Source organism: Mangifera indica, chromosome 6 (assembly GCF_011075055.1).
Source record: "Mangifera indica cultivar Alphonso chromosome 6, CATAS_Mindica_2.1, whole genome shotgun sequence".
Lineage (NCBI taxonomy): Eukaryota > Viridiplantae > Streptophyta > Magnoliopsida > Sapindales > Anacardiaceae > Mangifera > Mangifera indica.
This window is the reverse complement of record NC_058142.1, coordinates 3,828,135-3,883,946: the sequence shown is the minus strand read 5'-3', so window position 1 is coordinate 3,883,946 and position 55,812 is coordinate 3,828,135. Positions and strand designations below refer to the sequence as shown.

The 55,812-nt window shown below is 30.9% G+C and overlaps 5 protein-coding genes across 10 annotated transcripts; 3 read left to right on the top strand and 2 right to left on the bottom strand.

Moving 5' to 3' along the window:
- Positions 1 to 322: 322 nt before the first annotated feature.
- On the top strand, positions 323 to 4,054 carry LOC123217941. Of its 3 annotated transcripts, none has more exons than XM_044639039.1 (6): positions 323 to 490; positions 855 to 1,026; positions 1,291 to 1,935; positions 2,691 to 3,138; positions 3,257 to 3,338; positions 3,637 to 4,054. In XM_044639039.1, the coding sequence occupies exons 1-6, from the start codon at positions 461 to 463 to the stop codon at positions 3,838 to 3,840; spliced, it is 1,581 nt and encodes a 526-aa protein (XP_044494974.1). In that variant the 5' UTR covers positions 323 to 460; the 3' UTR covers positions 3,841 to 4,054. The 3 variants fall into 3 exon arrangements, with proteins under 3 accessions (XP_044494974.1, XP_044494971.1, XP_044494973.1); XM_044639036.1 differs by having other exon boundaries at positions 1,282 to 1,935; XM_044639038.1 differs by having other exon boundaries at positions 324 to 490; positions 1,285 to 1,935.
- Positions 4,055 to 6,613: 2,559 nt separating this feature from the next.
- LOC123218756 (auxin response factor 6) lies at positions 6,614 to 13,614 on the bottom strand. Its single transcript, XM_044640364.1, has 14 exons — positions 12,909 to 13,614; positions 12,618 to 12,730; positions 12,161 to 12,259; positions 12,018 to 12,074; positions 11,771 to 11,926; positions 11,589 to 11,673; positions 11,099 to 11,189; positions 10,004 to 10,168; positions 9,807 to 9,929; positions 9,244 to 9,319; positions 8,989 to 9,136; positions 7,741 to 8,900; positions 7,447 to 7,637; positions 6,614 to 7,053 (listed from the first exon to the last, which is right to left on the bottom strand). The coding sequence occupies exons 1-14, from the start codon at positions 12,949 to 12,951 to the stop codon at positions 6,855 to 6,857; spliced, it is 2,706 nt and encodes a 901-aa protein (XP_044496299.1). The 5' UTR covers positions 12,952 to 13,614; the 3' UTR covers positions 6,614 to 6,854.
- A 17,350-nt stretch (positions 13,615 to 30,964) lies between these two features.
- Positions 30,965 to 38,990, bottom strand: LOC123218653 (protein PLASTID TRANSCRIPTIONALLY ACTIVE 12, chloroplastic). Of its 2 annotated transcripts, none has more exons than XM_044640175.1 (11): positions 38,852 to 38,990; positions 38,227 to 38,298; positions 37,977 to 38,047; positions 36,496 to 37,155; positions 35,713 to 35,825; positions 34,216 to 34,475; positions 33,398 to 33,519; positions 32,759 to 32,827; positions 32,408 to 32,461; positions 31,775 to 31,876; positions 30,965 to 31,371 (listed from the first exon to the last, which is right to left on the bottom strand). In XM_044640175.1, the coding sequence occupies exons 2-11, from the start codon at positions 38,258 to 38,260 to the stop codon at positions 31,270 to 31,272; spliced, it is 1,587 nt and encodes a 528-aa protein (XP_044496110.1). In that variant the 5' UTR covers positions 38,261 to 38,298; positions 38,852 to 38,990; the 3' UTR covers positions 30,965 to 31,269. The 2 variants fall into 2 exon arrangements, with proteins under 2 accessions (XP_044496110.1, XP_044496111.1); XM_044640176.1 differs by having other exon boundaries at positions 38,227 to 38,331; positions 38,852 to 38,961.
- A 120-nt stretch (positions 38,991 to 39,110) lies between these two features.
- LOC123218652 (hydroxyproline O-galactosyltransferase GALT2-like) lies at positions 39,111 to 45,451 on the top strand. 2 transcript variants are annotated; one of them, XM_044640174.1, is made up of 8 exons: positions 39,111 to 40,629; positions 41,210 to 41,442; positions 42,158 to 42,448; positions 43,406 to 43,534; positions 43,701 to 43,874; positions 44,817 to 44,924; positions 45,008 to 45,246; positions 45,281 to 45,451. In XM_044640174.1, exons 1-7 carry the CDS (start codon positions 39,726 to 39,728, stop codon positions 45,212 to 45,214), a joined length of 2,046 nt encoding a protein of 681 aa, XP_044496109.1. In that variant the 5' UTR covers positions 39,111 to 39,725; the 3' UTR covers positions 45,215 to 45,246; positions 45,281 to 45,451. The 2 variants fall into 2 exon arrangements, with proteins under 2 accessions (XP_044496109.1, XP_044496108.1); XM_044640173.1 differs by having other exon boundaries at positions 45,008 to 45,451.
- A 6,865-nt stretch (positions 45,452 to 52,316) lies between these two features.
- Positions 52,317 to 54,813, top strand: LOC123218734 (alpha-farnesene synthase-like). Of its 2 annotated transcripts, none has more exons than XM_044640325.1 (7): positions 52,317 to 52,540; positions 52,652 to 52,916; positions 53,007 to 53,388; positions 53,488 to 53,706; positions 53,810 to 53,954; positions 54,093 to 54,338; positions 54,416 to 54,813. In XM_044640325.1, the coding sequence occupies exons 1-7, from the start codon at positions 52,382 to 52,384 to the stop codon at positions 54,701 to 54,703; spliced, it is 1,704 nt and encodes a 567-aa protein (XP_044496260.1). In that variant the 5' UTR covers positions 52,317 to 52,381; the 3' UTR covers positions 54,704 to 54,813. The 2 variants fall into 2 exon arrangements, with proteins under 2 accessions (XP_044496260.1, XP_044496259.1); XM_044640324.1 differs by having other exon boundaries at positions 52,649 to 52,916.
- The last annotated feature ends 999 nt before the right edge of the window (positions 54,814 to 55,812 follow it).

Below are 55,812 nucleotides of genomic sequence, written 5' to 3'. Positions count from 1 at the left end.
TTTATGATGAGATTTATGGTCAATTTTACTTAAGAGGAGGTCAAATAAATTTCCACTTTTTCTTCATTTACACTGTTCCAAACTCTGGCTTTAATCATTCATTTTCTAAAAATAATAAAAAATAGTAATCGGCAATTCATCGGCTTGGTATGTGGAAAACATCGCCGACCGCCAATTAAGTCGGTAGCCCCACCAAGATTTTGCCAAGTAAGAGTGGGGAACATTTGACTGCGGTCCACGGAGATGACGTGGCGAGATCAGAGTGGGGTACTGTAAGTCTGTAACCTGTTAATTAAAGTACAATTGAAGGAGTGGATCAGACGTAAATGATGAAGGTCACACTTAAACTGTAACTGAGATGTCTGATTTGTAGGAAGCTCAGTTTAAAATAAAAGCCTTTCTCTTTCTCTGTATTTCTTTTATCTTTTTGGTTTGTTTTCGTGGAGAAAGATCTATTCTAATGGATTATGAAAGGATACACAAAGTTCAGGTAATTCTTAAACCAGCCTTTTTCTTTCTTTTTCTTTTTCTGAATCTTAATGGTGGCTTTTGGCTTCTGGGGTTCTTCTGATTTATATCTTCATTCTCTCTTTCAAATTGGTATTTTCTTTAACTGAGAATGTCTAATTTGGAGTTTCTCTTTGTATATTAATGAGGCCTGGCTTTATTCTGCTATATTTTGTATTGTGATTTTTTTTCTTTTTCTTTTTTTTTTTAAATGAGTTCTGCTAAAGTTGATTTAGAGGAGAATTCATAAATTTTTGTAACAGTTGAATACGTTGTTAATATTGGTGGTTTCTTGTTTAAAAGTTGTGGGTTTGAAATGGGTATTTTTGTGGTTTGATGAATTGCAGGGTGGCATATCTCCAAGTAAGCTGAGGATGAAGCTGATGGGGCCTCATCACAATAGAAAGAAGGATGGATCGAACAATAACTCTGCAAGAACATCTCCTTCCAAGCTTGAGGATTCTGAGTTTGTCAGAAACAGCTTATTAGCCACTAAGAATGGAGATTTTAACGATGAAGGTTTTTTTTTTTTCCTCATCTTCTTTAGATTAAAATTTTTTCTAAGTTTTCATTTTGCAACTTAGTTTGTATTTGTGAGTTTGTATGTGCTCTTTAAACTTTAATGTAAAATAAACAGAAAGAACAACCTTTAACTTTAGCTACATTTGTTAAACTTATTAGTGGTTGTTGCATAAGCTTAATGGTTGGTGGATTTGAAGCACTAAAAATAAAGCAGTTGTATCATCTTTTAAATTGATTTTGACATTTGCCCAGCAGTTGCAGCTCCAAGTTTAGAAGTTGCCAGTGAGGTCGGTTTGGAACGCAACCAAGGTGATCTAGCTTCTTTCCAGCCAAGGGAAAACAGTGATGTTGGTGCAGTCAAAAAGCCGCAATTCACAAAGGGTGATAGTGGTAATTCGAGTGCAATTCACCCAATGAGAATGCTTGAAGATGATAATCTAGATTATGACAGTAATGCTAGTTCATCTAGCTTTGAGTTTCATAAAGGGGAGAGGTCAGGACACAATGCCGTGGCAAGATCCTTCTCAAGACCTATGCCATCTAAGTGGAACGATGCTGAGAAATGGATAATGAATAGACAAAATGCACAAGCTAACTATTCTAAGAAGAATACTTTCCACAACCAAGCTTATAGGTTGCCAGTGACAAACATCATGCGAGTTGCTCCAGAATATGCAACTTATGATCATAAGCCATCAATTACCAGGCCAGCAGACACAGAGTTTGTAGACTTTTGCCAACCTTCATCACAAATGGCTTTTGAGAAGTTTGCTTTTGTTCCCTCTGGGACTCATCAGGGATTCAGGGGTAATGCATTGACTGATGCATATCCTCAAAGTAAGGATTTGACTGAGGTTGGGCAGGGTGAGCTATCTTGTGCAAAAGGTTCAGCCGAGGATGCATCCGGTAAAAAAGTTATTCATTTTCATTTTTTTATTCATAGAACTGGGAATCAGAAACTCGATTGTTGATACTAATACGTTTTTGTATAATTTAAACTTTCAAATGCACGTTATAACTATGCTTTGTTAAAATATGTCAAGAAAGGCTATAATTACTTTCTAAAAGCTTTACATCTAAACAGATGATAGTTTACTCTGTCAATGGGAAACTGCATTTGGAATTAGCATAAAAGGGGCAGTTACCCTACCCATAAATATTATCATGTAACTGAACCCCTAATTAACCTCTTTACAGGTATGGTGAGAATCATGGAACTGAAACCCCACCATAATTCTGTCTCTGTTGTCCCAAATGGATGATATAGTTTTGAAAGCGTGGCCATATATGATGACCTAACCTTTTTATGTTAGTTCTTTTTCATTCTTTGTTGGGAGGTGGTGAGATTGATTTTGAGTAACTTTGTTCCCTTGTTCCTGTTTCAATGCCTCCCAGAGACCAACAGGGAGTGGGTTATTGTTGCTGTGGAAATTTGGCATTTAATCATTGCAGTTTTCATGATATTTGATTTATTTCCTCTATCAGCTTCAAGTAATTTTGTTTTAATCATTTTAAAAACACTCTGCTTCTGATAGATATATTTTAACTCTACATTAATAAAGTATTGAGTTTCAATTGGTCTTTTATTATATTTTTTTCCTCAAATTGTCTTCTCAATATGTATGCTATTAAGATTGTGAATTTGTGATTTGAATGCGCAGTTGTTCCAGCCATAAGATCAGTATGTATGAGAGATACGGGAACAGAAATGACTCCCATGACAAGTCAAGAGCCTTCGAGGACTGCAACCCCTATAGGGGCAACAACACCACTCCGTAGCCCAAATTCTTCAATTCCATCTACGCCTAGGGTAGGGGCACCAGAATCCACACCTGTGGATCACAACACAGATGATGAATCAGAACACCCCCTGGAAAATGGTAAAAGGGAACTGTCTGAGCAAGAAATTAAGGAAAAGACGCGAAGAGAGATTGTTGCTCTTGGTGTCCAGCTTGGAAAGATGAATATTGCTGCTTGGGCTAGTCAAGATGAGCAAGAAAAGAATACTTCTTCTGTAGAAACAGCTGATATAGAGGAGCCTGAGCAGATCGAATTTGAAAAACGTGCTGCTGCATGGGAAGAAGTTGAAAAATCAAAGCATGCAGCAAGGTTCACACTTCTCAGTTTAATTAATTCAATGCAGTATACTTTAAAGTGACTGGCTTCTAGATTTATTTTCTCTTGTACTTTCCACTTCAATTTGACAGAAGAATTTTCTTTCCTGCAGATTTAAACGTGAAGAAATCAAAATTCAAGCATGGGAAAGCCGGCAGAAAGCAAAACTAGAAGCAGAGATGCGAAGAATAGAGGTTGGTTAATTTTTTTTTTCAACACTTTGTATGAAGTCAAGAGAGATAACTTTGCTGGTTACTATTATATGGTAATGTAAAAGATCAAATTATTTTATGGTATGAAAACTATCCAGAGAGGTGAAGAGAAACTATAAGAAAGGAGTGAAATTTATGTACCAACTAGACTTAAACACCTAAAATTTGACCTCTAAATCAAAGTTTTGCCTAGTAAATATTGATATCTTGCTTCTGAAAAAATTTGATTCACTAAGCAAGTATTAGTGGCTATAAAAGTAATGAATGCAATGATTTACAGGCTGAAGTTGAACAAATGCGAGCTCAAGCTCAAGCAAAGATGGTGAAAAAGATATCAATGGCACGCCAAAGAGGAGAAGAAAAAAGGGCAGCGGCTGAAGCAAGAAAAAATGTAGATGCAGAAAAAGCAGCAGCACAAGCAGAATATATTAGACAAACGGGACGGTTGCCGTCAACCCATTTCACATGTTGTGGTTGGTTGTGATAACTAGAAACAATGAATAAAAGAAAACTGCTCTTACATTCATGGAGTTTATGATCCAAGTAATGTTAATGTATTCACAGAATGTCCTGAGTTTGCATTGTTGATCTTTGAGAAAGATACATTATAGGGGTCATGCTTAAGATAAAATCTTAATCTTCTTGATCTTTTAATTTAGTGAAAAGAACCACAGATGATAACATCCTAATTTGCTTTTGATTATTATCCATAGGTGGCTTATTTTGAATTAAATGTAGCCCATCCAACAAATCACTGTAATTCCGCTTGTAATTGATGCCTCGTCTCATTTTTTAAGAACTAGAACTTTCTGAGGTATGCCTTATAAAATGATTGATTGTTCATATGATTCATGGCAATCTAATCTACCATGTATATACAAGTGTACAGGGAACTTTAAATTATGGAGGTGCAACCCATAATTTAATTAATAATATGCTTCTTCAAGTAGCGAAGAAATTCTTTGGCCGCTATCCAATGTTTTTGAGAGGGAGGGAGGGAGGGAGTATACATACACAAACTAAGTTAATTTGTTAATGACAAATAAGATATTAGATTTCATAAAAGAGAAGGAATCAACAACTTTTGACATTTTATTACCACTTCAAAAACTAATCCCTCTCGGTTCCAAATACTTTTGATCTTGAAAAGAGAATTTTAAATATTTTAACTAAGTTGGAGTTTTAACAAGTAATAAATGAATTGTCAATTTTTTTAAAAATAAAAGAGTTTTATAATAAAAAATCTTTGTTTAATTACACGTTTAAAAAATATATAATTTTCTAAAAATACATCATTGGCCTTAGAAAAAGATTAAATAAGTTGGGTTTAAATAATACTAAAAAAAATTATGAATATTAATTAATTTGATGATGAGTTAAAAATCACAGGTATTAAGAGTTGATGGTGGGTAGGCCTAAAAAATATCCATTCTAAAGGAGGCACGTTAGCCCATGAAGTGAGTTAGGCCTTACCATATTTATGATCTGTTCATCTCATCCTTTACACAAGTACTAAAATTTTCTTTAGGTTCAATTCAGTATAACTTATAAATAAGTATATATGGCTATGCATGCTTAGACTGATATTGAATTTACCTATAAAAAAATATTACTTCATTTTGAAAAATTATCTAGACTAATATTGAGAGTCTGGTGGGCTTAAGAAGGTAAAAATGTTTGGTTTTGAAAAATTAACCCTATTAGAGAAATGTTATTTAAGTAACTCTTTAATTAGAGCATACAATGAATTTAAAATTCAAATATCATATATTTTTACAAGTTTTAAAAGAGGAGCCAATGATTTCTACAATATAACATTCTCATAATGATCATTCACCAAAATGATAATTTTCTCATAAGTAAACACGTTGCATTAAAGATAATACTTATCATTTTATATTATTCTTATACTATATTTATTTTTTTAACATGTCTTAATTCATTTTCTCAAACACTATCTACAACCATAACGAACTTCCTAGAGACTTTTCATATTTAATTGTTACTATCACAATTTATCTTAGACATTACTTTAAATTACGTATATTAATTTATGACAAAAAAGTGAAACAATAATGTGAGTAAGCAAATGTTGTAAAGTGTAACATATACAAATCAAATCTTTGATAAACTATGTAAAGTATGAGATTTAAATTAACTTATGATATAAAATTTATATTGTTTTAAACTTTCTAATCTCAACTGCACCATATTTATTAAATTTATGAAAAGTATTAATTAGCATGTTTTCAAATACAAAAATAATAACCCATATGATAAATAAGTAAAGAGTTAGAGATTGATAGAGAATGAGAATGGGACCAAATAAAAAGTTTGATACAATGTAATTGAAGAAAAAGGACAGAAAAACCTTTCCCCACCAAAAATTATAGAGACGTTGAAACAAGTTGTTGGTACCATTATTGTTCATACTGCCCTACCTTCACCATTCCATCTTACAATAAAAGGTGTTTAGCCCCACAACATGGTGCATCAAAATACACACACACACAAAAAAAAAAAAAAAAAAAACTCTATTAATATTGCCTTTATGCAATGCCCCACTAAGCTGAAAAAGATAACCCAACGCTTTTTTATTTCCTTTCCACTTGTCCACACAATTTCTTTTCTATTCCTATTTCTACTTCTACTTCTTTATAAAATTAGGTTGCGGATAAAGAGATAAGGACACAAACGTGCCTCACATGGCTACCCTACCCACTTCACATTCCCCCATTTTTTTCCCCTAGTTTTCCTTAAAATTTGCTCATATTACTTTACATGTGACACTTTTAGATGAATCCAATATTGGTAAAGTATAAAAGAAATATTGGATTTGTATATGTATCTCATGTCGTTTGAGAATGCTAAAATGAGACTGATTAAATAATATGTAAACTTCTTAAGCTATCAAGTACATTCTGGATTACAAATCCCAAAAGCAAAACTATAATAGACTAGTTCATAATCTAAATTAAATCTCTCCAATCAGCAGAAGCTAGTTGGATCATCTTGGAGCACTTGTAAAAGTGAAAGGAGAAGAGGGAAGTGGGGTCAGGTTCATTCGCCAAATCTAAGAACACAGCAAAGAGTACTGACATTTTCACATGAGAGATTTGATTTCTACATAAGACTATATCATTTGCCTAACTGGTAGTTTTAGATGTCTCTTTACCACTTTCAAATTTCCATTACTTGAATGTCATGTCAAACTTAAAAAATTTCAAGTTGGAATCCAAAATTATGAAATCTTTAGCTCACCATAAATTGCCTGCTATAATAAATAAGTTACTGATACAAACTTGTATCACAATCAATAAATCCTAATAAATATTTCCATATTTCATAGCACTTGAAATGTGAAATTTATCTTATACTTACAATATCAACTTATATGTCTACTTTAAACTAGAATTAGGCAGCTGTTGCCACCTCTACATGGATAGAAACAGATAGTAATATTACAGAAGAGAGACGAATATTGACCGGTCAAATCGATCAGTAGTCCAGTGACCCCACCGAAGTTATGCCGCTGCTCAAATTTCTAGAGTCCTGCCGGCTTGCATAATCATCACAGCTACTGTTGGAGAGCCTCTGAATTGGAACTGAATTCAGAAGCTCTATGCCTCGTTTGCCCATTTGCTGCAGTTCTGGTGTTGAAAGTATTTTGATACACCACACATTATTTACGAATTCCCTGGTTATAGATGAATGAAATATATCAATGAAAAGGTAACATGAATGAAAAGTAACAGAGGGAATCTCCAAATTAAGAACCTGGAACCATAGCAGCATAAAGTTAATGTAATCAAACATAAAAGACCTTAGACCATCATGCTTCACCAAGTTCGTTTATTTTGGTCATAATTTCTGTTTTCCATTTACTTTTCCTGTTTAAAAATTTATGGGTAAGATGCCAGACTTTTATAATAAAAAAAGTGAACAAATTTAATCAGAGTTTTACACTAGTAGATGTAAGTACATTCTTAAAGATATGCAAGATATAGTGAAAAAAAAAAGGATACAAGAAAAATCTACCAGAGAATTTAAATAAAATTCCAACAATAAAACAAAGAACATTGGAACTTACTGCCAGGGGTCATCACCAAGAAGAAGAACATCATTCTCCCGGTCAACGAATACAAGCTGCCAGCCTGATCTCAGAGGGTCCTCTAACTGGCCTTCAAGGCCAAACATCCTAGCAAGCTCACTGCGTAGCTCATGGTAGCTGCTGAATTTGGTTATATCCAGTGATCTACCAAAGGACCCTGACTTGTGAACCTATCAATACAAAATTGAGATCAACCAGAAGACATTGCAAAAGGCCACTAACAAATCAAACAGTGCAGTAAAACAATTTGAAAACAGTATAGAGACGACTGACCTTAACAAAGGGTCTGCTTGGTGGGTTTACTTGGCCCACGTTTTCTGGAGATTGTAGGAACCCTGATTCATCAATGCAACTGGAAGGTGTAACTGCTGGATTGATTGAAAAATCGGTTCCTGCAGTGCTCATGTAATTTGAGGAGGCAAAAGGTATGGTTGAGGAGCCACTGTTGCTCCCAACCCCCCCAAGGCCTGACATTTCATTCTGCATCAGAAGAGATGAGGGCTCTATATTAACTCCAAATAAAAGATGGCTCTGTGGATCGGCACTTCCTTCTTGGTCAATTGAACACTCCCTGCCAGGAAAAGGCGGCAAGGAAATTGAATTCTGAGAGATATTTGTCTGAGGTGGCCCCAGTTGTTCCACCTGGGGCAGAACACATTGAGGGGCTCCAGAAGGAAACATAGGTTCAACTGCCACCCGTTTAGAAGGCCAGGTAGGAGAAGCTATCAAGGGATTGGTTCTGGGTAAGTTAAGTAGATGGGATGATTCATCATGGGGAAATGTGCCCAATAGACTATGCAGGGGAGAAACAATAGGGCTTGATACAGGGTTCCCATTTGAGTCAGAGAAACTCTGCTGGTGGCAGAGTGAAGAGATAGCTTGCAAAGGTGATGACTGGGATTGAGAGACTGAAGCAAATTGGGACAAAACAGAGGCAGCACTTGAAATCTGCTGATGGTCAACCTGTTGCTGGTGTTGTTGTGCCAATGGCTGCTGCTGCTGCTGGCTATTGAATGAGTGCGAATGCTGCAACTGTGGTTGAAGTAGGTGTGACTGAGTTTGAGCCTGGGACTGAGACTGAGGTTGGTTTTCTTGAACACCTTGAATAAATGCCTGCTGAGGATGAGACTGCTGTAACATATGGGGCTGCATTAAAGCAGCAGTCTGACTCGGGAGATGTTGAGGTTGTTGGAATTGCAGAAGGGATGTTGGAGTTGGTTTGGAAGGATCTACAGCCCTCATCTCTCGAAGTGCAGCAGTGGCCATAACTTGATACATGTCAGTCTGCAAACCAAGCATTGAAGCATCTAACCTTGGCTGCATCCATGGTGTAACTCCAAGTCCCTGAAAGTTCATAGATTGAATTCCACGGTCTCCATCACCTCGGAGCCACAAAAGTTGAGAATTCATTCCTAGATCATCATCCTTGATGCCTAAGAGCAATAAGATAGTGAAATCAATCCTTGATGTCTACCATGAAAACGAGTTTAAATTATAAGCAATGACTAAAGACAATCATACCATGAAAAGCAGGTAGTCCTGCTGGCCAAGGCCGCTTCAGCCTCAGTGGAAATGGAGAAGGATACATTGGGAATGTTGTTAATGGTTCAATTTCCCACAAGGAAACTCTTGGCTGCCTCTCCCCAGCCGTAGATTCATCCCAGCCCACCTGCATTGATTAAATTTTGTCACAATTTACTTAAGTCATGGTTAAAATAGAAAATAAATAAAATCATATCAAATAAAATGGGTTAAAACAATTGTTATCAAAAAGACCTTGACTGAGCGCCAATGCGAATTTGGCCACCTCACAGGATCTAAGTCGCTTATACCAGTTATTGTGCCCATGTAGCTGAACAAAACATAGAATGTAAACAAAGAAAATTGTTAAATACTAAGATTATAACAACCACATCACAAATTCCTTGTTCAACTTTATGGTGTAGTGAGTATACTTGTAATCCAAAACAGAAAATTGTAATTAAAAAACCAGATGTTGTTCATCCACTGTTCCCTTGTATTTCGTGATGTACTGCCCAAATGCCATTCCAGTTAAGCGTGTCATCTATTCTTTAACAATAATCCAGCCCTTTCTTAATGGTTTTTGGTCTAGTATTTAACTACCACAGACCTTTTATGAATAATTAGCTCTACTATTTTATGGATTAATTAATATTTAAATCAATAGATTATGAATACAAATATGGCCTCCAAGGAAACTATTAAATCAGAAGCTTTCCTCACAATACAACTGGAAAAACAACCAAATACCTAATAACCATATCAATTCAGTTCATATCCTCTATAGCAAGTCAAATAATCAAATGTTTGAAACCTACCGTCGCACACTTGATTCCTCTGTTTCGAACAGCATCCTAAATCGCATGCCAACAGAGACACGAGTATGATAGACTGCTTTCAAATACTTGGCTAGAGGTATAACAAATTCTGATGGACTAGCCCTGAAACAGTGAAATTTCAAAGGCAGGTAATTTATCAAAAACCTTAATTTCTACAAACAAGCACAACAACAAACCTTGGGTTATAAAATATGGTAAAACGGCTATTGGTTGCAGCTGCATGAGCTGCAGCAGCAAGAAGCCCCAAGTGCATACTATCGCTTGATAAAACTGATGAAGGCATCACAGTTGGTGGTCGATTAGCACGGCGGATACCAAGAAGCAATTGATTATTCTCATTCCTGATGCAAGAATCCCTTTTTTGTCAAAAAATCAACAAAATACACCATGACCTTTAGCTAGTAATTTTAGAGCCCCATAATGCTAGTGAGTGTAGACATAACATGAAAAGAAATTAAAAACATCATACATAAAAAATAAAGAAAAAAATAAAAAACCCACAGAGATGAAATTGTTCTCATAGGGAGTGTAAAGGACTTGGGGCTTGTTGATTTTTTTCCCCTTGTTTTCTCTTTTACTCAAATGCAAAATACTTGTCACATGATTTTATTTCTTGCAATAATAAAATGAAAAATCTAGTTTTCTCCATTAACAACTAAGATGTAATAGCAACATTGTCTTGTTCTCTTGATCCTCAAGAATTTATTTGTCAAAACTGAAAACACTTTAGCACTGTTTTACTTTTTATTACTATTATAAATTTAATTTAATTATATTATTAAAGATACTAAGAATGTCAATATATCATTTTAATAACTGTTTATTAAAAGTACATATTTATCACTTTTAAAAGTCTATTACAAGCAGCATTGCATTATTTTGATTTTCGAAATGTTGAAAAAAAAAAAAAGATACCGAAGACATTCTCAAATCTTAAAAATACAATATTTGATTTCTTGCTTTCATTTTCACATTCATTTTGTCAAAATAGAAAACAAAACAAAAAAATTTAGTGAACCCTTAATAGCTAGAATCAAAAGGATGGCATGCAACTGAAATAATATGTTAAATTGTTCAAATGAATATATTGCCATATCTTGGATGACCCCTCAAGAAGAAAATATAGGTTAGATACCTAGAATTATCCAAATAAGGCACAGTTGTAGCGTAGGTCAACTTAAGCATAAAAGAAAAAACTAAAATTTTTAGTGTAATTAACTAATAATTCATGTAGAAAAGACTCAATACAGCAGGATTAATCAGCTGCCTACCAGATAAAAAGCACTGAATCTCCAGCAACAAGTCTCTTAGCGCTTACGAACACACTCCATCCTGTAGTAAGGAGGTGCCTTTTGGGCTGGCCTGTGTGATGAGAAGTCATGGTCATCATCAAAATGTTGTGCTAGAAACTTTTGAAAGTAATCAATTTAACAAGTTTGGGGATTTCAAAGCAATAACAATTTTCATGGGGTATCTTAATTCCTTTTTCACTCATTTCTATGGCCAACAATTTCAACTCAATTTGATGGGGCATCTTAATTCCTTTTTCACTCATTTTCTATGGCCAAACAATTTCAACTCAATTTGATGGGGTATCTTAATTCCTCTTTCGCTTATTTTCTATGGCTAACAATTTCAACTCAATTTGATGTGGCATGTAGGCAACACATAATAGGAGAAGTCCTGCAATCAGTGTTATACTTTGGGTATAGTAGAGGAAAAAGCAGAACCCTTCTAAAGGCGTGTCTTTGAAACACTCACCTCGAAATATATGCCGAAATTTCCATTCATTATCATGTAGATCCCTGGCAATCAACTCTTGAGCTGGGGGCTGCTGGGAGAAGTCCTGCAATTCAATTATGATTTTAGAGATGGTATTTAAGCTCTTAAATGACAGAAGCACTTGATACTGATGGTCAGATCAAGTCACAAAAGGGGTTTACCAAAGGAGGAAACACTTTTTCAGCCGCCCGCCTAGGAACAGAGAATCCACCATGAGTACTTGTGTCACTGGCTGTCAATGTCTTACAAAAATAATTGGTTGGTTGTTTGCTGGAGTTGCTTAACTCTGCTGGAAGATATGCTTCTTTTTGCTCTTGCTACACAATAAGGGTGTTTCAAATAAGAGACCATCCAAAAACTATGTCATTAAGATGCAAGCACTGATTAAACCCAGGCAAAAGAACATACCGGACTCAATGGTTGTAAGGTCATCTGTGCATATACTTCATCAGTCTCAATATCGGCCTGAAAACAAGATGATTTAAGATTTCATCAACCAAGACAAGAGAAATGTTTAGAATCACAAACTACAAAATCTGAAAAGCTCTTACATGCATTGTTACATTGTGCAGCTGACAGACAAGTTGCGGAGGTAAGCTTGGATAGTTGGGTATATGTGCATCCACCTCTTTGTTGGTAGATGCAGCAACCTTCAAGAGTTACCATAAACATACAATTAAAAAGTACTAGGGTTAGTTACAAATCACTTTATCTGATTTCAGTGCATTGTTCAAACTCAACAGATTAGAGAACCTGCCCTCATAAAAACACTAAAATAGGTAAATAATGAGACATTTCACTTTTAAGTGTGAAGTTATAATCACCGTGATCAACTCCAACCAGAGCATTTTTTGGTAGAAATCAGAAACATTAACCAATTCAAAGTTAAATTTAGAAAACAAAAGCGATTAAAACAGTTTTATATCCCTCAAATTGCGATAAAATTAGTCATTCTTCATTCAGAAAAACCAAATTGAGTTATCACCTCTAACACACAAATAAACTAACCTGCTCACTATGGCCTTGGGGGAAATAAACAACCCGGCTTCCAACAGCAGGCAGAGAAACAAGAGGACCAGCACACGCATGCCAAAGCTCAGTGTTCAACACCCTCTTCTCCCCTGCAAAAGAAAAAAATCATACAGAAAAGATACCCTTTTTAAGTTTCAGAGTAAATCAAAGACCTTCAACAAAGAACCTTAAAATAGCCAAAAAGACATTAAGACAACTGTGGCTTTTCTGTAGAAAGACATAAAATAAGAAAGATGTAAATTTGTAAACATCTTAAGAATTTGTTACCTTCTTGGGTTTGAGGACTAAAACCAGCTGAAGCAAGTCTCATTTTTTTGTGTGGTGCAAAATTGAAAGCTTGAAATCCAAACTTCAAAGAAAGATCCACAACATAAAAAACTTCTTTCACTTCACTTAATGTGATTCATGATTCAACCGAAACCGGTTTTGCTACAAAACACAACTGATTTCAGCCTCATATGCTGCACCACATTACAACTCAAATCACTCCTTTCTTTATAAATTGTAGATCTCAAAACCTTTAACTTGTTACAATAAACACCCAGATCTTACCAAACCCCAACAAATACTTATATGCATGTAATAACAACCATCAAGAACTCAGAGAGAGAGAGAGAGAGAGAGAGAGAGTTGTGAGCGTGCGTTCTAATGTTCTAAAATATTTGCAGAGAATATATATCATTAAAAGGGTTGGTTAGTTTTAGAAGTGGAACTGGGTTTGGTACTACTGGCACTGAGTCTATGACTAACTATGAGCTGCTACTGCTGCCACTGCTACTGCTCCTGCCTCTTCTTCTTTCTTTTTCCCTCTGTGATTCGATCAATCAACAAACAACAACTGCCACTAAATTTATTTTTTTGTGTCTATTTTTAAGTAATGAAATAAATAAAAGCAAAAAGTATGACTGTAGCGGATGAAGAGGGTGGGTTTGAATGTCAGATTTTAATATGAGAAAGAGAAAGATGATTCAGATTTTCCAATTTTTCTGCGAAATAGGATTTAGGTGCTAATTTTAGGCAACATCAACACAAATAAGAATACCCTCAATACTTTAGAAAATTAACATCTATGCCATTACATTATTATTCAACAGACAAATATCAAATATTACCATCTTAAAGTATAACTTGAGTTGAAGAAAAAGATTTTATGTATAAAAAAATATAAATTTAAGTCTCTTTTAATTATATATTAAGATTAAATTTTTGATTTATTTGATTTAATAATTTTAGAATCAATTATTAGATTTAAAATTTGTTTTATTTGATGTAGTTAATTCAATAGACAAATTTAATATCTGAGATTTGTCATACTCGATATAATTGGTTCAATAGACAACATCTAATATTATTATCTTAAAAGGTAGTTTGAATAGTAAAAAAGATTTTATACATAAGAAAACATATATTTAAGTCTTTTTTTTACTGTATTTTAAGATTAAATTTTTAACTTATTTAATTGTGAGATTAATCATTTAATCCAAAATTTATTCAACTCAATATGGTTGACCCTGACCCAATATGATTCAGTCTCAATGAAATAATTCAATTCAAATAAGGGTTTCATTATAATAAAATGAAACAATGATTATCAATAGTTCTTGGTTAAAATAATATTTTGGTCCAACAAATAACTATTATATTTTAAAATAATAAAATTATATATACATTTTTTTTATATAATTTAAGTATATAGATAATGTGTTATCATATAATTAAATAATTTTAAATTAAAAATAAAATAATACACAATCATATAATAACACATTACCTATTACTCAAATTATATATAAAATATATTTATATATAAAAAATATTACCCTTAATATAAATTTCCTTATTAAAATCATATTTATATTCAAATGCAAAAATATAAGGCTGGTTAGTTTTTGGATTTCATGGTAAAAGAATTATAAAAATTTAAAAAAGATAGTTAAATTTATAATAAGGGTTTTTTTTTTTTTTTTTTGCCCTTTTAAATAAAAGAATGATTCAAGTAAGATGCATGAAATGATAAGAAAGAAAAGGCACAGGAGTACAAGTGATGTAACATATTGTTCCAAGTTGCATATTTCTTCCCTTGAGGGAGAGGTGGTCCATTTTTTTTATATATTTATCGGTTATATTTATATCAATAAAATTATATGTATATATTTTAAATAAATAATTTAAATATATAGATAACGTATTTTTATGTAATTAGATGATTTTAAATTAAAAATAAAATAACATATAATTATATAATAATACATCATCAATATATCTAAATTATATGCATGTAATATTACTCTATTTATATAAACATCATGCATGTCAAACTCTTCTATAATTACTAATGGCTACCCACTCTCTAGCATCTTAATTTATTTAAATTTCCACTTCATAAATAAATAAAATACAATAAATTAATTAATTAATTAATGTAGAGGAACAAAGTGGAGTGGTATTAGTTTGAATTCTAAATCATGGGCAATGATTCACATGAATGTGTCAAATATTTGCATGGATAAGGAGGTTTCCATTGCCAAATTTGGTAACAATTTTGCCAAGTTAGGCACATCCTCTTTTTATGTGGATTGACTTTAAAATTGACATAGTTTAAAAGAAATGAATAAAATTATAATTATGGAAATGAATAAGTGATTGGGATGAAGGGCTAAAACAAATAAATAAATAATTGGTTTAATTTTGGTAAAAAATATTAAGATAGAGTCCTTGGTTAAGTTAGGTAAACCTAATGTCTCGATCTTTTAACTCCACCATGACTAAATGCCCTGTCCTCCTTAAAAAATTAGGACCAAAGGGTCCATCTATTTATATTATCAAACAATAATTTATGAATTTTTACGAGACCCAATCTGCATTATTTTTAATATATGTTTTTCTATTCTAAACTTAAACAATGGGGTTCACCATTTAATCCCATATTTATTCTTCATGGCTCATTATTTTTGTGTTTAATGAGTTTCTTCTTTATGACTTCTTCAAGTAAATCTTGTAAAAATAAATTTCATGGAAGTCAATTATGAGATAATTTGGCTAGTAAAATTTGAAAGGTAATTATTATAAGAACAACTCTTGTTTTTTTGAAACTTTTAAATTATGTCGAGAGGACTTTGATATATATGACAAAGTTCTTTTAGCTTGTAAGTATAATAAATTCAACAAAAGAAACACTTACATCTATTTCAAAAAGCACAAATTTATAATTTTTCTATAAGCATTTTTTAACTTAATCAACCTTTCAAAATATCAAATATGGTTGTGGACTATTTTTAGGGTTATATTTTATAACGTACTTTAAAAAACTATTTATATTTATTAAACCTGACAAGCTATAACTTCTTTATTATATGTAGGCCTCCCATGCAGAAGAAGTTTGGATGAAATTGAAACCCTAGGGTGAAAAATGTAACTTTTCAAAGTTTAATAGAGAGAATTGTTAGTTTTTTAAACTAAAGAGAGAAATGAGAAAATGATTTATTATTTTAATATATTATAGTTAAATAATAATTTTACCTCTGAAATTAACCAAATCTATTACATTCATGATTGATGAAAAACTCAAATACCCACTCATGGGCTAACTATAGTCCAAATTTTCAGTTAGAGATATGGGCAAAATCGTCATTTTATCTATAAACTTTAAAATTTTAAATTTTTTATCATTTTCTCCTCCAAGTTTTAAAAACTAACACTTCAACCCATCCTCAAAATTTGAAAAGTTTAAATTTCACCCCTAGGGTTTACTTCCTTCTCCGGTCACCATCATTCCAACTGACGATCGATGCTTTCCACTAATCTTCCATCTCCAGCTATGAAGAACGACCCCTCATCGTCTAGATTTAGATGACGGAGTGTTATCCAGATCTGAGCGACGAAGGGTCTTCCTTCGTAGACAGATATGGAAGATCGGTGGAAAGTATCGGTCGTCGGTAGGAATGATAGTGGCTAGAGAATGAAGCAAACCCTAAGGGTGAAATCTAAACTTTTTAAACTTTGAGGATGGATTAAAGTGTTAGTTTTTAAAACCTGGAGAAGGGAAATGTAAAAATTTTAAAGTTTTAAGGTTTATAGATAAAATAACGATTTTACCTATGCCCTTAACTGAAAATTTAGACGACAATTAGTCCATAGGTGGGTGTTTAGGTTTTTCAACTGTTGTGGGTAAAATTTTGAGAGTAGGCTAAAATTTGGGTGGGAAATAGTGCTTTTCCCTCAATTAATGCTATAACCAAGTTTTATTTAAATCAAATTAAATTGTCCATTGAATAATGAATGGTTACAAAAAACATATATATTCTTCCAATAAAATAATATGTATAATTATATATAAATAATGATGTGTTAGTATATGATTAATTATTATTTTATTTATAATTTAAAACTGTCTATTTATATAATAATATATTATTATTTATATATAAAATTATATATATTATCCGTAGATATAACATTATTAAATAATAGAGAATAGTTCTAGCATTATGATTTTTTAAGCAGTTAATTCATGGGTCCTAGAGCTTTTGCTTCTATGATTTTTCATTATGACTACTTAAATGGTTGGACACTCATATCATATCATACCAACTTATAATTATTATTACTCATATTGCTAATAAAGTAATAGATCGGATTATTCAAATTTTAAATTAAAATTTTACTTTAAATTTATTATTAATTGTTATGTCACATCAAAATTTTTATACATATATATCATATGAACGGAGACGAAATCATTTAATTTAAAATTTTGACACAAAACTTTAGTTGTGAATTCAAAACAGTCCAACAGTATATGAGTTTGTGGAGGTGGGAAAAAAAATATAATAAAATTATTTACATAATTTTTATATATAAATAATGATATATTTTCATATAATTAAATATTATTTTATTTTTAATTTTTAACTATCCAATCATATAATGACAAATCATTATTTGTGCATAAAAATTATATACATAATATTATTCAAAAAAATAATTACCTTTGAATTCCTTGTTACTTTCGCTAGAGTGCAAAATATCTATGATAAGGAATTTATGTCTTAATTTAAGTTAAAAATACAATTAAAATTCATACCTATAAAATATGGATGATCTTATTGATTAATAAACACAACTATTTTATTATGCAAAGAGCTAATAAGATGATAGAAAAAGGAATACAAATAAATGATTATAAAAACTTTGATTATATAATAACAAAGTAATTATAATATGTTCATGTAGTTTTTGGTACACCAGTAAGAAGTCACAAGTTTAGGCCAAATGCAAAAAATAATTGTAACAATTGAAATTAGTGGGATTATGTGACAAGTAAAGATAATTATGAATTCATGAGATTATCCTAGTGAGAAATAAACATATAAAAGTTATTGACATGATTCGACCTATTACGAGACCTTACGTTCACGATTATGTTATTTATGACTCTTAAAAGAATTTTGACTAAGAATTGGTTGTGTAATACAAGAATAATTGTTCTTAACCCCTCCGTATGCTTGATCTTTGTACATATATAGGATCAGAGGTAGAGTTATATGTGGATAGTTGTAAAATATTTCTAATGTAAGTGTAAATCTATATATTTATCTTTATCATATAAAAAATTTGATATTTATATGATCCTGTTAATAAGAGATGATAGGTTTTCCTTGTAGATATGAGATGAAATATGTAGATAATCTCATAGATGTTGAGAAGTTAAATTGTCAAGTTAAGTTTTTCTCATTGTCCTTTATTGATGGAATTTATACTTATATTTTAAGTTAATATGCATATAGGTAACATGTCTAGTCATTCATAAATAGTTTGTCATTAGCTAGTTACTTGTTGAGTTTTAGGTTAATGAGTTTAGTCAAAAAATGCTTATACTTTCCAACAATTTCCCTTAGTTTTTGGCATATAGGTTGAACTTCGAAAACTCTTTGCCTTTTTGCATAGATAAACAACAAATGAAGACTTAGAGTAGGTTACGCTAGTAGCGATTTGAATATAATAAGACTCAGGTAAGTTTGATGTGGGTGTGTGAGATGATAAATAGAGATAGGTAAAAAAAAAATAGACGTGACATGTGATTTTTTACATGGTCTAGCTTGATGATCCAGAATATATACCTACATCCACGGTGTTTACACCAACCTGAGTGTAAAGGAAGAATGATACAAGATATTATGTTATATGTCCTCTCTTGTTGTTCATCATTTTGTGTGTATCTCCTATTTCTCTCCTTATATATAAGTTTTTTGAAAGGTAAATTACATTTGAAATTCTTTTAATTTAGAACCTCAATTCATGGTTTGGATTTAAACGGGAGGAATTTATGTTTATAACATTTTACTTACGAGGGAAGTTGACATTTTGTTAGATGTCTATTATGAAAATGTCATATCATGTAATTCAAATAGATCTCTCTTCTAATATTTTCAAGACAACTTTCTCTTTTATAAACTGTGGAATCAAAGACGTCTTATCACTGTCTGTTTCTTGAGCCGAGAATTATTTAATCATTGTCCACTAGTTGATATCTCTAGTTGTACAATGAGGGTTGATTTCGAAGTGAGTAGTTTGACCGCTAAACTATATCTATATTCTCATATGTAATATTCTGAAATTTTGTATGTGTAGATCAAATGTGATTGTCTAGTTTTCTATCACTTCTAATGTAGGGTTTTTGAAGTAAATAAATTATACGCTTAACTTTTATCCATGAGTTAAAAATCTGAAGGCATCTACACTTAGAATAATATTGTATGACTTTCAAATTATTCCTATGATTTGTTAAAAATAAAAATAATATAATTATAATTATGATTATTGAAAGATAAATTAGACAACTGAATATTATTTTTTAAAGATATTTTTATTATTTAAATAAAATTAAAGATATATTAATTATTGATGTTTGTATTAAATAATAAAGATATTTTTGTTATTATATTAAAAAATATAATAATAATTTGCAATAAAACAAAATTTACTGTCAAGACTTAATATGTAACACATTTCGTTTGGGTGAGAAATAGCTATTTAGCCTTTAGCCTTTTTAAGAAATGACAGGTGTAGGGCCCTACGGTGTGTGATTAGTAAAGATGAGGTGATGAGCGAGTCTTATGGTCCGCACGTACCACAAAACAAAGGCAAATTCTGACCGTTGGTTAAGGAAAAGTGGGGTCCATAATCATATAATAGTGATAATGACACTTGACGTCACCTTTTTTATTGGTCACTGTCAGAGACGTACTGTAGGCTGACGCTACACGCAATTATGTTACCCCACGCCTGCATCTGCATCTTCATGTACACATATAAATACTAAATTTCCCCCACCTGACGAAGTTGATTATCACAAAGTGGATCAAGCATCATATCACTGTCTTCAATTATTTATTTATTCCATTTTTATTTTTATTATGTAAATAAAAATTTTTGAAAATTGCTTTGTTTCTTTTTCAAACAAGAAGAATTTGCTTGATTTTAATTTTATTTATTTATACATACATATTTTAAGATTATATAATTGAATATATAACTGGTATATCTTTATATAATTAGATATTATTTTATTATTAATTTAAAATTACTCAATTATATGATAATATATCAATTATATATTTAATTATGTACATATAGTTTTATTATTCTTGAATTTGAAAATTGAGCAATATTAAATATATATATTTTTAATACATAATTTAGATATATAAATAATCTATCATTAAATGATAAGATATTAATTTATCTTTAATTCAAAATTATTCAATTATATCATAATATATTATCTATATATCTAAATGATTGAAGCGTTGATATTATTAATCAAAAAGCCAAAAATATATCTTAGAATTTATGGGATTGTATAAATTATATTGTATTTATAGATTTTACTGGGAGGAAGAGAGGCAAGCATATTTAAAGAAAACTGAACCGAAGTTACACCTGATAAATTAGAAAGCAATGCAGGCACAAGTTGGATAAGAGGCCCCCCTCTGAGTCTGAATTATGTAGAAGAACATCCCTTCATAATTAATGTATATGACAAACAACCATAACTTTGAAATTATCAATCTTTATTTTTTCCAGAGATGCCTTTTGGGTCTATCAATTTCCCATCGTTCCTTGTTTGGTTAAAAGCCAAACCCTTGAGTCTCATTAATTTTGGAAACATGGTTAAATCTTTCTTATCCATAACCAATTTCTGTTTTTACCATTCCTCTCAATATTCAACCTACCTTTGAGAAGGAGAAAACTTGAGGGAGAAGGGTGAGTTACCTGCATTGGGTATAGATTATTCTTTATATAAGAAATGACTTCTTTGGTGTTTTGACACATGATTTTCTCTATATGATAAAGGAAGATCACCAAATATAAATTCTTTGACAATTCTCCTTTGCTAGGACAAATTTTGTTACGGCTGTGACAAGTTATTTAGTTTTGTGGTAGAATTCCATGCTCTTCTTTTCTTTAGTGATGCAAGTAAAAGGAGGAATGAGTAAACTTTAATTTTGATATGTAATGGAAAAGATTTGAATCAATGCTCTTATACTCGACATCTACATATTTTAGTTATTTAAACTATTCCTTGAAAGTAATTAGATGATTATAAACAACTACTATTAATTCTAATCATTACGTTACAAACGTTTCACATCAATCACTCATCATGATTATAGACGACATTTCTCTTCGTTCTAGTAACCAAAGGACATACTTAATATGATCATTTTGTAGTTAACGAATGTCTTAGGTCTAATCTTTTTAGGACACATGTCACATTAAGGTATAATCCATAAAATATTTAATTTGAATAATATATGATAGAATAAAATACAATATGGATCCTTCTTGTTTCAAAGTAGAGATATTAATACAAGTTAAACCAAACGGATTAAATAAAATAATAAAAATTTATTACTAAAATAATATTTTTTACTGTAGACCAAACGGACTCCGGATGTGAATATATGATAATGGGAAAGTTAATTGAAATTTGAAAGAAAGCAAAGTGCGTTTGAAAATGGAATTTGACAATATAGTTTAGTTAGGTATTAATCACAAATTAATAATAAAAACAAAAGAAAGTGATTAGATGTATTCGTTAAGTGTCGTCGGGGGATAGAGACATAGAGTTGTTAGAGTAATGCACTACATAACTTGATGCTTTGGGCATTTGTACTTTCCACTTTTTATTCTCTTCTCATATGCCAAACTTTACCTTGTTGCCGAAATAAAATGTGGAAATCATGCCTCTTTCTAATTTTATTTTTAACTGTATATTTATTCATATTGAACGAGTAAATTGAATAGACAATAATTAAACCCACAACCATAATCACTGCACTTTGCTAATTAATTTACTTTTTAAATATTTATTCTTTAATAAGCATAGATAAAGTGTTTATAGAATACTAATTCTAATTACAATCTATAAGATGTTAATTAGAATTCTAATAAATGATATTATGAGTATAATAATATATCTTTTTGATGAAAAAATTGAATAATTAGTGTTGATGAGATTTTTCGTCACTAATTGATATACACAAAATAGAGTACAATCGTGACATTGATAGTAAATTAATTAATTTTAATATCCAACATGGTAATATACAATAATTCAAAGAAAGTTGGATATATAGTAGTTTTTCAATGTTGTTTTACCATCTGTTTTAAAGTTTATGTTCACAATTATGGTATTAATGATTTTGGAAGAATACTCCAACGAGGCATATATAGAAATTACAAGAAAAACATCATAAGAAGGTTTCAATTTTATATAAGAGTCTTGGTGAGAATTAATGGATTTATGAAAATATTATTGTCTAACTTAAATGATTTTATCTGATTCTAAGTGTTATATATTTGATATCTAAATCTCTTTGCTTTTCTCTCCCTTCTGTTTCTCTTTAAATAATCTTTATTTTTTATAAAATTTAGAAAAGGGTTACAATATCGGTTATATCAAAATTCAAAAAATAACTTTCTTATCTATTACATTTAAAATATAAAATAATAATTTTTTATTATAAACAGATAAAACAGAAGAAAAAATCAATTAGTAAATTGTATTTTTTAGACAAGAGATGTTTATCTTCGAGTCAAAGTGCAAGCTGTTATTTCTATAGCTAATCACTTTTCAAAAAGTTTTTTTCAGGTTTTTGAGAAAGAAAATTTTGTCGGTAGAGTTTATCATCTAAAAATTAGCAAACATTGGTTTTTAAGTGCTCAATTAACATTAATAGTGAAGAAAACTATTTAAGATTGGATTAATGGTTCCGTAATTGACAAGAACCTTTAGTCCTATGCTTATGTGATTTGTGTGTTAGATTTGGTATTCAAGATGTTGATTGAAATGATTTGATTTAAATATATATTTTTTTTGTGTAGTTGTCTAGTTTGGTTTTTGGTATACCTATATATAGAAAAAATATATCACACGAAAAAAGTTTTGAATATGGTAAAAATTCTCTAAAATTTAGTTTCGCATGCATATCGAAAAAATTAACCGCTCCATTTATTTTCATAAATCGAATATGAGTTTGATCTAAGATACTAGATAATATGATACCAATGGGTGATAGTTATCTAGTTTATGAAATTATTTTATTTTTGGTAATGGGAAAATCTTGCTTAAATTGATCGAATAAATAAATTTTAGATACAGTAATCAAACTTATAATTATCCTAAAAATTCTAATATTCTATTAATTTGCTAACCCTGGAGATGTATGAAATTATTTTATTGTTTTTACTTTTATCACTTATAAGAATTTAAAAGAAATTGTATTATATAAGAGTAATGTTATCTGTATAAATAATTTATATAAATAGTAACATATCATATATGATTAAATAATTTTAAAATAAAGATAAAATAATATATATAATCATAAAACGATGTATAATTATTTATATATAAAATTATAAATATAACTTTATTAATTATATAAGGTATCTTAGAAGTGTGAAAATAGAGTTTATATATAGGGTAATAGGGTATCTAATATTAAGAAAGAGGGGTTGAAATTTCTTGCCTTAAAGAGTAGTGGGTTTGAAAAAGCACATATTTAGTGTATAAGAATTAAAGAACACAGTATATTTATATATCTTTTTAATTTCCCACTTTACCTATGTTGACTGCTTTTCTTATCTACTTTCAATTAGGATCACAATCTTTTTAGTAGAGCAACATGAAGCAAAAGTGGAGCTCCATTTTTATCATTACCATCATTTTTTAATTCGTACCCTTTTTTGACCGTGGAATTTCAGAATATATATATATATATACAAAAATAAAATAAAAAGCTTATTGTATAATTGAGATATTTAGAATATTATATTTTTTATTTTTATTAATTTATGATTATATAACTTTATTTTTTAATGTTAATTTTTCATTAACAAAGTTAAACTTGAAGAGGGAACATGGTATTTATATTTAATTTTAAATAAAAAAATTATTTATGTTGGTTAAAAAAAAGTGTTTGGAGAGCAAACTTTGGGTTGGAAAAATGTAAATTACTCTTAAGTTAAAAGGTAAAAAGAGGGAAGCACCGACACATGCAAACAAATTATGTAAGTTATCTTAACCAGTAACATCGGTAAAAGTTACAAAAAAAAAAAAAAAGATAATAATTTTGAGTTAAAAATTTTATTGGCATTCAATAATTGAATTTACATATGGATATGAAATGTAACAGGGTCCCTTATAAATCCCATCAATTTCAATGCTCTTACATTACACCTTTCTTCGTGGTGGGTTCCATTTACATTACATGAACATTGAATTCCATAAATTTATAATTAATGAAGAAAACAAATTCAAACAAGTCGGCTAAATGGCAGGAATTGGAAAAAGAAGAAAAATGGAGGGCATAAATGTAAATAAGAAAATGAAGCTGGTTTTAAATATTCATGAATCATGAACAGGCTAGCAACAGCTGAGGTTTTACAAAATTATTATTATTATTATTTTTTACAGTTGAAGTATTTTAAATTTTTAAAAAATATTTTTTTAAAATGATGATATATTAATTAAATTTGTTTACTATTTTATATATAATATAAAAACATTTAATTTTTAATAAAGTTCTCTAGCTCACACACGGCTGAAGATATCAACGAGGATATGGACAACTAAGATTGAGTTATATTAAATTTAAAAGAGAGAGAAAAGGGAGATGTCAGAGAAAGCAACAGCTCACCGCTTAGATTTGTGGGGGCCATCTTATTTTCTTCACTTTTCCCAATAATCTCTCTCTCCCTCAACCTTTTTATCACTGGGACTGCCCATGAGTCGGTACTGATTTGAGCATCGTTAAATTCAAATTTAAGTTTGACTTCATAGAGTTTGTCTCAAAATTGTTTCAACTTAATTGGCTTAAGGAGTTTTAATTTAAATCGAATTTTAAATTCAGTTTGATGTCATAATTAAATAAAAAATTAATTTAAATAATATCAATTTGATATGAATTAATCAAAAAATATTATTTTAATTAACTAATTCATATAAAAAAATTTAAATTTAATGAATCAAATATTTTTAAAATTTTAATTCAAATTTAAAAACATTTAATTGTAATATTTGAACTCAAATTAGTTTGAATTTCCGTTTTTCTAATTTTAATTATTTTCAGAATTCTACTCTACAATTTACAATAATTACTCATTTATAAGGTAAAATCTTGAAACAGAACAAAACAAGATTATTTCCTAAGACACGTTTAGAAATTTTCTATTTACATCAGAGATCCTAAAAGTAAGATTTAATAGTTATTTTATTTATTTTACTAAATTTGAAGTGTAATAATATGTTAATACGTGGACATCTAACATCCATGCATGCAAGTGAATTAATTATTTAAAAATGGTTGTAATTAATATTTCATCAGCTAGGCAGTGCAGACACCTTTCCTCAATAAGAGGAAGAGAAAAGAAAGGAAACCCTAGAACATTTTCCGAAATTCCCTTTAATTAATTCATTCTCTTTCTAGCTTAATCTATATTAATTATTAGTTAATACCAAACTGAACCAAATGATCATACTTGAATACAGTTTTATATATATATATATATATATATATATATATATATATATGAAGCCAACAATAATAATATTGAAAATAAACGTACCCCAAAAAATTATATTGGAAGACAAACTTTCGAAAAAAAAAATATATAAACCCTAAACCCTAATTCTATGTACATTCTTTTTAAAGATGCACTTAATCTTCCATTAAAACATATGATAAAACCCTAAATCTATAGCGATTAAGATTTGTTTGTTTTATCTTCAAAAATAATTCAAGTGACAAAAAAAAAATTTTATGTGGAAAAGAATATAAATTCAAATCTTATTTGATAACGTATTAAAATTAAACTATTGATTTACTTGATTCAATAGTTATGAGATCGTTTACTAGATTTAAAATTTATCTTATTTAATATAATTATTTTTAATCTAATGTGATAATTCGATTCGAATATGATTCTTTGTTATAAAAGAAAATTTGCTTGTTTGGTACTAAGAAAGTATATCTATTGATAATATATGTAGACAAGCTTAATTATTAGTATTAAAAAATAACAAAAAGAATTTATGACACCAAGGGTGTGGAGCCCATGATGGACAGACAAGGAAAGAGAGAATTAATGATGATTAGTGAAAATAATTAATCACATTAAACCAAAATCTAGACAGAAACATGTTGTGTTGGTGTTCATATTTAATTATAAATATATTCAACTTTTGTTTATAATTAATTTTCAAAGGGAGGAGGCAAAGCAAGAAAGCAAGGCAGCATCGGTTAGATCTTTTCTTGATAATGTTTTGGGTGACATGAACATGATTTTTGAAGCATATTAATGCTATGTTAATTGTGCTGTTTTTATTCAATTTGTCTCTCTAATCATTTCAATATAATCCTTTCTAATCATAAAGGATATCCTCCTGTCTCCCATGCCCCCATCTTCTTCTTCTTCTTCTTCTTCAAGTCAATCCTTTACATCAACTATTAATTATTCAACTAACACTCTTTTTCAACTAACTCTATTTTCTTCACTTAAACTCATCTATTTGTATCCATTTATTTTGAACAAAGAGGATCCATGTTGGTGATTGAATGAATTGAATTGCTATTAGACTCAACAACAACCATTTTGTTTACAAGGCATGACACATATGAAGTTTCATTGCCTATTTAGTTAGTGGGTGGGTGGGGGCGTTGCTTCCTGATAAAGAGGAGAATTTAGGTTTAATCCACGAAGAGTTGTTTTAAAATGTCTCTTAAGAGTAAGAATCATGATAGGGTTTCTTTTGAAAATAAAATTTTTAATATATAACCGTATTATTATTTTATCATCTTTTTGAATCCTATCTTTAAGAAGCTTTGACAAGAGTTTAAGAGATTTTAGGTTGTGGTATTTGTGAGCCTTGTCTTCGTTTTTCTCTGTTGTCATGTCTTTTAGCAAAACAAGTTTAAGTTGTGATTAAGTATCTGTTATGGGCACATGAGTTTTTTCCTTTTTTAATACTAATTCATTTTTTCTTAGAAAAAAAAAAATAATGTTAACGTGCATAGAAATTACTCCACAACCTAAAGATTTGGGACATTTTTACCATAGGTCATCTATTTGCTTTCACTTTTGATTGACAATAGAGAATGTTTTGGGGAAATAATAAGAAATTCTTTCTCATTTTTTCATTTGAAGGAGTTCAAATTGCTACAACAAGGTTTATATTCCAACTTTTTTTCCCATTTATTTTTATTATTTTACAATAATAAATAAATATTTTTTTGTTATCATATAATTCTTTTAAATCACGTTATGTATTTAAATTTTTTTTTTCCCTTAAAGATGGTTGGTATCAAAGTCTTCTAAATTCTAAGTAGAAAAAAAAAAAACTGACAAAATTATGATGTTATGGAAAGATATTAATAATCCCTAAAGACTTCCTTGTTTTTTCAGAAGGTTGCCCATGCAAAAACATAATAAATAAAAAAGGTTGTCCGGTATAAGACATCTAGAACATCCATTCCTAGTTTGGAACTACCTCATTCATTCTTAAATTATGTTGTTTAAAATGTCTCTTCTTTTATGATGAAATACTCATTCATTCTATATATAATTTTGATAATTTGTATTTTTAATCAATCTCTCTTGATAATATCCATGTTGTCAAATAATACTAATCAACATGAGGTCGGCAACCCTCGTTTTATTGTAGATTTCACATCTATATTATAGCATTAAATAGAAGATTATAATGGGCAATCTTTGTCACATAAAGATACAAAATAAGTAATAGAAATGGTCAAAATATGTGTTTATATATATAAATATAAATATATATGTTAACGTTTTTAAAATTAGATCAATGATTGTACTAGTTTTTTCACTAGTTCGTAATTCGATTAGTTCAGTTTATTGTTAAATTATTATGTATTTTTTGAATAGCTTCAAACTTTTATGATATTTTTAAAACATAAAATATATAAAATATAATTTCAAATATGTATGATATAAACTCAAATTTATTGGTTTTAAATAGTTTTTTAGTTTAACAAATTTATTGAATTTGATTAAATTTTAAATAAATTAATATTTATATATAATCTAGATTAGATTATAAAATTGAATAACTTACAATTTAACCAATTAAACTTATTGATCCGATCTGATTTTAAAAATACAGTATATTATTATAAATGAATTTTGTGTAAAAGGAGCCCACATTCTAATCATCAAACATTGCATTGTCCTAGTTGAAGTCCAACTAAGAATCTATGCATTATGCAAGGGACCACTTCTCATCTCGACACATCAAATCACCCCACAAATTACTTTCAAAGTTTTCTTTTTCCAATAAATAAGTTTTGTTTTGTTTTTTTTTTTTCTTTTCAAATAATTCTACCCACTATGAAAATATTTTTAATTGAACACATTATTAAATTCTAGCTTTTAGTTCTTAAGAATATAACTCTTATGTGATGGAATCCTTTGATAGTTTGCTGAATCTTGACCAATTTAATAAATAAATCTAATAATTTTTAAGTATGATCTTGATAAAATTAATCTTGATTAAAGGGTAATAATTTGATGAATTAGAATTTGAGCAGGGTGTAGAGGTGGGGAAATTTGGAAAAAAGAAAAAAATAGAAACCACTTTTGAGATCTGGGAGAGAAGGAGATAGATAGTGTAGGCCATGGTGGAATAAATTAAGGAAGATGGGTGGAGGGGACAACTTCACCCTTCATTTCTTTTTTATTTTTAATTATTTTTAATTTTTATATTTAATTCCTCTGGAAGTCACCACTCACAAAAAGAAAAACTTAATGATTTTTCAATTGTGGAATCAAAATAAATATATAAATAAATTATAAAGTAGAAATTTGCTTACAATCTTACTCAAGGCATAATCAATGGGCTTAAACTACCTCTAATCATCTCTATTTGCATGGGATTCTTAGTAACTTTTTTAGCACTGTTTTTCAATTATACCCATTAATTCTTTTCCTTTTAATTTTTTTTTTAACCTTGTTTTTATTATTAATTAAACACCACTTTATTTTCCAAAACCCCCCCAATTTCTACTAACATAACAAATTTAATAATAAAACTTCTATAGGTTCAAATAGATGTTACTCTAGTCAGTAAAATCTGCAGAAATGGGTCAAAATAAGAATTACAAAAACCATAGCTAGAAATTAAACTTATTTTACTTTTTAATTTTAAATCAATCTAACCTAAAATAATTGTTTGGGTTAATTCAATATCTAAAGAAAAAGTTCAGGGTAAAATATTAGGTTCTTTAAATGATTGATGAAGATTTTTTGAAGGAGGATGTTGGAAAAATCTATCAAAGTGATGTAACTTATGGCCAAACATGTGATTTGGGTAGAAATTTTTTGTGTGTGATTGGGAGAGAGTTGGTCAGAGATGAGCTGAAAATTGTGGTTGAGGTTTGCATGTGAGAAGAATATCTTCTTCATTGAATGATTTCACACAAAATTAAATCTCCTTTTATTTATTTTTTTTTTTTCACTTTATTGAAAATTTATTAACTTAACTGCAGATTGATTGAATCCCTTAAAAGTGGTGCCATTAGAAATTTGATCCCAACTTTCGTGATTTCAACAGGATTTTTGCCCATAACTCATAAAGGGCCACCATTTGTTGACCCAAAGAAGAAAAGTTTTCTTGAAACAACTATGTGGGCTTTAACCCTGGTCTACAAAAGTTGGAAGTCTTGATCAGTTGTTGGAATTGAATACATAATATAATTGATCATTAGGCCTTTATTAATTAAAATAACAGTTTTTTGGGTATATGAAATTATCCAAGAACCAAAGAGTTAAACCAATATAACTAAGATACTGTGAACTAACAAAAATGCTCCAATATATATTAAATTTTAAGTCCATTGTCTGCCAATTTTTAAAATTTCAACTCAATTAACAGGTGAAAATATATCATTTCATCATACATTGGATGGATGTTAGTCATCATTTGATATTTCTTATACAGGTGAAAATATATCATTTCATCATACATTGGATGGATGTTAGTCATCATTTGATATTTCTTATACAGAGAAATTATCGATTCACCTTTGTAAGATTTTAACAAAATAATGTTAACACCATACAATACACTTTTATTATAATATTTAAATAAAATAATATAGATATTTTTTAACTGTTAAAATTTATAATTAACTTGGATAGATGGATAAAAAATCAACTTTTTAAATTTTACGGGTGAAAATTATAATTTCACCCTACTTGGGTCAGAAATAGCCATTTGGCCTTATAACTCTTCTTGCTTTGAAAAAGTAATGATGTCATTGTTTTAATAGAAAATTTAAAAAATAAACATCTAATAAGTCGAACATGTTGATAGTACAATTTTTGGATTAACTGGATTAGTTTTGATTTAAAGACATTAATGCGATACAACATGAATACCGTTTCAGTGCAACCGTTGCCAAATCTAAGTAAAATATATTTTACATAGGAAAAAACAGATGAAGATGTTTGTAAATGGAGCAATGTTATGTTTTCATATTTTTGATATATAATTTAAATATATAAATAATATATTATCATATAATTAATACATCATTTTATCTTTAATTTAAAATTATCTAAATTATATTGTTTGTATTGTGCTTATGTGTAATCCGTAATGTACAACCCAATTTATAGGATGGTTTAGATTACATAACAAATATAAAATCCTAAAAAAAAAAAGAAAAAAATTATTGCTAATTCTAACATAATAATTATCCTAGATCATAACAATCACAGCAATAATAATATAGATAAATAAAGAAAGTTAATTTTAAAACTAAAATAATAGTAAACATAAATTCCCTGCATCATAAGGTCAAGCAGAATATCTGTGTCATGAACGCAGTAGCCCTCTTGGTGCCATCCTAGAAGTGGTAACATAAAATCATTATAATAATTATAATTAACCTTTTCTACTTGACAATTTGCGCACCATCAACTAACTTGATGAACTTGGTTTGCTCGCATGAACGATGGTCTATTTTTTTTTAAAGACAATCATGTACTTTAATTATCACCTCAAGCATTTGTTGAATTGTCTTTGCTGTAACCATCACCCTTCTTCTTCTTCAAAATCTAAAAGAAAATCAGTCAAGTTCTCCGAATCCTCGATAGCCGTGTCAAGAGACATGGGGCCATCCTTTTTGGGCTTAGCCTGTAGATTTAAGGATAACACAATTTGATTACACATATTACCTTGAAATGAATAAAAATTGGAAAAATGAATTGATATATGAAATGCAAATGAACTATTGCTGTCTACATTTCTTCTTTCCCTTTTCACATCTTTGATATGCCTCAAGTCATTTTTAATTGGGGTAACTAAAATTTGGTTGGATCCCCCATTATTTAACAATAAGCACTTAAGAATGAATGAATGAATGCATTTATCCACTTCCATTGTTAAGCTTTCTTGCTCTCATTATTGTTCCTCTACCTATTAAAATAAATGAGATGTAGACTTACGTACAAAACTACATTTTACAGAATCAATCAACAATAATCAACATAGCTTAGGGTACAAATGAAAATGTGACGAGATGAAGAAATAGAATTACCTTTGACTTTTGAAGCTGAGGGGTACTTTTCAGGACACTCCAATTTCGAGAAATTTTCTCCTCTTCTTCATCACCTTCAGCCTCACTATCTTCTCCTTCCTCCTATTTGCAGATGCGGGCCAAAATAAAAAGCAATTACTCACAAGAGAACCATAATTAGAATAGGAAATTTATAGAATGACAACTATCAGTTTCTGACAGTAGAACAGCAAGAGAAATAGACAGGTAGATATAGAGAGATTAAGACAGGATATATTAGAGAGAACAACAGGTAAGGGAAAAAGTCCATATCAATTAGAAAGGTTAAAAAGAAAAAAAAATCAGAAGAGCTAAGAAAGAAAAAAATAATCCATAAGGAGTAAACAAATCCTTAGATTAAATAATCAATCCAAGCCTATAAGAAATAAAAATTGTAACCTTTATTCAAATACTTACCAAATAAAATCCTAATGCTAATCAAATAGGAAGTAAAGTCTAAAACAACTCAAGGCAAAAACAGAAAAAAAACACACTTTGAGATAACTCTGATAAATCAATTCATAAGATAAATAAACCAAGCCTAGTCTATTTACATCAATTCCGGATAAAATTAAAGCAGTAGGCAGCAAAAATACACCAGTCAAAGGCACTCACATCTTTTTCACCTATGTCAACAGCTCGTGCCATCGCTTCATCCATGTCTGTCATCTATCTCCATAGCAAGTATCAAGAAGCTAACAATAATTAGTTGTTCTAGGGAAAGCTGATGCTTGCTAAAAAGAATTTGATTCAACATTAATGAATTTCTTAACATTTCAAAGTGCTTAAAACTGATATCATTATATATATATACACAGAGAGAGAGAGGGGAAGAGAAGGAGGAGGGGGGGGGGGGGGGGGGGGGGGGGTGCGGCAGGGCCGGGTTGTGGAGGAGGCGGGGAGATAATATGAAGAAATTTCTTTTAGTAAACATGATATGCTAGCCAGTACAAAAAGTTTTGTTACCTCCAGTTCTTCAGGCTTCTCTCTTGAGAGAATCGTATTGAGCTCCTCTCTTGATATGATTTTTCCATGCTGATCAAAGTAAGCAAAAGTCAACACTTGAAGACTTAAAACAAAATTAAGTTGCCATTACATATACTTAAATGCTCTCTATGTATTGCAGCACTCCAAACTATTAATGAGTCAGATGAATTTTTTTTTTTAAGTACTTATAACAAGATCATCAAACAAAAATGTTTATCATATATTTTGTACTCTTAGTACTAAAGAGGAACTTCAAGAAAATTGAAGTATGACGAACTGAACTAAAATAGCCAAATGCTTGTCAAGCTTAATCCTTGGAGATCTAACTGGTCAGATCTAATAATTAGTTGAAGCCAAACATTCTTGCAGCATCATTGGAATCAGCAAAACAAATTTTTATCATCTCATGAATGCTACAAATTGAGAGATATTACCACAACAACTGAACAAAGGCGATGTTTAATTGTCTCCTAGTAAAAACTAAAATCCGACTTCATGAATGGACGGAAACCATATTACTATAGACGATCACCAAACTGCCTGCCTTTTAACCTCTTTGCAGTGCCTCAAGGAGAACATAATAACAAAAAACAACTGTTAAAAGGATTAAAAATTAACCTCCATCAGATAAGCAAGCATATCGGGTGTTGGTTCATGAAAATCTGGACCCCTGTAATCAATTATTTCATCTGGATCTTGAATGTAGTTCACAGTTGGGTACACCGGATCTCCACCCCATACTGCAAAGGCAAAACCATCAGAGCACTATGCTATGGACAACCATAATTAATATATTTACATTTTCGAGACAGAATCAAAACAATAATGGCAAATCTTTAAAGTTAGTTCAATTTTGAATAAGAAGAAAGAATGAGAGAATGAGAATACCTACATCAAGATCATTATGAAGTGACATACAATACATGGGCGGATGTTATCACACAAAATCATTAGATATTACAAAATGGAAATAAAAAGGCACATCAATATGTTTCAAAGAATTTTCTAACAAAAATCAGTTCTGTATTCTTGTTTAGAGAAATAGTATGACATGTTTCCAGGAATGTTATCAAATAGATCATACATAAAGCTGTTTTCCATGTCATTTCTCTGGTGTGTGCTTCAGTTTCCATATATTAGGTACAAAGAAACCCGAATTTAATCAGATAACAAATCCAGTTTTCTAAAAGCAGACCAGTCCTGGAACAGCATAGTGCTCTTCATTCTTGGAAATATGTTTCTGGTGACATGTATTGGTCACAATTATATATGAATTAAATAAATAAATGCCATTCAACTAACTAGTATTATATCAGCCTTGTGAGAACCTAAATAGGAATATTAGATCAGAGAGGAAGGGTGGGGTTATAAGTGAACATGAAATTAGAAAAAAAGACAATAGACATAATGCACTAAGAAGTCCATGCAGTACATACTTTGCTTTATTTGGTCCTCTCTCATTTGCATTGCTAAAGGATCCCTCTTGATACGAACATCAGTCCCCATCATTATGCGATATTCTCGATCTGTTTGATGACGAAACATTTCAATTAGTTGCATGTTTTCATCTTCACTGGTCTCCTCATAATGTCGCTGAATAGCTTCGCGCGAAGTGTCCCTCTTCCATGCTTTTACCCATTCCGAGTAGTATGCAATTGGTCCTATTTTCTCCAGTCTCTCTTTTTCAGCTTTAAGTCTACAAAATGAACAGAAACTTTACTACATAAATTTGCTTGCACAATGATAAAAATGAAGCAGAAGATAGTGAAGAGGCCAATACGTAAATGTATCTTTTTATATATTTTCTTGACTTTTCAGGGTTTATGAGCTTGTAAAGAATATACAAAAATGTTCGATTGTCTGGGAGAACTTGATTAATATGGGAATCACAATTTGTCCACTTTTAATTTACCACGCTGTGCCAGACCAATTAATTAGTAACAATGAGTTAGAAATTTAATTATTTTCAGAGCACTTGAGCGATTCTTTTACTGAACATGGTTTTATTACTTCAGATGATAAGAATTTTTTCTATAAACAAATCTGTCCATTTTAAGCTCTTAAAACTATTGACTTCCTTTAGAGGTTATCCTAGACAATTGAACAAATGTCAAGTTTCCAGCCAGCTACTTTGGGTAAACAACATTAATCAATCTCTATATTCAACTCCATTTGTACAATTCAATAATTGGAGATCATGTTACTCTAGACTGTTACGATTGTATTCTTTAGTTTTGGTGCCCAGAAGCTAAATCTAATCACTTGTTCATACACATGCACCAATAAGATGCTATCATACATAGGAGAACTAACTTTAGTCAATTTCTTGACACTTCATATGTGTTGGTGCAACCCAAACTTCCTGGACAATGCAATATTGTCTGTCCCTGATTGTAATGTCATTTACCTCTTAACATGCTCACTTTATCTACATGGACAATTTGATTATGTTGTATACTGAGCATACCATAAACTTGTAGCTGGCTTTGAAGATTGCTACATTATTTGAAACTTGTAGTTGCTAAGTTTTTGAAGAATGTAGCATTTCTAAGGCACTTCCATATTACGCATACAGCACTAACTAATGAGCAGCATTTTTTTTTTCAAACTATACTTTCTTATGAACAACTGATGCAACTTATAGAGAGCAGAAACATCTAATTACTTTCTTTTTATCAACATTTTAGTACAACCTTACTTTTGTTCCTACTTATACTGGTGTAGGCTACACGATACTGCAATTTCACCTTTTCTTTTGTTTTCAGGGAAAGTCTAACTTCTCTAAGCTTGAATTCTGTATATTGGTCTCAATCTTCTAAACTGACAACAACTGTGTATACGCATCCATGAAGAAAGAGAGAGACATAGGATATGTCAATAAACCCTAAAGCCTGGAATCAAGAAATATTCAAATTTTTATTTTGCATAAGAACCTTTCTTCCTTGAAAAGATGTCGTCTAGCTCTGTAAAGAGAAGTTTCTGTTAATGTTGGTTCATCACCATAAAGCTTTACTTGCCCAGTCTCAGCCATCGCTTTGAGAAAAACCTAGAACGAAAAAAAAAAAAGACAGTTAAGATCAGAATCAAGATGGAAGAGCTTATTATCATTTGAGCAAGGGCTTAATAATCAATGAATGTGTCAAATATACATTGAACAGGGCCTCATAGGTTTAGTCCAAAAACTTAAAAAATACTGAATACCCTATTTCTGTGTGCATCAGCTGCATCATCATCCAACATGCAGCAAATTTATAGATCTTTAGGAACTCCAATTATTGCACTCAGGCAAGGAACCAGCTAGCTTATAAACCATTCTCATTTGACATTTATCACAAAACATTTTTATAACAGCCAATTTCTGACAGCACAGTGTTGAACCACATAAATGACATAACATATGGCAATTTCATTTTTTACCCCAAAATTCCTCAGGAAATTAACCACCCAAAATCACAAGCTTCAGAACCTTCCCCCTCAAAGCATATGCAGGCTAAGATGGACACAGCCAAATCATTTGGTTTTCATGACACACATGAAATCTAACCTCACTGTATTATAGGCTGCAAGATACTCTGATTAAATTAGATCTATCTCTCTTAACTCCCATGTGACACCAATCCATCATTGAAACAAAGCACAATTAAACCAAAATTTGCAAGGAGACTATCAGTTGAACATAATGGCATTGTTTAAAACTATTAATTACTTCCACCAACCGTTTCAACATCAGGCTTCCTTCTTTGCCATCTGGACCATTGTTCATTGTCTGGCTTTCTCCAGTTCCACCATAGTTCTTCACTTGACAGTGTTCCTTCTATTGGCTTCTTCTTTTCAGGATCAATGAAGGGATGAGGACGTCCAAGCTTCTTGTCTAATTCATACCCAGTTTCTTCTTCTCCCACAGGTTCAGTCTGATAAACAACATACTCAGATGAGGAGTCTTTTGGATCTTCCATTGTATCTTCAGAAATTTCAGGTACCACAGCCTCACTTGATTCCACTCTCACTTCAGAAGATTCAGGAGCAGCAACAAATGTTTTATACTTCTTCCTCCTACTTCCAGGCCGTTTTCCATAAGAAGGTGATCCTGCTGACTCACCAGTTGGCTCAGGAGCTCTGGCAGCCCTAACTTGACTAGCAGTGCCTTCTGGCCAGTATTCTTCTCCTGGAATACTTGCACGGGCACCAGAAGCTGGCTCAAGTTGGCCAGATGTTGAGTCCAAGTAACTATAGTAGGGAGGACGCTCAACAGAAACGTATTCAATTGGTTCATCCTTCTTCTCACTCCTTATACGTGGAAGTAAAGACCTTGATGGATTGTTCGAACCAACACTAACTTGCAATTTTCCAGAGGGAAATGAACCTACAAATGATGTCTGTACCATTTACAGAAAATTATCAAAAGACATAAGTAACACTACTAAATGGCTAAAATATAAAAAGTGAAGCTAAGAGAAGAATTAAATAATATCATTAAGTAACAAACATATTGTTCTGATACTATAGTAGTAATTAATCCTCTAGGCTCAAAGTTTGCAATAACCAAACAGAAGCAGGACCCAATATTGACAAATTAGTTGAAGAATCACAAAAAACTGTTCCCAAAGTATAAATATAACAATGAAAGAAGAAAGCTAATCAAACACCTTTTTGACCGCCAAGAAAACCAAGTACTCAGAATCTCGCATATTGTGCTAATTATTGTTTCAATCAGAAATTAGAAGTGCATGCCAGCAACCAAGCTTTTTGGATTTGACTTCAATGATTACAAGTTTATGCTTTGCCTCTTTTTAGGGGGTAAGGGTTTGAAAGAAAGCTGTTTTTTGTTTCTTTTAGTCTTCACCATTTTGAATATGATTTAAAATTACAATTTCCCTTCATTTTCTACATTTTCCTAGATACATATGTATCAATCTTGCTCAGCTATAGAAGGAATTGCTTCACATGAAAAGAAAATAATTGCAATTTTGCAGGCCACAAAACTAAAGTAAATCACACAAGTGTAATTGTGCTGGAGTGAAGCAATGGGGATGTATAAGAGGTCCCATATTCAGCTCCGCCTTGTACCATCACTTGACACAGTATTTAAGCTTTCTCATTTCATCTTGTGATGGCATAACAAGAAAAACTCAGAAGACAACTATTAAAAAAGATATTTATTAGCATCAAAGATTCAAAAAACTGAAGAAAGAAAAACCTGAAAGCGATTGAAATTTGGTTTGCTAGAAATGAAATTGTCTTGAAATGCAACACCTCTCAATCCTCTAGCTGTTACACCCAAAAATAAGAAAAGCTTATTAATAAACAAATAATTCAGATTCAGTTTTCATCAATACTTAGGAAGTAACAATATCTTATCTAAAAAGCAAGCAAAGAGTTAAAAAGGGAATATTATCTTGATATATTAAAAGTTGAATAAAAAGTAAATATAATTAATAAAAACAGACCTTGATATATCAATGTAGCCAATGAGGATGCCATTTTTACTTAAACTCAGAAGCAGAACATAGCAAGTAAATCTGCAAAAACTTATACTTCAAAGCTAAATATCACTACCAAATTGAAACATAAGAACAAATTAGCATGTATTCCCACAAATGCTTTCAAAAGCACCTCCAGAAAAAAGTACTTATAGCATACGCAGCACATCATTAAAGAGCATTTTAAGTGCTTCCTGCATCTAACGAATACCGCTAGAAACAGTTTATATCCCGAGTAATATGTCACTATTCAATTAAAGTCAGAGCTTAAAAATTGCTTCTCCAAAAATCACTTTAGATATATGAAATTAAAAGCTTAAAGACAGTTAGAAAATGTTCTTAACACTAATCTTATAATTACGTTTCACTTTACAATCAGTTTCTAGTCTTTAATAACAAAGAAACACAGGAAAAATATTAGACCTGGAAATTATTCAACCAAGAAATTGGCTCAAGTTGGTATAATAGAATTAACAAAAAAAGGATTGTTCTTGTTGAATTTAAACTTGATTCTTTTAATTCTATTCGAGGATAAATAAGACTGAATGTGAATGAAATGTAAAGTTAAGCCTGAGAGAGAAGAAGAACGCACCGTTTTACAGAAGGGAAAGGAAAAGGGAAGAGGAGAAGCTCTGATAATTTGGGGGTTCAGGGTTTTAGAAGGGAGAGTGAAATTTAAGAATGGATAAGATGATTTCGATTTCCATGTTTATATGCGTTTCTGAAAGGCCGAATAACGTTTTCACCCAAACTTTGATAAAATAATTTCTCAATCCTTCATGTTTGAAAAGTCCATCTTTTTACCCGTATGTTATCATCAAAGGGTCATTAAATATAATATCTTTTTTTTTCCAATTCCCATAAATATCGCCAGAATTTGTTTTTGTTTTTAGAGCAATCCCTACATGTTTAGGTTATGATAATTCTTCCACTTGCTTGTTGCTTTAACTTGCGAATTGACGATTTACACGGATTTTTGTTTTAACTGCTTCTCCGTATCTTCACCCACCTACACCTACCACATATCAAAATCTGCTTCATGATCTGCTCAACTCAATTCGGTTTGTGCTCAAATTCAACTGCTCTTCGTTTCTATGTTGCGGTTTGTTTTGTTTTTCTGATAAGTTTCGGAAGAATGCTTGTGAAATGGTAATCAATTTGGGGTTTTGTGTCGAAGATTTTAATGGGTTTTACCCGTGGCGGTTTCGGTTGACCACTAACTCAAGGTTTGAGCCTTTTTTTCATTATGCGATTATACTCAGTTCCTTATGGTTCACTGATCTGCATTGATGTACCGCAAATGGTTTTGTTCTGAAGAATTGGGTACATTTGATCTTGCTTTGTTTTGAGGGTTTTTTTTTTTTTTTTTTTGCTTTTTGTGTAGTTTTTGTGGTTGAGGAATGTATTTGAGAGAATTTTGGTTCTTGTAAAGTATATTGTGTTGTTTTGTTGTTGGATTTTGCAAGATGAAGAGAATTAAAAGTGAGGCCAGTAGCGTAAGGAGGTTTAGATTGTCACATTTGTTGTTGGGTATAGGCATATTATACTTAGTTTTTATAGCTTTCAAATTCCCACATTTTTTGGAGATTGCAGCAATGTTGAGTGGAGATGATAATTATGGTGGTTTGAATGGAAATATGGAGGATAATGAGGATTCAGATTTGAGTAAACCTTTTTTTAGTTCTTTTTATAAAGATGCATTTCACCAGAAACTAGAAGATAATGAAAATCAAGAGGCGCCCTTGGTGCCAAGGGAAGTGCTTTTGGAGAAGGGAAAAAGTGGGTCAAAACCTATAAAGCCACTTCAGTTCCAATATGGTCGAATAACAGGTGAGATTATGAAGCGAAAGAATAGGACTAGTGAGCTGTCAGTACTTGAGAGAATGGCAGATGAGGCATGGACAATAGGACTGAAGGCTTGGGAAGAAGTGGATAAGGTTGATGTGAAGGAGATTGTTAAGAGTGATGTTTATGAGGGAAAGCCTGGGTCTTGTCCTTCCTGGATATCTATGAGTGGAGAAGAGTTGGCAAGTGGGGATAGGTTAATGTTTCTTCCTTGTGGACTTGCTGCTGGATCTTCTATTACAGTGGTGGGAACACCTCACTATGCTCATCAAGAGTTTGTGCCCAAGCTTACAAGGAGGGGGAAGGGTGATGGGATGGTTAAGGTTTCTCAATTCATGTTTGAATTGCAAGGATTGAAGTCAGTTGATGGGGAGGATCCACCAAAGATTCTACATTTGAATCCTCGACTGAAAGGAGATTGGAGCCATCGGCCTGTCATTGAGCACAATACATGTTATAGGATGCAGTGGGGGGCAGCTCAGAGATGCGATGGTTTACTGTCCAGGAAAGATGATGACATGCTTGGTAAGAGTTATCATGCTCTAAATAGCTTCCTTCTTGTGTTTTTCAAATCCCTTTTGGTTCCTTTGCAACCTTCACCAATTCTATCATAGGTGTAAAAGTTCATGAGAATATATGTGATTGAGAGTGCAGTGATCTAACGAAAATAAATAAATATATGCAGTTTAATATAGGAAAATTATTGCTGACTTTGTGTTTGGTCTAAAATGATAACGATGTTAGAAGAATTATCTTCATATGAATTTCTATTAAACAAGAGGAGGGACATGATTGCCTGAATATATAAGAGGGGTGGCTTTTGGAGTTGTCGAGTTAGCTATGCATTTTTATGATTGACAGCAAGCTCACCCTCTTATTCATTCATATTTTCATATTTTGGTTTGATGTTAATGTCAAGGTGATTCTTGCTGAATAATGCTGTGTGCTTTTATTGTGGGAAGTGTGTGCACTTCTGTATGCTCTTTAGAAACTATATAGTTGTTTATGATGCAGCTTAACTTGTGTTATGTCTTTCCTTTTTCTTGTTGGAGTTCCCTTAATTCCAATTTGAGTGTGACAATTTCTCAATGCATGTATTTGTCAGTTGATGGACATGTAAGGTGTGAAAAGTGGATGCGGAATGATATTGTAGACTCAAAAGACTCCAGAACAGCCTCTTGGTTCAAGCGATTTATAGGGCGTGAGCAGAAACCGGAAGTTACGTGGCCATTTCCTTTTTCTGAGGGTCGACTCTTTATCCTGACAGTGCGAGCTGGTGTTGATGGCTTCCATATTAGTGTTGCAGGACGGCATGTGACTTCATTCCCTTATCGAACGGTATGTTGCTGATGATGAGAAAGAAGTGATGCAAAGCCCATTTTAGTTCTTTTAATGGGTATAATTGATGTCATTCAATCGGATATCTACTTTTCCAGTTCTTAAACCTCTGTCTATGAATGGATAAATAGTTTTTTCTTTCTTTTAGGGCTTTCTCTTTTATGCTTTGTTTTATTATGGTAGTTTTTTTAGTTATCAGATAGTATGTGCTTTTTGCATAGGCTATCATCATTATCCTTAATTTTTTTTGCTGCTGATAATTTCTATACCACCCTTTGTGCTTCTGCTGGTAAAATTTGGTGTTTTTTTTTTTTTGTTGGGGTGTCTTCTCATGGTCACCACCTCATATGGTCACATCTTTTGTTCAGTTTAACATCTGAAAATTGTATGAGCTTCATTATCTTCTGAATTCTGAAATGTGGTTTTTTTTAGTCATCATAGTTGGGAGATAGGAATCTCATTATAGACATTTTTCAATATATTTGTTGACCTTGGTGCCCTTTTAATCGTCTTATTAGTCCCTTGTTTTTGTGTCCTTTGACCTATTTTTGTATAGTCTATTTGTGGACAGCTCCATCACCTTATTATGAATCTTTTTATATATGAATATTTTAATCTGTATCTTATATAAAAGTGATATGTGATTTTTTAATTTTTACCCATTTGGTTGAGCTGGAATCACCTTTTCTGATCTTACTTTCTACTCTTCCTTCAGGGATTTACACTTGAAGATGCAACAGGTCTAGCAGTTAAAGGAGATTTGGATGTTCATTCAGTTTATGCAACCAATCTTCCAGCCTCGCATCCAAGTTTCTCACTTCAAAGAGTTCTGGAAATGTCACCAAAGTGGAAAGCAAATCCTTTATCTAGAAGACCTATTTATCTCTTTATCGGAGTTCTGTCTGCTACTAATCACTTTGCAGAACGCATGGCAATTAGGAAAACTTGGATGCAATCTTCAGTGATCAAACATTCAAATGTAGCTGCCCGTTTCTTCGTTGCACTGGTATGAATTTCTTTGTCTTAAGTATCAAACATGGTTAGATTTCCAAAGTTGATGAATGCCAGGATAAATGATGTAATGTCTAAATTGACTATTGAGTTTGAAACTATCATGTATCATTGTTAATGGTGATTTCTTGATTCTGATTGCAAAGAGTTGTTCATGGAGATGGAGATATTGATATCTATACACTGATTTAGAAATATACCATAAGGTAGTAGTGTAACTTGATTTCTGCTAGATCTATCACTAATCCATTGTAAAAAAGTGCATGCATGACAACACTGTGATGTCTAGAGTGCATAAAGTGCTTTCTGGTAATAGTACATAAGCTAAATCCATTTTGAAAACTAGTGTATCAATTGCTATTGTTGCCCAACCTCATTTTTTAGGTGAAAAAACAAGTGATTTTTTGGCCAAACTGTATGATTTAAATGTTAGGTAGGATTTGCCTTCCAATCTTAAATCAGTAAAACATCTATGCTGATGTTAAATTAGAAGAATCAAGTTTTTTTTTTTCCCAATTCTTTCATTGAGATTAAATTAGTAACATCACCTGAGTGATGATCATTTCAAACATAACTATATAAGGTGCATCAGGTTCTAATTACAGTATCAATTTTTGTCTTCTGGATAGAGACCATGATTCAGGTTGCATGGCTATCTGTACTTCTCTCTCATCCTTCAAGTCCTTAACTTCCAATTCTCCTTGCCATCATATCACCCTAAAGTGAAAGCAATCTGTCATTTTGGGGAGAAAAAATAGGTTCCAATGTTAACAAAATTTATTACTTTTGTCATAGTTGGATTAACCACAATTATCTCTCTTTTACACATTTAATCCTAAATTTATAGTTTCTTATTTTAAAAAATGAAAAGGAAAAAGAGAACAATGACATTTGTACTAACATGCATTTGTGTTAAACATTGTTTCCATTAACTCATGAAAGCAACTTGTAGAATCCAAGAAAGGAGGTGAATGCCTTGCTGAAGAAGGAAGCTGCATACTTTGGTGACATTATCATATTGCCTTTTATGGATCGATATGAACTTGTTGTTCTTAAAACCATTGCCATTTGTGAGTTTGCGGTGAGTAAACTTTTTAATGTTTAGTCTTCATTAACCGCACCTCTTTTAGGTGTTTTTCTTGTATACTCTTTTCGTTAATATATATATTTTTTGCTTTGGATTATCTTGTTCTGCTCTGTGCTGAGTTTGAGTTCTAATCGTTGAGTTGCATGACTTTCCCATGCAGATTCAGAATGTCACAGCTGCATACGTCATGAAATGTGATGATGACACATTTGTTAGGGTGGACACTGTCTTGAAAGAAATTGATGGCATCTCTCAGAAGAGGTCCCTTTATATGGGTAATCTCAACCTCTTACATCGTCCCTTGCGAAATGGGAAATGGGCAGTCACTTACGAGGTATACAAGTCTGCATCCTTTGTTGTGAATTGACTTTACGTGTTTTAATTCATTATTTGATTGGTCCTTTATCATACAATGTCTTTGTCTTCCTTCTCGGTGGATGACAATAATTATGAAACATTCATGCAACAGTGCATAAATATTAACAGTTGTGTCCTCTGGGTCTAGGATCATAAAGCACTAATACTACCTCACCATATATATTTAAAAATTGTGCAAGGTTATGTTGAAACTGATTATGCAAAAGTGCAAGTTTAAGCTTTTGAAGTTTGATACTAACTACACTGTAGTGTTTTTGGCATCTGTAACCTTGTAAAAGATCTGCTAGAGATGGTTTTTGTAAGTATAATACTTGAGATAAGTAGCATTAATTACACTTCAAGGCTCAAGCCTTACTTGAAGCAGTTGCTTTTTGGATTTGTTGTTGTCTTCATCATAAAAAGTGTATACTAAGAGTACACATTCTGAATCACTTGAATCCTTCCTTTCATTGCTTCACTGATGCTACTTTCCCTATGCCATTTCAACCATTAACTGGTTTCCAAACAATTCATGAAAACAAATGGATTTAGGCAGAAGCTTAGAGGAGCTCCTTTTCCATTTCTTATCATGGTTCTGGTCAATGTCTTCAATATAAATAATTCATACTTAAATAGATGAGATGAGTTTCAGACTGTCATAACTTGTCTGTTTATTTTTGGTTTCTTTCATCAGAGCCCTGTAAGTTTTGATGCATTGGGCTGCCAAGGATAATATATGAGTCATGAAAATTAATTTTGTTACAAAGTTTTGTCCAATATTGTTTTTGTGATGGTTATTTTTTGGCCATCTTTGTTGGGTGCATAAAGCCTAAAGAAGATTTTTCTGTCATGATCGTGTTTGTTATATTATCTCTATGCGCATCCTTATCTCAAAGATTGTTGTGTAATAATATTACAGGAGTGGCCAGAAGAAGTATACCCTCCCTATGCTAATGGGCCTGGATACGTTATTTCCAGTGACATTGCCAAGTTTATTGCCTCCAAACATGGCAATCAGAGCCTAAGGGTTGGTAACAATCGAATGTTTTTATTATCTAAATCCATTCATTTGGCTGTGTTTTGATAAAGCAGTGCTTGTTTTTGGTGCAGCTGTTTAAGATGGAAGATGTCAGTATGGGAATGTGGGTTGAACAATTTAACAGTACGAATCCTGTTCAATACTCACACAGCTGGAAGTTTTGTCAATACGGATGCATGGAAGGTTATTACACTGCTCATTACCAATCACCGAGGCAGATGATCTGTCTCTGGGACAAGCTCATGCGAGGTCGGGCACAATGCTGCAACTTAAGATGACAAGGCAACTTTTATTGCTTTAGTCATTGTAGCTATAAGGTACCTAAATTTTCCCGTTTGATGAATCAAAAGATAGGATCTGGAAATGGGTGTTTTGGGGGATACTGATACACATTCTTGCCACTAATAGTAGTATTCTTTAGATTGAGGAAGTATATTGTATATGCGATTGCTTCTCACTCTTGGAAATATCAAATTTTGGTGGATGAAATATCAAATATCAAATATTATTTTGTTTTTGCTGGCTATCTTGGTTGAATTGATGAGGGTTAATGTTCACGAGAGCAAAAGGGTCAAACCACGCATAGGCCTAACCAGTCCGAGTAATAAGATGGGCTGGGCTAGGTATGAAGGACTAAATATTAGTTAACGGTGAACGCAAACGTTTAATCTGGATCCATCGAGAAGCTAAAAAGCCCAAAAGAGGTCTAATAATGTTGATTCTGTCTGTGTACTTTCGTTTTCTTCCTCATCAATGTCTTAATTTAGTCTCATTCCTTGATGTGTTAATGAATTTTTTCTTATTTTTTTGGATAACCTATTTGATTTAGACTATTTTTTCAGAATTAAATCAATCACACCGAATAGATAAAAGAATTGTTTTTTTGGGATCGAATCAATTACATTGAGCAAGTAAACTCTATATCTAGTTACCAGTCTTACAACTACTATAACGGATAAAGTTAAAGGTTTGATCTTAGAATGATGTCAATGAATATAGAAACTAAGTCCTCTTTTTTTTTTTTTATAACGAAAAACCATATCCAAGTTTAATTGCCCTTTCAAAACTGAATTAATCAAACTGAGTAGATTAAACTTTAAATCTAGTAATTGACTTTATAACTATCGAGTCAAATAAATTAAAAATTTAATCTTAATATATCGTTACAAAAGATTTGAATTCATATATTTTTAAATATGAAATCTCTTCATTTATTACCCCCAACTACTATTTGGAGGTTTAAAATTGGGGATTCCATGCCTTTGGAAACCCAAGCTATCCCTTGGCTGGTGGCTATTTTAATGATGTTGATTTTGCAGAAAATTTTTTCTTCTTTTTCTAGGGGTACTGTCCTTCCGAAGGCCATCGCTATCAGTTTCACTTCAGTCATGTACCAACTTGAATCGTAATTCCTTGTGGATGGTAATGACAGATAGCCAACTACTCATGCGTCCGTGATTATCGTGACCTTGTTATTGTTGTTGGATTGGCCACGCAACGTGTTATTGATTTGATGATTCATAGGAATATTGATGTTTGACTATGTACTTCTCCATCTAATAAGCCTAAATAAACTAGCTTCGTACATCTGAATCTATTTGACTACCTAAAACAAAGTTACTGCTGTAGCTTTCGCCATTTCCTTCGAGCAAATAAATTTTTTACAAAAATTAAGAAGGGTTAATAAAATTGATAGGGTGTTCAAAATTTTAAAGACAAGATTAGAGTTTGAATATCTGCCACCCTAATTGAAGAGAGGGCTCAAAAGATTTTGAAGGGTAAATACGAGCAAGTCAAACTTGTTAACATTTTTTCTTGTTCATTTGAAGATGAGTAATTTGAATAATATTTAGTAGAGATATATCTATATATGTATTCACTGGTGAGATTTAAAAAAAAAAAAACCTCATAACAGTTTTCCACCTTGGGTTAACTATGTCTTTGACACAACAACCATAGTTACTTGCTTTATAATCAATTGATTTGATTATAACAAATAGTGATAAAGCACATAATTACTCATCAAATATTTATCTTTATAAAAAATTTTAGATTTATATATGAGTTTAACAATACTTTTATTGTGACAATGTGAAAATTATTTTCTGGGTAACTCAGACACATACCATTCAAATTTATGTCCTCTATTTCCTGATTAATTGTGTAAGGATCCTTCCTTAATAGTTGAGATGTGTTGTGTTACAATTTCTTATGAAGATAGCTTAAGGGATGCACAAGACTTGTCAAAAATCAAATATCATGATAAGTAGCTTCAGAATCAATTATGCATGTACCATTAATATCATTGCCGATCATTATTTCAACAATGGTGGTAGTTGAGGTTTAATATCTTGAACAATTACATCTTGGATAAATTTGCCTAAAACAAGTTTCAAAGGTTTCTTAAAATGACTTTGATGCGAACCCAACTAAGAGAAAATATTTCACTTTTAATTGATGTTTTGTGACGAAACTTTATAATAAGTTCATATAGATGAATTTTTTTAAATCAAAGTCTACCTACCACCAATAAATCAATCAATAAAACTTTAAAAGTATCTTTTGTATATATCCTGAGAATATACTAAATAAATTTTAAAATATATAATATATGATAGATATTATTTTGTGAGTGAAGAAGTGTGAAACACATAGAACAGTTAAAATTCAACTCAAATATAAAAAGCAAACCCAGTCGAAGAGGACAAATAAATCAAGTGGTCCAAATGTATCCTAACTCATTTGTAAGACAATTGAAAGATTGTTTTATGTTAGAAACCTTTGAGTCCAATCATCTTTTCAGAATAGAGCTCGCCTATCGAGTCCATAAAATTCGGAGAAACTAGTTTAGTAACTCACAATTGGAGTATTCCACACTTTAATTTTTTTATATTAAAAAGTGCTAATATGAGTCCATTTATCAGAGTATAGCATTGAATCTGGACATCCTTAACTCTGTCCTTGAAAATTCAATCCTGTCAAGTGGGAGAACTTACAACAGCAAATTGACAAAATAGAAAGTGGCCCTCGTGTCTCCTCATTCATTTATAAGACAAAAGAAAAATTTACAAGTAGAATTTGGGCAAAACTGACGTGACAACTCAAGAGATTCATAGAACATACCCACTACACTCACGTTGGTTTATAAAGAAAATTTTCAAGTTCCAAAGTATATAGATGACGTGATAAGGAAACATTAATTTCTAAGAAAACTTTCACGTGTGGTTTAGAGGAGGCGGCTTGCCAAATTTGTCAATAGGTTATAACCACGTTTACATGTTTATTTTGTTTGATAGAGAGTCTTTATCTTACTGAGTTTAACTAAAATAAGAATTGCTTTTCAACCAGATTAATGTTTTTTTTAAGAATTTGTTTTATTTTTTTAATTGAATGCTGACAATACGAAAGAAAATGACGGGAACATAATATTTGTTTGAATCTAACCATGTTTAAATATATTCTTGATATGATTATATCATAGTCATTTGTATGTTATGATATAATACGATATAAGAGTAAGATGAAATGTATTATAAGTTATATCAAATTAATACGATATAATAGATGTATCGTATGAGACGATATATTTTATCGATATAAAATGATATACTTTTTTAGAGAAAATAATAATGTGTATAAAAAATTTTAAATTTTCAAAGGTATTTGTGATATTTTTCAAAATAATAACATGTCAATTATAATTTTTATTATTTTAAAATTGTTTTATACAATATAAAAAATTAGATTTTTGATATACGATATAATATACAATTTGATTACCATGAATTACATTAGAACCATCATGATAAGAGAAGATTCAACTATTAGTAGTAGTTGATTTTTAATATAAGGTGTGAAAATATTTTTAATAAAGTTTTAAGAACATAACATTATTTCATTATAATAAATATTAAAAATAATAATAGATAGTTTAATATTTTCAATGTGTTTATGAATTTGGCTAATACAATCGAACAGAATATAAAAGGTGGAAAGATCAAGAAACAAAATACTTAAAAAAAAAAAAATACATACAGCTTCGAAAGAAATGATATATATTATAAGACGTAAACCTATTCTGTCCACTGTCAATTAACGATTTCTGTTTGTAATATTGTGATTCAGGTCTGCAACATATTCTGTCCTCGCAATTTTTTTAATGGAACAGTGATGAGCAAATAATCTCCATATATATTTAGTTTATGAATGCCAGCATGAGGCAGGACAAGTGCACACGAAGTTGTAATATTATTCACAAAAATGAAAAAAACAAGACAAGTACAAATGAGGTTGTATCTTACGATAAGTATAAATAAGATAAGATATGAAAATATGAAAATCATTAATATTTCTATCTTATGATATAAGATATATATATATATATATATATATATATATATATATATATATATATATATATATATATATATATATATATGATACAATATAAAAAAAATGATATATATATTATAAGATATATTAAATTAAAATAATACAATTAATATATTATATTATTTGGTTTGTATTATATAATATGATATATTTAAAAAAAAAATAATAATGTGCTATTAATATAAATAAACAAATTTTAAATTTTGAGAATGTTTATAATATTTTTTATTTTATTTTTTAAAAATTGTATTATATAATAAAATACTCTATATAATATATAATATAAAAATTAAATTTTTAATATATAATATGATATATAATTTGATTATTATGATAAAAAACTTAATATTTTCAGTATGATACGAAAATCTTAATATTATTAATATGATGTTAACCAGGACGTATGAGTCAAAAAAGGAAATTACCTCATAAACCAGCCATCACACATTCCGAGGAGACAAAACAATCACTTTAGAGACCTACGTGATAAATGAGAAAAGCAGAATCTATAAAAAGACAAGCAGAGAATTCAGCTACGTAATTTGTGTTAGTAAATATCAAGATACGTAGCCCCACTCCAATATTTTGGCATTATCTTCACATGTTGTTTAATAATTTGAGAGTTAATTAAGATTGAATTAATTACATTAATTACATAAAAATAGGAAAAAAGATAATTTTTTATCTAAGTTTTAGTCTAAATTCAAAATCATATTTATGATAAATAAAAAATTTAAGTTAACTGTTATTCAAATTTTTAATTAGAAGCAAAAATAAAATCAATATTTTATCTATAAATCTTAAAACAAAAAAAAAATTATATCATTTCTCTCCCTTAGTTTAGAAAACTCACATTTATCCTTTATAATTAAACTTTAAAAAATTCACTTTTCTCTCATTTCTAGGTTTCATCTTTGGTGGTTTAGGGAACAGGTTGATGATTGAAAGAAACAAAGGTTTTCTCTGACGAAGGTTGACCCTTCAGGACAACGAAACATCATTTAAATTAGGAAGACTCGATGAAGGACAACGTTTCATTGTCTTTCATAGTTAGATCTGGAAGATGGCTAAAAGGTGCGGATCGTCGATCGAAATAATGGTGGTTGGAGAAGAAAATAAACCTTAGAGGTGAAATCTAAACTTTTTAAATTTTAAAAATGTATTGAGGCATTAGTTTTTAAAATTTAGAAAGGAGAAATGATATAAGTTTCAAGATTTTAGAGAATATAGATAAAATGATAATTTTATCCTTACTTTTAATTAAAAATTTGGATGATAATTAACTTATGAGTAAATATTAAAATTTTTTATTTATTATAAATATGATTTTGTATTTTGAGTAAAATTTAGATAAAAAAATTATCTTTTCTCCTCTTTTTATCTGATTAGTGTAATTAATCCAAACTTAATTAAATAAGAAAAAGTAACTCTCAAATTATTAAAAGAAAAAATTATTCTACTGTGAAAGGTCAGTTATGGCAGCCTGTGAAGACCCTCCGTTCATTAATGCCAAAATATTATCTTGGTATTCACTAACACAAATTACGTAGCTGAATTCTCTGCTGATTGGCTTTTTGGGTGGACCCTGTCTTTTTATAGATTCTGTTTTTCTCATTTATCACGTGGGTCTCTAAAGTGATTGTTCCCTCGGAATGTGGAAGAGTCGATCAATGCATAGATGGAGAAGACAAAATTGGCCGGTCAAATCCTGGTTATTAAAGAAAGGTTTAAAAAAACTTAAGAAAAAAATAAATTTTTTAAATTTTAGAAAAAATTATTAATTTTTTAAATTAAAAAATTAAGATAAAATTTTAATTTTTATTATTAAACAATAATTTTATTCTTAATTTTAATAAAAAAATAAATATTTAAGTTTTTAAAATTTGGTTAATATAAGTTTGAGAGTATACCAAACTTGGGTTTGGGTTGAGACTAATATGAGGTGTGAAAATATTTTCAATGAAGTTTTAAGAACATAATATTATTTTATTATAATAAATATTGAAGATAATAATAAATAATTTTATGTTTTCAATGTGTTTATGAATTTGGCTAATACAATCGAACAGAATATAAAAGGTTGAAAGATAAGGAAACAAAATACTTAAAAAAATAAACACCTCAAACAGGTTCGAAAAAAAAAAATCCCTGAAGAAAAATCATTCTTTCAATATTTAAAAAAAAAAAAAACTCAATAATTCAACATTATTTATCATAAATTTATATTTCAAAGTTTTTTATTTGATGTGACGTATTATAATGTAAAGGTTCATGCGGAAGCTACATAATTTTATGATCGAGGACATGATATTTCCATTGTAAAGACAATTTAATTTTGCCCATGCTTAAAAGATAATCTGAGTGGCACAGCTTTCAAGACACGTCCCCAGTGGAGAGAAGAAGGCGTCAGCCAAAGAATTTGAATACGTAAGCCTAATGGGTCCGCAACATCTTCTGTCCTCACAATATTATTGAAGGAACACTGAGGAGAAGATAGTCTCTATGTATATTTAGTTTATGAATGCCAGCATGAGGTACAACAAGTATGGACGAGGTTGTAATATTATTCACAAAAATAAGAAATTTCACAAAAACGAAAAAGGTTGATGCCTTTTAACTGACGAAAAAGATAACAAGAATTGAAAAAATCTTTGTAAAACAATTTTTAAAAAATTTCAAATATAAATTTTTAATGATAATTGATTAATTGAATTACAAATACTTAGTCTTTTATATAGACTTTAAGTATTTGGCGGCCACAAGAATCTAATCCATTATTTGATTTTTGTTTTTTTTATAAATTCGATATCTTGCAGAAAATGATTTTTCCAAATTCTAATTGAGTCAATATTGTGAAAATCATCCCTTCGTGTTTCATGCCACTGTACTTTACAAGTCAAAAGTTCATTCCTAACTGCAAATAAATTTTACGAAACTGGTACAATTGCCTATATATATGTAACTTAGTGAAGCATGCAAATCATCTAACGACCAGCAGCTATCCATCACTTGTTAGCTTTCCTATTCCCATATTACTTTCTTGAACAATCTTCATGGAACAAACGAAACATTGTCATTCTCAACAACCAAATCTGTATTGCCAGCTGAAGCCAGAAGCCTCAGATATTATACAGCCCAGAAATAATTCTTCCAGTTATAAACCAAGCATTTGGAAATATGATTTTATACAGTCTCTTGATCCCAAATATGAGGTCTGATTTGTATCCCAGCACCCATAGTTTTTTTTTTTTTGTAAACTTTATAATTAATTAGATATGTGTAATTTTTCGACGTCGGGGTTAACTGTGTGATGTGTTTAGCAGGAAGAGGGATATAAACTCCGGGCTCAGACGTTGAAAGAGAAGGTGAAACGCTTGTTTGGTGAATCCATAGACGTTTTAGCAAAGCTAGAATTCATTGACAACATCTGGAAACTCGGCCTCTCCACTTTTTTTGAGGAGGAAATTCATGAAGCTTTAGATAACAGAGCTTCTATTCAGAATAACAACTCTTGTGTAGAAGAGGACCTTTATACTACTGCTTTATGCTTTAGGCTCCTCAGGCAGCATGGCTATGAAATTTCAGAAGGTAAGAATTTCTTATACATTGTAAAATTAGACTGAGAAAAAACACTAGAAATTCAATCTCTAAGAACCGCTTGGTTGGTTTGTATTTCAGATGTCTTTACTGGCTTCATGGATGAAAAGGGTTCATTCTCAACGGCAAAATGTAGAGATGCTAAAGGATTGATCGAACTTTTTGAAGCCTCCCATCTGGCTTTAGAAGGTGAAACCATTTTGGACAAGGCTAAAGTGTTCTCAATTGGAACCCTGAAATATATCCATTTTTCTACTAATTTGGATAGTGAACTTGCCGAGAAAATAGCCCGTGCTTTGGAACTTCCATTGCATCGAAGAGTGCCGTGGTTTGAAGTCAGAAGGCACATAAACGCTTATGAGAATAACAAACAAATGATGAACGCAAGTTTATTAGAGTTGGCAAAACTTAACTTTATTAGGGTTCAAGCCACTCTCCAAAATGATCTTAGGGAGGTTTCAAGGTACATGAGACTGAAGTCTGTAAACTATTTCTTTATATATAAATTTTATGTATAAGGGTGATGAAAAGTAATGTTTTGTTCTCTTGTGACATTAATTAGGTGGTGGAGGAATCTGGGCCTGATTGAAAATCTAAACTTCTCGAGGGATCGACTGGTTGAAAGCTTCATGTGCGCAGTGGGCCTTCTTTATGACACTGAGTTCAGATCTTTTAGAAAATGGCTCACAAAAGTCGTTATCTTCATACTGGTGATAGATGATATCTATGATATTTATGGTTCATTGCAAGAACTGCAATACTTCACCAATGCTGTTGATAGGCTAGTATTGTTTTTGTAGTCAGGAAATACAAAATGGGCCATTAAATCAAAGATAAATCTTTACTTCTTTAAAAATATCTAATTTATTACTAAAACAATTCAGATGGGATTCCAAGGAAATTGAGCACCTGCCAGAGTGTATGAAGATGTCTTTTCAAGCACTGTATGACACTACCAACGAAATGGCTTATGAAATTCAGAAGGAGAAAGGCTGGAACGATTCTGCCTTACCCCATTTGAAGAAAGCGGTATTGAATTTTGAATCTCATCCTGTTATTTGGAAAGTTTCTAGTAATTAATGTTCACTTAATAGCACTGGCCACCGAGCCTGTCAATGTTATTAGATTTATTGATGAATAAAAATGGTATCTGTTCATGTTACGCAGTGGGCTGATTTTTGTAAATCATTATTAGTAGAAGCAAAGTGGTGCAACGAAGGACATACTCCATCTCTACAGGAGTATTTGAATAATGCATGGATTTCTTCATCAGGCCCGCTGCTTTCTGTCCATTCATTTTTGTCAACAATGAAAGAGACAAAGGAAATGGTACATTTTCTCAGGAAAAACCAGGAACTCCTGTACAATTCATCTCTAGTAATTCGACTATGCAATGATCTAGGCACTTCAACGGTATAATTAAATAATCCTTTCACTCAAATTAACTGAAAGTAAACATGATTAATTAAGTTATAATTAAATTGTAACAGGCTGAGCTAGAGAGAGGTGATGTTGCTTCATCCATCCTGTGTTATATGAGAGAATTGGATGTATCAGAGGAGAAAGCTCGGAGCCATATTAAAGAGAAGATAAATAAATGTTGGATAAATATTAATGGACATTGTTTCACCCAATCATCTTCGCTGAAACCATTTGTGAATATTATCACAAACTGTGCACGTGTGGCGCATTGTCTTTACCAGAATGGAGATGGTTTTGGAGTTCAGGACCGTGATACAAAGGATCAAATCCTCTCTTTACTCATCAAACCTATATAAAATTATGAGTTCCATGTTTAAGCAAGGGTTTCCAGGTTTCCAATTAATATGTATGAGAATATAAGTTATGTTAGTCGAGTATTCATAAAATAATAATGTGTATGGTTGAATAAATCACATAAAGAATGATATTTTATGAACAAATTTTTATATAAACAATTTCATATATGAACTCTTTCATATATAATTAGGCCAAAAGACTTATTCCCACCCAAGGCCTTGTGTATCTCTAAACTTTTTAAGTTTCCAAAATTCAAATACCTATCAATCAATTGTTAAAATTAATAAAATTCATTAGTTTCAAATATATAATTGTCATTTAACCTATAATATTAAATTTTATTAACTTAGTTTTAAAAACTAACAATTTTCCCCTCCTATGTTTTGAAAAGTTATACTTTCTCCCCTTAGGATTTTTTTTTTAAAGCTTTTCTGGCAATCTTCTCCACTGTCGGCCTCTTCTTTAGCCTCCCAATCTTCTTTTCTGGCACTCCCCCTCCCTCCCTCCCTCCTAGAGCATTCAGAATTGATTTTGAACAAATGACAAACGACAAGTCAATTTCGAACGAAAGAAATCGAATGAAGACTAAATTGAACGAAGACAAAACCATACAAAATCGGTTCTGGAATCTTTGTTGGCCTATAGAGAGCATTGATTTGGAACTAAATCTATCGATTGCTACAGAAGACGAATCAACACAATGAAGTGGGAGAGGGAGCACCAAAGAAGATGGGTGGGCTGAAGACCATTATTTACTTGTGTTTTAAGTTTAATTTAATTGATTATTGTGTTGTAAGAAAAATATTCAAGATTGTGAGATTTTCACGAGTTTTAGGTATTTTTGAGAAGTTTAGTGTATACATCAAACTTCAAATTGAAGCAAACTTCTTCAAATTTGGGGATGAGGGTAAGTGTAAAATTTTAAACTATATGAATTTATGAAAATTTCACTAGCCTTTTTAAGGGTGTGTGACTGCTAAATATAAAAACTAAAGATTTTCTAGAAGTTTAACACTTATGCTAAACTTTATACTGAATAATTAAACTTTGAATTGAGGGCTATTTATAAGAATTTAAAATTGGTGGGGTTTCGTAAGATTTTACATGG

What these genes read in the sequence shown, in the direction of transcription:
- LOC123218653 (XM_044640175.1), bottom strand. Translation starts at nt 38,260, where the DNA reads ATGGCATCCTCATTGGCTACATTGATATATCAAG. An exon ending in GGCTACATTGATATATCAAG is followed by an intron (nt 38,048 to 38,226) that starts GTCTGTTTTTAT and finishes TGGGTGTAACAG; the next exon opens with CTAGAGGATTGAGAGGTGTT. An exon ending in AGAAGCCTGAAGAACTGGAG is followed by an intron (nt 32,462 to 32,758) that starts GTAACAAAACTT and finishes CTATGGAGATAG; the next exon opens with ATGACAGACATGGATGAAGC.
- LOC123218734 (XM_044640324.1), top strand. Translation starts at nt 52,382, where the DNA reads ATGGAACAAACGAAACATTGTCATTCTCAACAACCAAATCTGTATTGC. An exon ending in CTCTTGATCCCAAATATGAG is followed by an intron (nt 52,541 to 52,648) that starts GTCTGATTTGTA and finishes TGATGTGTTTAG; the next exon opens with CAGGAAGAGGGATATAAACT. An exon ending in TTCACCAATGCTGTTGATAG is followed by an intron (nt 53,707 to 53,809) that starts GCTAGTATTGTT and finishes AAAACAATTCAG; the next exon opens with ATGGGATTCCAAGGAAATTG.
- LOC123218756 (XM_044640364.1), bottom strand. Translation starts at nt 12,951, where the DNA reads ATGAGACTTGCTTCAGCTGGTTTTAGTCCTCAAACCCAAGAAG. An exon ending in TGCACAATGTAACAATGCAT is followed by an intron (nt 12,075 to 12,160) that starts GTAAGAGCTTTT and finishes TCTTGTTTTCAG; the next exon opens with GCCGATATTGAGACTGATGA. An exon ending in GATTCAGTGCTTTTTATCTG is followed by an intron (nt 10,169 to 11,098) that starts GTAGGCAGCTGA and finishes TTCTTGCATCAG; the next exon opens with GAATGAGAATAATCAATTGC.
- LOC123218652 (XM_044640174.1), top strand. Translation starts at nt 39,726, where the DNA reads ATGAAGAGAATTAAAAGTGAGGCCAGTAGCGTAAGGAGGTTTAGATTG. An exon ending in CTTCATTCCCTTATCGAACG is followed by an intron (nt 41,443 to 42,157) that starts GTATGTTGCTGA and finishes CTCTTCCTTCAG; the next exon opens with GGATTTACACTTGAAGATGC. An exon ending in ATGGCAATCAGAGCCTAAGG is followed by an intron (nt 44,925 to 45,007) that starts GTTGGTAACAAT and finishes TTTTTGGTGCAG; the next exon opens with CTGTTTAAGATGGAAGATGT.
- LOC123217941 (XM_044639036.1), top strand. Translation starts at nt 461, where the DNA reads ATGGATTATGAAAGGATACACAAAGTTCAG. An exon ending in TGGAGATTTTAACGATGAAG is followed by an intron (nt 1,027 to 1,281) that starts GTTTTTTTTTTT and finishes ACATTTGCCCAG; the next exon opens with CAGTTGCAGCTCCAAGTTTA. An exon ending in AAATCAAAGCATGCAGCAAG is followed by an intron (nt 3,139 to 3,256) that starts GTTCACACTTCT and finishes TCTTTCCTGCAG; the next exon opens with ATTTAAACGTGAAGAAATCA.